The sequence below is a fragment of the Nicotiana tomentosiformis genome, chromosome 12, assembly GCF_000390325.3.
Source record: "Nicotiana tomentosiformis chromosome 12, ASM39032v3, whole genome shotgun sequence".
Lineage (NCBI taxonomy): Eukaryota > Viridiplantae > Streptophyta > Magnoliopsida > Solanales > Solanaceae > Nicotiana > Nicotiana tomentosiformis.
This window is the reverse complement of record NC_090823.1, coordinates 70,185,881-70,257,969: the sequence shown is the minus strand read 5'-3', so window position 1 is coordinate 70,257,969 and position 72,089 is coordinate 70,185,881. Positions and strand designations below refer to the sequence as shown.

At 39.2% G+C, this 72,089-nt stretch overlaps 1 protein-coding gene across 1 annotated transcript; it reads left to right on the top strand.

Annotated features, from left to right (window-relative positions):
- Positions 1–27,640: 27,640 nt before the first annotated feature.
- LOC138902831 (uncharacterized) lies at positions 27,641–28,965 on the top strand. Its single transcript, XM_070190732.1, has 2 exons — positions 27,641–27,819; positions 28,488–28,965. Exons 1-2 carry the CDS (start codon positions 27,641–27,643, stop codon positions 28,963–28,965), a joined length of 657 nt encoding a protein of 218 aa, XP_070046833.1.
- Positions 28,966–72,089: the final 43,124 nt, after the last annotated feature.

Below are 72,089 nucleotides of genomic sequence, written 5' to 3'. Positions count from 1 at the left end.
TATAAGGCCGGACAACTATTTTACTTATTATATTGAGAGAGTTGAGTCAGTATCAGTGGGTAAGCATATCTTCAGATTATCATTGACTTCTAGTTGCTTTCAGTTATTATATTATCAGTTCAGTTTCAGCTTTCAGTATAGTGCCTTACATACTCAACACATTATTTTGTACTGACGTACTTTTTGCTTGGGGACACTGTGTTTCATGCCCACAGGTCTCGATAGATAGGTCGAGAGTTCTCTAAGTAGGCGATCGGCTTAGCAGAAGATATTGGTGCACTCCATTTGCTTCAGAGTTTCATGTTTGGTCAGTATGATTTAGATGTGTATGGTTTGGTATGGCGGGGATCTGTCCCGACCTTTATGACAATTATGTACTCTTAGAGGGTTGTAGACATATGTCATGTACGTGAAAGATTGTACGGCCTTGTCGGCCTATGTTTTGAGTTTATAAATGATCAGGTTGGCCTATTAGGACCGTATGTCACATTTATATGATGAAGTAATAAGAAAGATACGTTATGTTGGTACTGATTTAAGTAAGGTACCGGGTGCTCGTCGCGGCCTATCGGTTCGGGTCGTGACATTGCTACATATTCTTTGTATATTTATTATATATTCTTTGCCTGTCATTGTCATGTATTCTCTATTTATTACATGTACATTCTATTTGTTATCCACTATTAAGTCATCCTTGTCTGACTAAACTCTGGTTGACTTGTGTCAAACCTTTACCTTTCAAATACACATACCCATTCTGGTCTTTACGAACATCCCCAAAATCATACCTCACACTTGCACCAACTTCTCTCAATGGAGATAGATCCATGCGCTATACTACCATCTATCTCTTATTCGAGAGTTACCAGTCTCCACCCACGCACCCACCCAAGAATTCTCATTCTTTTCCAAATCACATCATTCTCAAAGAACAATCACCCATTCATGATAACCATACATGTCTCTTAATCATAGTAGTTGGCCCGAACTACGTTTTGAGCTGATTATTTCTCTTGCAAGATACGTAGGCAACCCTACATAAGGGTTTAGTCTCCCTACTGTTTCAAATTAATGTCGGTATGAAAAACTAGGGCAGTTCTTTTGGAACAATGCAACGATGCTCTCAACCCAAAAATCTCCGAGAGCATCAATAAAACGTCACCCAAAATCCAAATATCAGAATACCATGCCAACCTTACTTTGACATTCACTCCACTTAAATCCCAACATATGGGATACAAGTCCCTTTTTGAAACATCTGGCTATGGAGTCATGGTGTTCACTCCCACTTCCCAAATTCAAAGATTCAATACAAGTCAACCCATTTTGTTACAGGGGTGGGTTGTTAGTAAGCTTTCGAGAAGTGTCACGCTCGCACGGCTTGGAATAACAAAGAAGAACTAGCGTAGACTCGAGTCACCAAGAATCAATTCCCTTCCCCACGAACTAATATTTTTTCTTTGAATACAACAGGGATGCCACAATTTCTGGAACCATCATGGAATTCTGACATCGCGTTTTCGATCACAACTGGATACACCACTAGCTGCATGGCCTAAATGCGCACCCTCTAAATCTTATAACTTTACTCAAGAGGGACTCTAACATTTTCTCCTCCGAGTTTTACAGGAATGTCATCCTGGGCACTTCATGGGAGATATAATCTGTTCTCGGACTTAGTGGAACATCGGTCAGATAGTCAGGGAGTAGTAGTTTTGTAGTGAACTTCACCATTTCTTATGACTTCATTGCTCTCACCACTTTTCTATTTTTAGATCAGAACATCGTTCTCGGTTGTCAACTGGGGACGATCATCAAATGGTTCATGTGGACAACCGAAAGGTGCATCATACTACGACTACACTGTAAATGGCATCCGATATCGGACATTGCGGAACATCAACCGAACAATCAGGGGAGTGTTAGTTACAATTCTTAATTCCGTTATTTTATGACGGCACTACTCTCACAATATTTTTATATCTTGATCAGATTATCGCCCCGGCTAATAGCCGGGGACGATCATCAAAAGGTTTTACTTTCCTGTCAGTGCTCCTAAACAGAATGGTACGCTGGCCCGTACTAACAATGCTCCTATACGGAACGGTACACAGACCGTCTTTTTACTTTCCTGTCAGCACACCTAAACAGAACGGTACGCAGCCCCGTACTAACAATGCTCCTATACGGAACGGTACACAGCCCGTCATTTTACTTTCCTTTCAGCTATCACGACCCAAAATCTAACTAGTCCTGATGGCACCTAACATAACCTGCTAGGTAAGCCAATTAGCAACAATCTAATTCAAATGAGATTTACTGAGAGAAATAATGATAATATACTGATTTTTTATACAAAATTCCCAAGGACTGGTAGTACAAATCATAAATCAACAGTAACAGCATTCATTGTGGGTGTGCAGACTCTGTAGGGGCAGATCCTGCACTAGCACTAATATAACCTGTTGCGACATGCAACCCGATCCCATCATGAATCAATAGTGCATGTTGCAGCAGGTAGCCCGATCCCATCATGAATCAATAATACGTGCTCCGGCGTGCAGCCCAATCCTATCATGAATTAACAACACTTGTTGCGGCGTCTTGCCCGATCCCATCAATATCACTCACAATTCGGCCCTCAGGCCCCAATTCAGTCATCAACCTCTCCGGTATCTCTAGCTCACAAATCTCATGCCAAACAACCCAAATAATGATAACAACATGATGTGACCACAAATGATTATAAAAACTGAGATATGATATGTAAATGAATGAATATGACTGAGTATGAAAATTTAATTTAAGCAAATAACTCAACAACAGAAATGACCTTAGTGGGTCCCAACAGAATAAGCACACAGCCTAAACATGCTTTCTAACATGGATCAGAACTCAATTACAATAGGAACTCAAATACATCAAATAATGCCTAAGGAAACAAAGCAAAATCCTAAGCTCTCGTCTGACAAGAACCAAAGCATAATCCTAAGCTGACTTCCGATATTATTCTTCCAAACATACCGCAATCAAATCCGGTAGTATCCATTATAGGTCCAATGACCTTATCTCATCAAACACAACTACTCTATTGACATGCCATACCAATACAACCTAAAGCCATAAACCGAGCAATTCGTGCACCAATAAGCAGCAATTCAAATATACTCAATCATGGAAAATGACTCAAATGAGAGAACTATCCCGCAAGCTCAACAAGTACCACCACAGCATAATGCTAAGAACCCATAACACACAGTAGAACTAAAACACACGAATCTATCACAAAGGATCATATCCCATCATAACCCACCTGTAATACATGACCCATCCAAACACCAATCAATATGAAATACCTCTAGCCCCAATGCTCAAAATCAACAACCATAATCAATTCGACACCAAATACACAAGTGCATGACCATAACCATGGAGATGCGAATAACAATTTATACCATAGCCCGGAAAGAACATAACCAACCCGCAGTCAACCATTCAACACCCTAATAACCATCTCGCTCAAGTTCTGCTACAAGACCCTAAGACCCGCACCATATGTGCATATAACCAGCAAATCACAACCACTCGAGGCATAGAAGAGTAACTCATAGATCACATCGGATACGCATAAGATCAATTCTAACCGAATGAAACACCTTTCTACAACAACGGTGTTGAGTCAACAAATCTGACCCGGTGTAGGATACACATCCTCATTAGGCTTACCAATGAGCCCGCAAATCAACCCTTGTCATCCATAAATAGATAAATAACCCTCTGAAGGTCCACAATGACCTAACCATTACACATACTATCTGCTGGCCAGCTTTGGTCACATCATCACAGTCTGCAACCACAAAACAATCTACTTCTGAGATATCCTAGTCTACCATTCCATAGAACACCTGAATCGCCATAGCCGATCCCAACTCCGCCACTCGAACGGTTAACACATCTATCATACATAATCGTCCCCACGAGAAGTACTTCTATAATTCTTCCATGCCATATTGCAAAATCTAAACATCAGCGGGGCGATCAACCAGGCGAGTACCGCAATACTAATGAAGCATCCGTAGGTCAAAACACAATGCGCCTTCTGTAATGTGCACCTTCTCAAGCAATACCAAGTAGTAATAGCATTCATCTAGTCATTTGAAATCGTCCATGTTGTCTAAGAATTCATGACCTTCCCTTCAAAACTGAACCGTGACCTTGCATATGCAATAATCAATACCACACAACACACTGCATCTATCATGCCATCACATGAAAAACACGAGAATCTCATAATCAACTTTGAGTAACCATCAAAATACATACCCGATTTGTCAGAAACCTTCTCTTTGATTCAATCCAGGAGAAAATCACAATGCACAATATGCTCCTAATGCCGGTAGGAAATATCCATCTCAAACCGTTGTAGAAACCAACGAGAACTCTTCGAAACTAATTTCCACATAACCAAGTCATCAAGACTGAATCTCTCTAACTAAACCAAGCCACGCAAGTTGCCAAACCCAAGAGTATTGCCATACAACACTTATAGAGACTCACTAAATCATAAGTACCCAAAGAACCGATAATATCAATTATCGTGTTGATCCTACCTACTACAAAGCTGTCCTATTTCTCCGAGTTCCTTCCAAATTACCCTCAAGTTGACACTTCCCCTTGCTAGACCACCATGATCCTTATCCAAAGCTAACCACAAGAGATCCTAGCATAAAACCACACCGCCCTAAGGCCCATAAGCTACTGTATTCATTCTTAAGAACCCCAAAAGTACCACAACCGAGACACCCACTCTGAAGAGACCTTCTGCAAATATAAAGTCATTTCCTTCTCCCTATTGATACTGAAATGTAGAATCCATAATGATATAGATATACCGCGAGTCTCGTTACCATCTAATATAAATCTCAGATTCTAGCCATATACAAATCCGAAAAATTCTCAATTGCTATATATAAATCTTCGATCCATTAGGACCTTCTCGAGAGTCATCCATTATGCTCAACTCTCAATTGCACCGCCCAAACGAGACGAACGACCTGTGCCCCATTAGCACAACAACACCTAAGAAATAATCCACACCTATAAGCAACCGATTGAATCCTTTTTCTTGGTACGCTACATTCATCATGAACAGCAACCCTAGACCATTTCTAAGACTCCCATATATCATAAGGTGTAATACATCATGTGTCCAGAAATTCCTCACTCAAGTCATTCTAAGAACCTACCTCCGCAAGTAATAACTGACCGACCAGTATGCCTCAGACCGAAACTAATACAACACATAACAATGAAATCAAATCGTCGATAACATACTTCCCCACTAGGCTCAAAGCCATAGATCAAAACACTCGATAACTCACAATGCCCATACTCTATTATTGCCATAATACCATAGTGACATTCAACTAAATGCTTCATACGCTCATGTAACACAAACCATATAATACCTCAAATCATTTGCTAAGCTCACATTTATCTTCCTCACGGTCAGGTTAACTTTCTCAACCAATCCAAACTCAAATTGCAATACCTATACATACTGGTAGAAAAGAAATCCTCCACACAACATCATAAGGATCACACATCCGTAGATTACCCCGTAGGTGAAAACCCCCTACTTAGCCTTAAACTGACATCTCTTTATACCCTTTTACAGCCATAACTACTACGCAATCACTTAATCTTCCTGAGTATGAACTCATCAATAAGACATGAGAATCTAATTCGTTCCAAAATTAAATAACATGAAAGATCCTTCAACACACTCATAACTCGAGACTGTACGTCACATCAAGATAAAAATCAAGTACCCAATAGTCCATTTTTCATCTCAAGCAAACTCTTTTCGTCACTTCGAACCATCTGAACACATCGCACAGTCACATCCTACTCATCATATAGCCATCCAACCACTCACCAAGCCACCAGTCCCACTCAAATGGACACTACTGTACATAGAAGTCCAAAACCACATGCTCACACAACTGAAACTGCCGAGCCTAAGTTGCAGTCCAAAACCGACCTCAAGTCCTCTAGAATGGAATATCACCAAAACGAAGAAAACACATCTCGCACCTCATCCATGGAATCCATAAGTCGTTGATGTATAGCTGATACCGAGCATTCACATGTGAATACGAGTGAGTGGAAGGAATTCAAAGAGATACGCTTCAAGCTGAATTAATGTCGTACGATAAAGAAACAAAGAAGGGAAGTTAATCCTAAATGCCCTGTAGCTCTTGAAGATAGGTATGGATGTCATCATACCGATCTGCATGACTCTACTAGACACTTATTCATGACTCATAGAACCTATGAACCTAGAGCTCTAATACAAACTTGTCATGACCCAAAATCCAACTAGTCGTGATTGCACCTAACCCAACCCGTTAGGCAGGCCAATTAGAAACAATACAATTCAAATGAGATTTACTGAGAGAAATAATGATAATATACTGAATTTTATACAAAATTTCCAAGGAGTGCTAGTACAAAAAATGAGCTTCTATGATTTAGAGTTTACAAAGCTGGTGTGAAATAAATACGTCATCTGTTTGAAATATACATGAACAAATTAATAATCCTAAAGCTATCAAGAACAAGAGGCATCTATGACCAGAACGTATGTACGCCTTTATGCCAGCTCCCGCCATACACAGTAACATCAGCATCTAAAATCTACACGCAAGGTGCAGAAGAGTAGTTTGAGTACAATCAACCCCATGTACTCAAGAAGTAACAAACCTAACTTAGGTTGAAAGTAGTGACGAGCTGGGGTAAAGGTCAGAATCTAACACCAATAGCCAACAACAACTCATAACAATATAATAAAAGTGGTACAAGAAATAACTCAGAGATATGATGCTCATCGAGTTCACAGTTATGGAAAATAGTCATGTTTTTCAAGTGTAACAGTAAAACCCAAATCCTCCACCGAAATCACCAAAATACGAGTAAGTCCGAAACCTTTGATTTTTCCCAAAAACTTTTAACAACAGATAAGATGATTCAATCTCAGATAGCATGAGGATAGTACATCACTATGCCTACATGTGAGTGTGCATGTGAAGTCATAAATGTCACAAAAGCGTGTAACATGAGGAAATGCATCTCTATGACTGTATGTCAAGTATGCATGTCAGATGCAGTGCATCACAATGGTGAACTCATGAACTCACACTCTCAGAGTACTCAATATCACAGTCGCACACTCCCACTTATCACGCTCAATCACTCACCACACTTAGTCACTCAGCACTGTATGGTACTTGCTGCGGCGCGCAGCCTGATCCCATCATGAATCAACAATGATTGTGCTCACTGTGGGTGTGCAGACTCCGGAGGGGCGGATCTTGTCCAAGCGCTAATATAATCTACTGTGGTGTGAAACCCGATCCCATCATGAATTAGTAGTGGTTGCGACGACGTGTAGCCCGATCCCATCATGAATCAATAATATATGTTGTGGCATGCAGCCCGATCCCATCAAGAATTAATAATACTTGTTGCGGCGTGCAGAACAATCCCATCAATATCACTCACAATCCGGCCCTTAAGTCCCAACTTATTCATCAGTCTCTCTAGTCTCTTGGACTCGCAAATCTCATGCCAAACAACCCAAATAATGATAACAACTTGATGTGACAACAAATGATAATAGAGACTGAGATATGATATGTAAATGAATGAATATGACTAAATATGTAAATGCAATTTAATTAAAATAACTCAACAACATAAATGATCGTAGTGGGTCCCAAAAAAATGCAAACAGCCTAAACATGGTTTCTAACATAATTCGCAGCTCGATTACAATAGCATGTAAAAATTTCATGGATAAAAATAAGATTAGGTAGCTATGCTGTATTTTAGAGTTAACCGAGTCATAATTCACATAGTGCACGCCCACACGCCCGTCATCTAGCATGCATGTCACCTCAACACTGAATACATAACACGTATATTCAAGTGTTCATACCCTCAACACCAAGTTTAGAAGAGTTACTTGCCTCAAACAAGCCGGATCCAATACCGAGCAAGCCAAACAATACTCTAGAAACACCATCACGCGCGTACCGACCTCTGAATGGCTCAAAACTAGCCAAAAGCAACTTGAATACATCAAATAATGCCTAAGCAGATAATTCTAAATGATAAAGGTCGAATCTTTAATCAAAAGCCCAAAGTCAACCAAAAGGTCAAACGCGGGCCCGCACATCGGAACCCGACAAAACTCAAAATATCTGACAACCCATTCAATTATGAGTCCAACCATACTAGTTTCACTCAAATCCGACTCCAAATCGATGCTCAGAACGCGAAAATTTTTTTTATGAAATATTAATCAAAAAACCTCAATTTCTCTTTTGCAATCATCAACCAAATGCCAAAAACGAGGATAGATTAATGAAATATTATCACAACCGAGTAGAGAACACTTATCCTAATCCATATGGTGAAAATCGCTTCAAACGTTGTCTCAATCGGAGCTCCATAGCTCAAAATATGCAAAAATGGCTGAAACCCCCAAAAATAGAGTACGTATAATCACTGGATGAATTAATGAATCGCGATCACGAAAATACCATCGATCACGAAGAAGAAAGATGCACTGCCCCAGAAATTACTCTACGCGATCGCAGCAACAGCCTCGCAAACGTGATACCCATGGCTCGCAAAGGTACGCGATCACGGGAACACCATTGCAAACGCGAGAAGGAACCTAGCCGCCTGCCCAGCTCAGCCCACTAACTATGCGAACACGGCCTCCACCATGCGAGCGCATACTGTATCCGACATAAAGCTACGTGATCGCGATGGCGATTAAGAAACTACCCAGCTCCAATTTTCCCTCTACGCTATAAATGAGTGCAATACATAAGAAGTAAGTCAATAAGATCTCTCGGGATGTCCTAAGATCAATATGCCTTCGATTAATATCATGAAATAAACTTTATCAACTTAACGTATTTTCTGAGACCCATGAACAGACGATATAATCATAGGACACATGGGGAATCAAGAACATAGTCACCCCTAGCATTTATAAGAATAGAGTCATTTGTGAAACTTTAGCGTTTGCTCATTTTCTTTGTATCATATGGATCATGCCATAAGGAAAGAAGGGATATCCTTAATATACCTTAACTCCGTTGATTCTTTAATACCTTCCAAGACATTCTTGAAACAACTCAACTCATTCAACCATAGCATAAAGAGATTCAAAATTAGTGCTGAATAAAGGCTAATTCCACAACTAAAGCTTATAGCTCGTTTATGTAAATTTGGGAAGCATCTCCCCTGTAACAAGGGACTCATCCAACACCATATACCAAAAACAATAACCAGAGTAATACAATAAGAACAACATAAACAATAGGGTACGAAATATTTCATTAACAAGTCATCAACATATCACGTCGAACGGCATGCTCGGATTGAATCCCTTTAGCACCCTTCAACCCCATTATCATTCATTCATCAACTTAACAACATAGCCAGCATGATATTAAGTACAATGGGAGGGCTTCTAAATGTCCTATTCACCTCCTAATTTACCCTCAAACAGCCCAACAATCTACACAACAACAACAAGTACAACTTTTCATTGTTATGTTGTCCTTTCTCTTCATACTCATAGTACCAACAACAAGTTTAACACGTAGACAATATTTTATATTAACAACATCATAAGAGAGTCATTTTCATGAAATCCTTTTTCTTTAAACCATGACTGAATCAAAAGCTTAAACATCATCCACTTATCTATAACAATTACACCATTATTCCACTACCAGGGCTACATTCTGTCTCTTCTACATGTTCCTAGTCTTAAAATCCTTCAAGTTCATTCAGGCTATACTGAGCTTTCTATAACTTACGAAAACTAACAAATATCTTGTTAGGCTTAATCCTGAGGCCTTACCTATTCTCGCCACCTTCTCACTCACCATTTCTTATCCTTACTCATATCTATCTAAAACCTTGTCGCTCTACCATACTTTAGCTTGCGACCTACACATATCCATTTATATTACTCACAACCTTCATTTAACTTGCTAGCACCATAGATTTCCTTTCGTGCCTTCTCAATTATCTTTAAATGTAAACAACTGTTTTTCCTGGTCGTTCTGCCACTTGTTGCATGAATACTTGGCTTATCTTATTCCCCAAGAATAGTAGAATTTTTTGTAACTCATATGATCTAAAATATCACTTTTGATTTTTACTTCACGTTCATTAGCCACGATAGGTGCCACTTTATTATTGAGTGTATACAACATTGTAGTGAGACTCTTGTTACAAGACCATTTCTTCTTCAAGTTATTATGCTTAGGTTGAAGCCTTCTTCCTTATTTCCTCAACTAGTCTTTCGTTATAGTACTTAGGGGAGACCCTCTGACTCTTGTAAAGCTGCGAGCTTATTACATCATATACCTAACGGAATTTTTGATGTTTTTGCTTGCCTATATTTATCCCTAGTTACATACCTCTGCGCTCTTGTGCTCGTAGGGTTCCTTCTGAAACGAAACTTTTGACTATCTTCCTAGTAGCGCACTCTTTTATTTCTGTAACACTTATACGGAGCCTTTACCTACCCTAACACCAATCTGAATAATTTTCAAGGATTACGACGTCATATCTGCGAGACTGGATTCACTGTGTTAGGGTTCACTATGTTTATCTTGCATAATCTACTGATTTGTCTGTATCCTCTTGTCTAGCCATAACTAGGCTCTTACCGAATCAACTACTAACTATTCGTTGGTCCATTCTCATATCTATATTCTACGTAATCTCTCTTGGGTTATGTCCTTTGTCTTAACTTGCCCCTCGCACTGACTCCTTATGTATCAAGTGTTCATTTGCACTTATTAATCAATAACATACTGGCCGGGAACTCTTACTGCTTCTCCCTGGCATCGTGCTTACATAATGTTATAGAGTAGCGACATATTAGTAGGATCTGAATAAATGAAATCTCATTCCTTTAGCCTTTCTACCACATTCTACCTTTACTATTCCATAGTTACCTGAACCACATAACCTCAACTTAATACCATATCACACCATCTTCCCCCTTTGGGGAAGTACTAACATTTAATGCTATGATGATTTACCTATAAATGTTTTATGTCTTCATCTTTTGCGTCTTTTCACATCTTCATGGCCTCTTACACATCTTGTGGTAACCCTTCTATACCAGGGATAAGTGAATTTCTTATGCACGAAGGTGACACCTAGTGTAACTGGCACACTTAGTCCCTTAAGCTTAACTATGTTCACAGTGCTTGCTTTAGGGAAGCGTCTTCCTGAATATCCTTTAAAGGTTATTCTTTTGTTGTCCCTTCAATTATTGCCGGAACGTGGTCTCTGAAATTCTCACAATGCCCACTATTATCAAATCGTTTGGTCCCTTATTTATATTTCGTTTATCTTGTTCACTAGCCCATAGTAATTTCTATTACTCCGGGGTCTAAGTTTTCCTTCTGGTAATCACGTTGGTGTCACCAAATCATTTCTCGAAGTGATGATATGACTTTAGGGATTATACTCTTTTATTGTCTCAAGGCCTGTCTCCTCTTGTACTTTCCTTCACTTGACTGTAGAATCTGTCATTCTGTCATATTTTCATTTACCATTATTACCCATTAATCACATCTTACTCATAATGCTTCATTTACTCTCTTCTTATTCTCCGGCTAACATTTCGGTCTATCACTTTATTGTGAAAACATCAACAAAATGTTCTTTCACTTTTAGCTCCCCTTGCTTCATCTCATTGGCTCTTCAGGACGCCTAACTTTTTCTCTTTTTTTACTAGGGCTGGGAGTCATAATAAGGTAAATATTTATCCCTTCTAGGATTCCACTGCCTAACTTATGAAATTTTTGAACATTCTACTATTCATCTCTGACTGTACTATTCCAGAGTGAACCATTTGGGTTCCTCACAAGGAGAACTACTACCACGGTTGCACTATACTTCTGAAATGTTAGCTAATGATAACAATCCATCCACCATTTTGGCTTACTCTAACCCTAAATGGATCCTGATATTCCTTTCTTCTCTTAAGTTATATCTGTTACCTCTCATAGAGCATAACTAAGATGGGTGTGGCCAATTGTATATAACTCTATTACTATTGAAAGTAACTCAGAATGCTTATATTTCACTACCTGAATTGTAAATACTGATAATATTCACTAACTGGGTACCTCGTACCCTTCTTCACATTGCCTCTTTTAATTGTTGAAACTTGTATCTAACTTTTGATTCTCTTATTGCTTTTTACCATATGGATGGATAGATATTCATGCCTTAGGGATCCTTATCAAAAAGCTTACATGTCTTAGTACATACATGATCTGCTGAAGACCTCACATTTACTCATCATAAGCATGATGTGAAATCGCGTTCCTCTAACTCAACTCTTCCACAACCACATTGAATCTCTTACCAACTATCTTTCATGATGTGGGCATCGTTGAGTTACGAATAAAATAGAATTTAGGAGTTAAAATTCTTACAAGTGAGCTCTACCACATGATCTAGAGTAAGAAAAAAGATTGACAGTCCTAAATGCCATGTATCCTCCTGCTTATATGTGTGGTGCACAACACACCCATAAACAAGACTTTACTAGACACGACTTATAAACTCCCAAGGACAGAACTGCTCTAATAACACTTTTGTCACGACCCAAACCGAAGGGCCACGACGGGCACCCAGTGCTTAACACAACTGAGTACCAACGTAATGTATCCTTCTTATCGTACTATCATGGGTAAATGAGCTAGAAAGGCCGTCATGAGATGACCAGAATTAAATATAAGAGAATACTCGACATAGGACGACCCAATATATTATACAAACTTATGCCTGTGACATAAATGCCCACAAGACCGAAATTATCATTTGTACACTACAAACGTAGGCCGACAAGGCCATACAATCATCCATATAAAAGACATATGTCTACAAGACTCTAAGAGTACATAAACGTCATAAAGGTCAGGATAGGACCCCGCCATACCAATCAATAGATGTCCAAAGTATACTGACCAAATAGGCAACTCCGGAGCGAGTGGAGTGCGCCAATATCATATGCTGAGTGGATAACCTACTAGAGGACTTTCAACATCTTTATCGAGACCTGCGGGTATGAAACACAACGTCCCTAGGCAAAAGGAACGTCAGTATAAATAAATTACGGAGTATCTAAGGCATGAATGTAGTATATAAAAGACATGGAGTAAAGAACTCAACTTGTAAGTTTTAATAGCTCTGTGAATCATGAAATGTTTATAATGTCACGCATATGTGTATAAATGTCATATAATGCATAGGTATATGCGTACATAACATCATCAAGCCTCTGAGGGCATCCCATCTTATTATCTCGGCCTCTGTCGGTGAAATTATCAACGTATACCAGCTGATCGGGTGGTGGTGTGTATATACTGCCATAAACTTTTCCCATACCCCATATACATATAATATATGTGTATATAACACCATCTAGTCATGGGTCAATGTAGATGTACAAATGAATGCAATGCATAAGAAGAAAGTCAATAAGATCTCTCGGGATGTCATAAGATCGATATGCCTTCGGTTAATATCATGAAATAAAATTTATCAAATTATGTATTTTCTGACACCCATGAACAGACGATAAAATCACAGGACACATGGGGAATCAAGAACATAGGCACCCCTAGTATTTATAAGAATAGATTCATTTGTGAAAGTTTCACGTTTGCTCATTTTGTTTTTATCATATGGATCATGCCATAAGGAAAGAAGGGATAGCCTTAACATACCTTAACTTTGTTGATTCCTTAATACCTTCCAAGATATTCTTAAAACAACTCAACTCAATCAACCATAGCATAAAGAGATTCAAAATTAGTGCTGAGTAAAGGCTAATTCCGCAACTTAAACTTGTAGCTCATTTATGTAAATTTGGGCAGCATTTCCCCTGTAACAAGGGCCTCGTCCAATACCATATACCAAAAAAAATAACCAGAGCAATACAATAAGAGCAACACAAACAATGGGGTACAAAATATTTCATTAACAAGTCATCAACATATCACGACGAACGGCAAGCTCGGATTGAATCCCTTTAGCACCCTTCAACCCCATTATCATTCATTCATTAACTTAACAACATAGCCAGCATGCTATTAAGTACAATGGGAGGGCTTCTAACGTCCTATCCATCTCCTAATTTACCCTCAAACAGCCCAACAATCTAGACAACAACAAGTACAACTTTCCATTGTTATGTTGTCCTTTCTATTCATACTCATAGTACCAACAACAAGTTTGACATGTAGACAATATTTTATAATAACAACATCATAAGAGGATCATTTTCATGAAATCCCTTTTCTTTAAACCATGACTGAATCAAAAGCTTAAATGTCATCCACTTATCTATAACAATTACACCCTTACTCTACTACCAGGGCAACATTTCGTCTCTTCTACATGTTCCTAGTCTTAAACTCCTTCGAGTTCATTCAGGCTATACTAAGCATTCTATAACTTACGAAAACTAACAAATATCTTGTTGGGCTTAATTCTAAGGCCTTACCTATTCTCGTTACCTTCTCACTCACCATTTCTTATCCTTACTCCTATATACCTAAAACCTTATCGCTCTACCATACTTTAGCTTGCGACCTACACATATCCATTTATATTACTCACAACCTTCATTTAACTTGCTAGCACCATAGATTTTCTTTCGTTCCTTCTTAGTTGTCTTTAAATGTAAACAATTGCTTTTCATTGTCGTTCTGCCACTTGTTTCATGAATACTTGGCTTATCTTATTCCCCAAGAATACTAGAATTTTTTGTAACTCATATGATCTCAAATATCACTCTTGATTTTTACTTCTCGTTCATTAGCCACTATAGGTTCCACTTTCTTATGGAGTGTATACAATATTGTAGTGAGACTATTGTTACAAGACCATTTCTTCTTCAAGTTACTATGCTTAGGTTGAAGCCTTCTTCCTTAGTTCCTCAGCTAGTCTTTCGTTGTAGTACTTAGGGGAGACCCTCAGATTCTTGTAAAGTTGCGAGCTTATTACATCATATACCTGACGGAATTTTTTATGTTTTTGCATGTGCTCGTAGGGTTGCTTCTGAACTGAAACTTTTGACTATCTTCCCAGTAGCACTCTCAAGGATTACGATGTCATATCTGCGAGACCAAATTCACTATGTTAGGGTTCATTACGATTATCTTGCATAATCTGCTGATTTGTCTGTATCCTCTTGTCTAGCCATAACTAGGCTCTTACTGAATATACTACTAACTACTCGTTGGTCCATTCTTATATCTATAGTGTATGTAATCTCTCTTGGGTTATGTCTTTTGTCTTAACTTGCCCCTCGTGCTGGCTCCTTATGTATCAAGTGTTCACTTGCACTTATTAATGAATAACATACTGGTCGGGAACTCTTACTGCTTCTCCCTGGCGTCGTGCTTGCATAATGTTATAGAGTCACGACATATTTGTAGGATCTGAATAAATGCAATCTTATTCCTTTAGCCTTTCTATCACATTCTTCCTTTACTATTCCATAGTTACCTGAACCACATAACTCCGACTTAATACCACATCTTCCCTTTTTGGGGGAGTACTAACATTTAATGCTATGAAGATTTACCTATAAATGTTTTACGTCTTCATATTTGGCGTCTTTTTAAATCTTCACAGACTCTTACTTGCCTTGTGGTAACCCTTCAATACCATGGATAAGTGAATATCTTATGCCCGAAGGTGACACCTAGTGTAACTGGCACACTTAGTAACTTAAGCTTAACGCTGCTCACATTGCTTTCTTTAGGGAAGCGTCTTCCTGAATGAAATATAAAGGTTATTCTTTTGTTGTCCATTCTATTATTGCTGGAACGTGGTCTCTGAAATCCTCACTATGCCCACTATTATTAAATCCTTCGGTCCCTAATTTATGTTCAGTTTATCTTGTTCACTAGCCGATAGTAATTTCTATTACTCCGGGGTCTAGGTTTTCCTTATGTTAATCACGTTGGGGACACCAAATCATTTTTCGAAGTGAGGATATGACTTTAGGGATTTTACTCTTTTATTGTCTCCAGGCCTGTCTCCTCTTGTACTTTCCTTCACTTGACTGTAGAATATGTCATTCTGTCATATTTTGATTTACCGTTATTACTCATTTATCACATCTTACTCATAATGCTTCATTTACTCTCTTCTTATTCTCCGGCTAATATTTCGGTCTATCACTTTATTCTGAAAACTTCAACAAAATGTTCTTTCACTTTTAGCTCCCCTTGCTTCATCTCATTGCCTCTTCAAGACGCCTAACTTTTTCTCCCTTTTTACTAGGGGTGGGAGTCATACTAAGGTAAATATTTATCCTTTCTAGGATTCCACTGCCTATCTTATGAAATTTCTAAACATTCTAGTATTCATCTCTAACTATACTATTCCAAAGTGAACCATCTAGGTGTCTCACATTGATAACTATTTCCACGTTTGCACTATACTTCTAAAATGTTAGCTAATGAAAACAATCCATCAACCATTTTGGCTTACTCTAACACTAGATGGATCCTGATATCCCACTCTTCTCTTGAGTTATATCTGTTAGCTCCCATAGATCATAAATGATATGGGTGTGGCCAATTGTATATATCTCTATTATTATTGAAAGTAACTCAGAATGCTTATATTTCACTACCTGAATTGTAAATACTGATAATATTCATTAACTGGGTACCTCGTACCCTTCTTCACATTGCCTCTTTTACTTGTTGAAACTTGTATCTAACTTTTGATTCTCTTATTGCTTTTTACCATATGGATGGATAGATATCCATGCCTTAGGTATGCTTATCAAGAAGCTTACACGTCTTAGTATACACATGAGCTACTGAAGACCTCACATTTACTCATCATAAGCATGATGCAAAATCGAGTTCCTCTAACTCAATCTTCCACAACCACATTGAATCTCTTACCAACTATCTTTCTCGATGTGGGTATCGTTGTGTTACGAATTAAATAGAATATAGCAGTTTGAATTCTTACAAGTGAGCTCTACCACATGATCTAGAGTAAGAAGAAAGAGTGACAGTCCTAAATGCCCTGTAGCCTCCTACTTATAAGTGTGGTGCACAACACACCCACAAACAAGACTTTACTAGACACGACTCGTGGACTCCCTAGGAAAGAACTGCTCTGATACCACTTTTGTCACGACCCAAAATGAAGGGCCGCGACGGGAACCCGGTGCCTAACACAACTGAGTACCAATGTAATGTATCTTCTTATCGTACTATCATAGGTAAATGAGCCGGAAAGGCCATCATGAGATGACCAGAATTAAACATAAGAGAATACTCGACATAGGAGTACCCAACATGGTATACAAACTTATACATGTGACATACATGCCTATAAGACCGAAATTATCATTTGTACACTCAATAGATAGGCTGACAAGGCCATACAATTATCCATATATAAGGAATTTGTCTACAAGCCTCTAAGAGTACATAAATGTCATAAAGGTCTGGGTAGAACCCCGCCATACCAATCAATACATGTCCAAAGCATACTGACCAAATGGGCAACTCCGGAGCTAGTGGAGTGCACCAACAACATCTGCTGAGGTGATAGCCTACTGGAGGACTATCAACCTCCCTATCGAGACCTGCAGGCATGAAATACATCGTCCCTAGGCAAAAGGAACGTCAGTAAAAATAAAGTACTGAGTATCTAAGGCATGAAAGTAGTATATAAAAGACATAGAGTAAAGAACTTAACTTGTAAGTTTGAATAACTCTGTGAATCATGAAATATTTATAATGTCATGCACATGTGTATAAATGTCATATCATGAATAAGTATATATGTACATCACATCATCAAGCCTCTAAGGGCATCCCATCATATCATCTCGACCTCGGTGGTCGAAATCATCAACGTATACTAGCTGATCAGGTGGTGGTGCATATATAACGCCATAACCTTTTCCATACCCCATATACATATAATATACGCGTATATAATTCCATATAGCCATGGGTCAATGTACATGTACAAATGAATGCAATGCATAAGAAGTAAATCAATAAGATCTCTCGGGATGTCATAAGATCAATATGCCTTCGGTTAATATCATGAAATAAACTTTATCAACATACGTATTTTCTGAAACCCATGAACAGACGATATAATAATAGGACACATGGGGAATCAAGAACATAGGCACCCCTAGTACTTATAAGTATAGAGTCATTTGTGAAAGCTTCGCGTTTGCTCATTTCGTTTGTATTATCTGGATCATGCCAAAAGGAAAGAAGGGATAGCCTTAACATACCTTAACTCCATTGATTCCTTAATATCTTCCAAGACATTCTTCAAACAACTCAACTCAATCAAACATAGCATAAGGAGATTCAAAATTAGTGATGAGTAAAGGCTAATTCTGCAACTTAAACTCGTAGCTCGTTTATGTAACTTTGCGCAGCATCTCCCCTGTAACAAGGCCCTCATCCAATACCATATACCAAAAACAAAAACCAGAGGAATTCTATAAGAACAACATAAATAATAGTGTACAAAATATTTCATTAACAAGTCATCAACATATCACGACGAGCGGCAAGCTCGGATTGAATCCCTTCAGCACCCTTCAACCCCATTATCATTAATTCATTAACTTAACAACATTGACAGCATGATATTAAGTACAATGGGTGGAATTCAAAACATACTATTAATCTCGTATTTCAACCTCAAACAGCCCAACAATCTAACAACAACAACAAGTACAACTTTTCATTGTTATGTTGTCGTTTCTCTTCATACTCACAGTACCAACAACTAGTTCGACATGTAGACAATATTTTATAATAAAAACATCATAATAGAGTCATTTTCAAGGGTTTCCAACCATTTATAGTTCATGGAAATAACCTTTCAAAAACAGTCCTTTAAAAACAATAACATCTCAAACTATTTCAAGTCTCCTCTTGTAGTATTTTGCTCAAATAATGCAACAAACACACAAACAACTTCAAGCACATGTAGTAGGATGTTATAATCACCTTAACCAGTATAAACAACACGAAATTTCATCCAAGCACAACCCACAACTATCCTCAATGATACCACAACACTATAGGTGTTGTATTCTCTTCTTAAATCAACCTTTGGTGTTCAAGTTGGTGTGTAAACACTTGTAGTTTGCCTTGAAAATCATATATATATATATATATATATATATATATATATATATATATATATATATATATATATATATATATATGAAGGAGGGACTGATTATTACCTTAATAAACAAGAAACACACGAAATTTGAGTTACTTACCTTTGAAGAACTCTCCAAAACAGCCACAAGATGAAGAACTACGATCTAACAAGCACCACGGGATTTCTAGTGTTGGATTCATGTTTTTATGTTAGGTTTTCACCCCTAGAATCATGAAGTAACCCTTGGAGAGCGTTTAAGAGGGTTTAGGAACTGTTTTGGATGATAAAACTGAGTTAAAACGACTTCGAATTGACTTAAATACAAGCTGGAGTTTTTACACCGACTTTGTGGGTCGCATGAGAGCTGCTTGCGCAGTCTCAAGAAAACGCAAATATCCCTCTACTCTGATATCGTATCGACAAACGGTTAAATGCGTTAGAAACTAGACTCGTAGATATTCAATTTGGTAGGTAGATATCCCCATAATTCCAAGTATATTTAGAGAAAATCTCAGCTACTTCTGACCTATAATTGTAGAAAATCTCAGCACCACATTTGTCTACCTCGGCACCACAAAACCTTAAATACTTGGCGAAACTTTACGAGGCCTTACAACCTCCCCCACTTTGGATCATTCATCCTTGAATGAGGAGTAGAGTCCACCCCAAACACCTAACAAAACTCAACTCTTCCTTCACATAACACAAGCCCCCAAATTTTGACTAACTCTCAAATTATTCAGAAATTTTGATAGAGTCTCCCATGTAATTGGGCCTATCCACCTGTCAAAGAAACACCAAAACCACCCTAACAACACATTCAAAACTCAACAAAGCATCACCATACATATCAATATCACTAATCTCAACATTACATACATTACATTATCAAAAGTGGTATATGGACATGAGTTGTACATATTTAAATCATAACACATAGAAAGCACCTTTCGAACTACAACCATTTGGCTATATAAACAATTTAGAATATTTTATTTCCACAACACTCTCAGCCTTCAAGGTGACCTCCTCAACTCACGAACATCGCCATAGCACTTGACTGAGGCAATCACAACTTCCAGACTTATCTAACAAGGATGATAGTTAGGTACCTCTAATAAGCCAACTATCCATTCGACATAGACAAAGGATTCCCATCTACCTTCTTCGACATAGATACATGAAGCACCGATTGCATGGAGGACAACGATTGAGGACCTTATAGCCATAGGTCAGCCTATTTTATTCAAGATTCCATAGGGCCCAATGTGAACTACACCTACTTTACCTTCCTTAACAATTCATCCAATATATTCATGGAGAAAATATTGAGAATAACCCGTTCACATTCTTCAACTCTAAATCTCTACGCCGAACACCCAAACTAATCCCTTGGTTACCTTTATCAATCATTCTAAGATGTGCTAGCATAAATATGAAAATAAAGTTTCCAACCCAATATGTTTGATCATGGGATGATGCTTCTTCTTTCACATGTTTGAACCGTCAACCCCCATAGATTTACTATAAATAGGAACAACAAAGGTTCGAGTTTGAGCTGGAATTATTCAAGAATCCATCAATGTACTGGGTAGGGGCATTTCAAGAGGTTATAATCTAAGAGACATGAAGGTCACTACCAACAGCGCTGACATGGTTAATACTTGTGATGACATCATTGAGTCGACAAATGAGGCACAGAGTTAACTAGTACACATTGATAATGAGGGAACCATGTACATGATCTTAAGATGTAAAAGAAGTGAGTCATTTTAGAAATGTGATATGTGGGAGGCATGATCTGGAGGATAATGACGTTAGCATCAGTGATTCTTGGAGGACGATGGGCCATGGCAATTGTTTTATGCCATAAGTGCCTTATTCGGTAGTAGTAAGCTTTAAGGAGGAATAGCCAAGTACGTGACACTAGTTGCCTCCTTGAGTATAGGAAATACCAGTTTAACTCAAAATGAGAAGATTCTTGCACCGTGAATGTGATAGAGGTTTCAAAAATACATGAAGTTGCAATACGCTCTTAACAGTATTTGACATAAGGAATCTATGCCACAAGCCCACGAGGTTGGAAATGAGGTTGATTACTTGTGAGATTATTCTCATGGCAGTTTAACCCTTCCCGGTAGTTGATTCTATATGAGAGGACTAGAGATGTGAGAAATTTGTCCTTCAAATTAATATACTCACGATATGTGCCAAAATCTAAAACATCCACCTGAGGTGGGGAGGGAAAGGTCGCGGTAAAGCTAGTTAACTTCAACCATACACGAGTGAAACCTTGTAGCCAGGACATCTTAATGTTGGTATTAACTCATGCATTGACTAGAGAGGTTCTAATGGTTAATATGATGCTCTTGGGATAAAGGCGAATAAAACTTGTATCCACCTAGAGATGTGGAATATTAAGGATAGTAAACTCTCTGCACATGACAATGGCATAGTAAATGGTTCTAGAAGCCGAGCGTTTAAAGATAACGGAACCCGGGGAGGCATTATAGAGTAGTCATGGAGGGTTTATGAATGTTCATAATGATCTCGCTACGGGTTTTGTGACTCGAAAATTACCTTGGAGCTAATAAAGAATGGGAAAACATGAGAAGCAGACATGAATCTATTATAACCCCAAAAGTGCATTCGGTCTTGATGGAGAGCCTATTAAGGATCCTTATGAGAAGGGAAGTGCTACAGTGACATATGGAAGGAAGCTGTCTCTCATGTTATTCAACAAGTATCAGGAAAAAAGCACAATGAATTTACCAACAAAGGAACGCAGTCAGAACATGTTATAGAGGTATAAAGAGAAAATGGACACTTGTTATGAGATGGACACGTTTTTTGCATAATAACTCTCAAACCGCAATACTAGGCCATGTCATGGGCAGCAATAATACTAGGAACAAAGTGAGTTACTCACTGAGGCGTGATCTAGGTGGAAATAAAAGTCATACTAAGATGGGCAAACAAAAGATCTTCCTATGAAGTGTATGTGAGGATCTCAAATTTCAGAGAATTTATGTAGACAAGTGTCCATTTCAATTGATACGTAAATATATGATAGGTGCTGAGATATGCTTTTATGTTACCTGACAGTGAAAAGGATTCATGATGTTGTTCACAAAGGGGGTAAAGTGATTCCTTAAATCCTATGAGTCACATACACAGGAGAGGGAGAGAGAGGTTCAAGAAAGATCTCAACACTAGGTTGCTTTACATTAGATTCGATACCATGCAGGTAAACATTATGATAGTGCGTGCATAAGTGAGCAGTTGTTATCTATTTGAATCAGAAGGTTCTATAAGGAATTCATCAGGAACAGTCCTTTATTCAGAATCTGGGGAAGCAAGTGGGAAGTATTAACCAAGGGTTATAACTCATTTCAAGGAAATCATTATAGAACTCAACTCCTCAAGAGGTTGTAAGTAAGAGAATTGTGACAAAGAGGCTTCACAAATAATGTGTCTCGTTCATAGAGTAGATACATACAATGTTTTCTGATTCAGTTTCTTGTTAAGACCATATTTATGTATGCTTCATCAATGCAGATCTACATATACAACAACGAAAAGTATGTGGTGATCAGAATGATGTAGCAAGGAGTGAATTACTTGGTGGCTTTAGGTTGACAATGCAGTGCCTTAACTGATGTCCCTCGGCTCCACATTCATAACATACATTGGTACCATAGTGACATACCCCCCAATGATATCTCCTAAACTTCTTGCAACGAGAATAAGGTCCGCTAAACTGACTCGCCCCACCGACCTGATTTTTACTCTTCCTGCATACACCACAACCATTCCCCTTACCCTTCCTCCAGGCCTCCATGGTGGGAGTAACATTCTCTGCACCGGCTTACTGTGTGGGCCATTGTAATTTCCCAAGACTACCACCACTAACACGCTCCTAAGCGTACTCATAACATGATGCCAAATGTTTTCTCCCGCATACCGAGCAGACTGGGCTGTGTGTACTCAACATAGGGCATTTGTTCTTCTTGTGCTCCTTCTTTCCACAACCATAACATATTTCCAGAGTCATCCAACATAAACCCAAGTGGCGCTTCTTACATATCAAACATTCCGACATAGTGGTTCTAACAATCCTCTTTCATTTCTTAGGTGCTCTTACCACATGATCCGATGGAGCGGTAGCATTAATAGGAAGAAGGACACCTCCCCTAGAAACTAGTTCTTCCAACCCTTCCACGGCTCAACCCAATCTCCCAACAAATTCCCATGCAATCTCCCCTAGATTCTGGAAAAAGGAGACATGACGAGGAAATTATCTACCTATTTTGAGCTCTATCGACGGTCTTGAGTATCAAAGAAGGTTGACATTCCTAAATGTCCAAGTAGCCTCCTAATTATAGATGTGGTCGACAACACACTGATAATAAGGACTCTACTAGACACGACTCCGAGACATCTTAGGACACTTTAAAACCTAAGGCTCTGATACCAAGTTTGTCATGCCCCAACCTTGGGGAGCGCGACCGGTGCTCCACCGAGATACCCCGGTCAAGCAAGCCTACTCGATTCCTACTACCCAACCTTAACCATGAGCAATTTAAGAATTATTCACAAGAAATATACATGAGAAGACTAAAGTGTTCCACTTTGTTTTTTCCATTAGTCAAAAGAGATTCATTGTTACAATTCTCAAAATATTACAATTTCATAATCACGAGGGAAAACATGTTTGCCAAATATCAACACTTCTAGTGTATAACCCAACATCGAACACCACCCACAACATGTCTACAAAGACTCTAAGTACAATAGAAGATTAGTATGAAAGTGTCAGCGATAAGGCCCCGGCTATACCTCAAAAGATAAAGTACAACGTCAAGTGACATAAGGCCCGAAATAGAGTAGGGCTTACCAACACCTACTGAATTGAAAGTAACTGCTAACAGAGGTCAAAGCTGCATGCTGATGAACCACCTGCATCCATTGATTCTGAAATAGAATGCCATAAAAGAAAGGGAAAACCATGGAAGCAGCAAGTAACAATCGACAATATCTAAATGCCAAGTTAAAACATATCAATTTTAAAAATATGAAAATAATTTTGACCTTGCGTCGCCTAGCTCCTACCGTGCTAGAAAGTGCTATATCCCTTGCGAAGCGTGTTCTATAGTGCGCTAGACTGTGCTATATTCCTCGCAAAGCCTGGTCTATAGCGCGCTAGACCGTGCTATATACCTCACGAAGCCTGGTCTGTAGAGCTCTAGACCGTGCTATATCCCTCTTGAAGCCTGGTCTGTAGCTTTCTATAAAGCTCGCCTAGCTTGGTCTGTAACACGATCCGGATTTTGTATGGTCCATTCTTCTATTTTTATAACCCGACCCTATCTCGATAAGTAGACGTAAGGGACCATTTTTGAAGGGAACATCTGATATTTTTAGAGAGAGGAAGTGCTCTAGAGTGAGAGGAGCAATCTTTAAGTGAATTGTTCATCCAAAATCTTGATCAAACCTTGAAATTCAACAAGAAAACTCACAAGGTCTTCAACAAAGAGGTAAGATTCTAACCCTAACCTTCAATTTCGAAATTTTGTTTGGGAATAGGTAATGGGGAGGAAGGTTTTAAGAATGAGGGTTGTTGTTTATGCATGCATGTACTAATATAGGTGGTAGGGTGGTTGTGGAGTAATTGTGGGTGGCTTATTGAAATTGGGTTTGATTGTGGAGTAAAGGAATCCACCATAGGAGTAGCTTGAGATGTTAATGCACACCTAGTGCTAGATTAAATTCTCAAATGAGCTGAACACCCGAGAATCTTCCTAATTATAGTTAAATTTTGTCATGTATTTAATTAGATTAAAGTCGTTAGGAGTTTCAGAACATTGTAGTAAATTAAAAAAGCTCAAGCAAGGTATGTTCGCTAAACTTCTCTTTTAGAATTGAACCCCACAGTGTCCTTGTATGTCCCGAGTTACTCATTATAAATTGATTATTCCGAATAAGCCTTGTGTCAAAAGATATATGTGTTCAATATGTATTCCGAATGTTCTTGTTATGTTGTGTTACTATTTGAGAATGTGTTCAAGGTATGGGTTGCATATCTAAATGTTAAAACTTCAAGTCGTGATTCTAATGAAAGCTATTATGCCAAATTGTGTAAGAAATCTCTATGTGCTTAAGACTCTTACTTGCTCACACGTGTACTTAAAGTCATGAATAGAAATACTTTGTTGTCGATGATCCGTGATGATGTTTGAAAGTGAAAGAGGTGAGCATGAAATATGAAATACGGCAAATATGCCAAGATTGATATTACATTTGGGGCCATTAGTGCCAATGAAATAAAGAGGTGTGTAAAAGATGTTGAAATGAGTTGTAAATCCTTTTAATAATAAACACTTCGGGAGTATTGTTAATCACCGAGGAAGGGTATGTTGTAATAACCTAACCCCGAAACTACATATGCCAGAGTAGGAGTGAAGTGTAATTATTCCCCTCGTTTGGGATGAGATTGATGTGATGAGAATATTCCTTTTTAGGGATGAGATGATTGCTAGAAAACGGTGATGTAAATCCATACAACATTGTGTTGAGACAGCCTAGTCGGTCGGGTCGTGATCGGACGCCATTTTGCACACATGGTTGTAATTGTGCTTGCGATTGTGATTCAGATAATGATTGAAGTATGTGATAGTAATTGTGATTGTGGTTGATGTCTTCGGGTGAGACGACCTTGCCGATTAGGCCGTGATCGGACTCCGTGCAAAATACATGGTGGTAGATCTTTATTGGTGCTAAGATCTCCCAACCTAAAATAATGGAAATCTAATTGAAAACTTATCTTGCTCCTAACTTGATGTTTAGTATTGTTTGAGGCTTCCATTGATTCTATGACTGTTCCTTCTTGTTTTGCTACCTGTTCTAATGAGAGGGTGTTTAGTCATACATAATAGTACTATTCCATATGTGCTAACGTCCCTTTTGCTGGGGGTGCTGCATTTTTAATGGATGCAGGTGGTTCCGCAATAGGTGGCATTGATCATTTATAGCAGCACACCCTCTTCCCAGCAGATTTGGTGAGCCCCACTTCATTTCGGGGTCCTGTATCTCGTGTCCTTTGTACATAGCATTTTGAGGTATAGCCAGGGCCTTGTTGCCGGCATTGTCGTAGAACTCTTTTATTTTTGTTAGAGGCTCGGTAGACGTAGTATAGGTTGTACCTTGTTTTGGGAAGGTTAAACTAAAAATGTTGTAATCGTATCACCTGTTCCACTTTAACTATCATTGTATAGTGTACTATTTTGGAGACTTGTTAATGATGTGACTTATGGAAATGAACTGGCAATGTTCACATGACCTTTTACCATCTAATTAATGAAATGTGTTCTTCTCTTTATTCATGGGAGAATTGGGTAGACGACATTTTACAGACTTGCTCGACCGGGGTATTCCTGTTGAGCACCAGTCGTGCTCCCCAAGGTCGGAGCATGGCAAGATTGGTATCAGAGCCTAAGGTTTTAAAGTGTCATAGGATGTCTCAGAGCCTTGTCTAGTAGAGTCCTTCTAATCGGTGTGTTGTCTAACATATCTATAATTAGGAGGCTACTTGGGAATTTTGGAATCATACCCTTCTTTGATGTTCTAGATCGTGCGATAGAGCTGATTGTAAGATTGTCCCTCCTCTAACTCGTGCATTGCTCTAATTTTCAGTATATGGTGCATAGGAAGAAGGCAATAACTTGCCAAGGAGCCAATGCCACCAAAGGAGTGATAGTTGATTCTATACCTAACGATGTGGGTGAGTGCCCGAAGGGTGAGGATATTCCCGCAACTACTATACTACCTGATTCTACTACTCCTGATCAGACTGCACCAGTTCCTACATCTACTGAGGGTGCAGTTGTTCCATACATGGGGATCTTAGGGGAGCCATACATATGTTGGCTCAGATAGTGGCTTCCCAGACCCAAAGATCTAATGTTGCACCTACTTCTTCGAGTCAGTCAGGGGAATCTTCTAGTTCCAGGATGAACAACTTTCTTCAGTTAGATCCTCCAGTGTTCACGGGTACTAATCCCAATGAGGACCCCCAAGACTTCATTGATGATATGCATAAGACTCTTCGATTTATTCGTGCTACAAAGATGGAGGAAGTGGGATTGGCCACCTACCTCCTAAAAGAGGTGGCTTATTCTTGGTTTGAGATGTGAGAGGAGTCTCGTGAGGAGGGGAGCCCTCTGACAAGGTGGAGTGAGTTTGCCGATGCCTTTATTGACCATTTCTTGCCTGTTGAGACTAAGGAAGCTCGTGCCGCCGAGTTTGAAAGTCTGAAACAAGGTAGTATGAGTGTATGCGAGTATCACATGGTGTTGCACGCCTTTCCAAGTATGTCATCTACATGTTGCCTACTATAGAGGCTAGAGTTAGCCGGTTTGTGCAGCGCCTTAGCCCCTTGGTTATTAATGAGGCCTCTACGACTGCCTTGTATTCTGATATGAACTATGGGAAGATGGGCATTTACAGAGAACTGTAAATTGAAGAATAGAATGAAGCGAGAGGATAGCAGCAAGGCCCGGTCCGCGAGCAACTTTGGTTGTTCGTTTGGTGGTGGTGGTAGTTCAGCATTCAGGAGAGGGTCATCAGGGCCATCCCAGTCATTTGCTCAGTCTTCAGTCAGTGCACCGCCATCGGGGCCCAGTCAGTAGCAGTGGAGTCATTTTAGTCCCGGTCAGGGCAACAGGGGATCCTACCAACATGGTCGGCCTGGTGGGAGATTCAAGCATCAGAGGAGGCCACCATGCCCTATGTGCGGGAAGATGCACTTAGGAGTCTGCTACATAGACCTACCCATATGCTATGGGTGCGGATTGAGGGGTCACATTCAGAAGGATTGTCGTCCGTCCCGCCAGGGTGTGGGTAGGGGTACGGCACAGCCAGTCAGTTCTGCAGCTACTACATCCGCAGCACCTCCTCTAGCTTGAGGCACTCCAGTACCCACAAGGCGTGGTGCAGCTAGGGGTGGTGCACAGAGATCGAGAGGATCTAACCGTTTCTATGCTATGAGTGGTCACGAGAGTGGAGAGGCTTCTCCAGATGTTGTCACATGTATACTGACTGTCTAATCGCATGATGTATATGCTCTTATTGATCCCTGTTCCACTTGTCCTATGTCACTCCCTATGTTGCTATGAATTTAGGATAGAACCAAAACAACTTCATGAGTTGTTCTCTGTATCTACTCCGGTTGGTGAGTCTATTATGGCCGCGCGGGTTTATAGGGATTGTTTTGTTACAGTGCATGGTAGGGACACCATGGCCAATCTCATTGAATTGGGGATAGTTGATTTTGATTTAATAATGGGGATGGACTGGCTTTATTCATGTTTTTCCAAGCTTGATTGCCGAACTAGGACCGTTAGAATTGAATTTCCAAATGAGTCAGTGATTGAATGGAAGGGGGATGATGTGGTGCCGAAGTATAGGTTTATTTCTTACCTTAAGGCCACGATGATGATCAACAAGGGGTGTATTTACCATTTGGTCTGGGTTACGAACACTGATGCTAAGGCACTTACACTGGAGTCTGTACCAGCGGTGAATGCAATTCTGGAGGTCTTTCCGGATATGCTCCTTGGATCCCGCCAGACAGGGAGATTGATTTTGGGATTGATGTGATGCCAGGCATGCAACCTATATCTATTCCACCATACAGAATGGAACCAGCAGAGTTGAAGGAGCTAGAGAAACAATTTAAGGACTTGCTCGAGAAAGGTTTCATCCATCCGAGTTGGTCGCCTTGGGGCACACCGGTCCTCTTTTTAAGGAAGAAGGATGAGTCACTGAGAATGGGCATTGACTATCGCCAGCTCAACAAGGTCACGATCAAGAATAAGTACCCTCTGCCAAAGATAGATGACTTGTTTGATCAATTGCAGGTGCTAAGTACTTCTACAAAATTGATTTGAGATCAGGGAGCAAGATATCCCAAAAACAGCTTTCTGATTCCGGTATGGGCACTTTAAATTTCTGGTAATGTCTTTTGGGTTAACAAATGCCCTAAAAACTTTCATGTATTTTATGAATCGAGTCTTCGAGCCTTTCCTCGATTCCTTTGTGATAATGTTCATTGACGATATTCTGGTATGTTCACAAAGTCAAGAGGACCATGCCGATCATCTCAGGGCGGTTCTACAGACTCTATGTCAACACAAATTGTATGTGTAGTTTTCGAAGTGTGAATTTTTGCTTGAATCTGTCACACTCTTGGGTCATGTTGTCTCTAGAGAAGGAATTAAGGTTGATCCACAGAAGATTGCCGTTGTGAAGAATTGGCCGAGGTTTACAACTCCAACAGAGATTCGCAGTTTTTTGGGCTAAAATATGGGGATAAGCATGCGGTAGATATCTTTTATTTTAGTAGGCACTATTTGTCATAAATGTAGTACTCCCACCGCTAATACATGGCCAGGTGGAAGAAAAACATTTAATGGCCCTTTTGCTTTCATTTTTAAAGGCTACATATAACATCCATGCTTCATCTTGTGTGGAGAAGGAATTAACAATGTTCAGCATCTCTTAGTTAAGGATTAATTCATTTGTTTTGGAAATTCATGCCAACACCTTGAGGATAATTCTTTTGAATGTGATCCAAGTTTGAATGTTCATCTATGACCTTCTCAAGTTCTTATGAGCAATTAGGGTGTAAGACTTTTCTAATTCACAAAGAGAGGTGAATTAGAATTAAGCAAAGTAAAGGATCTTCAGCAAGAATTTCATATGAAGTTATATTGCGCAATAGCAACGGGATTTGTAATTCTAAGAGAGAACGGTACAATCTTTCTCAAGAACATCATATAGATTTTTTCCTACTTCGATTCGCCGTTACGTGTTTTTTGCAAAAGACGTGGGTTAGAGGGATTGTTATGAGAATTGGTTCAGGTATGTTAAGGCTATCCCTTCTTTCCTTTTTGCATGATCCGTACGATACAAACGAAATGAGCAAATGCACAACTTTCATAAATGACTCCTATTCATAGAGGTACTAGAAGTGCCTATGTTCTCGATTCCCCATGTGTCCTATTATTCTATCATCTGTTCATGGGTTTCAGAAAGTACGTAAGTTGATAAAGTTTTTTCATGATATTAATCGAAGGCATATTTATTGTATGACATACCAAAAGATCTTTTTAACGCACTTTTTATGCATTTCGTGCATTTATACATGTACATTGACCCGTGACTAGATGGCATTATATACACATATATTATATGTATATAGGATATGGGAAAGGGTTACGGCGTTATATACGCACCACCACCTGATCACCTGGTATACGTTGATGATTTTGCCCACAGTGGTCGAGATCATATGATGGGATGCCCTCACAGGCTTGATGATGTTATGTACGCATATACCTATGCATGCATGACATTTTACTCCATGTTTCTCTATGTCTTTTATTTACTGATTTTCATTCATTACATACTCGGTACATTATTTGTACTGATGTCCCTTTTGCCTGGGGACGCTACGCTTTGTGCCCGCAGGTCCCTATAGATAGGTTGAGACTCCTCCAAGTAGGCTATCAGCTCAGCGGAAGGTTTTGGTGCGCTCCATTTGCTTTGGAGTTGCTTATTTGGTCAGTATGATTTGGTCATGTATTGATTAGTATGGCGGGGCCCTGTCCCGATCTTTATGGTGTTTATCTACTCTTAGAAGCTTGTAGACATATGTCATGTACGTTAAAGATTGTATGGCCTTGTCGGCCTATGTTCAGTGTATGAGTGATCATTTTGGTATTATAGGCCCGTATGTCATATGTATAAGTTTGTATTACAAGTTGGGTCATCCAATGTTGAGTATTTCCTCATGTTTTATACTACTTATCTCACCTATGATAGTATGATACGAAAGATATCTTACGTTGGTACTCGGTTGAGTAAGGTATCGGGTGCCCGTCGCGGCCCATCGGTTTGGGTCGTGACACGCAACCATCACACAACCAGAATAACCCTACCAAGAAAGCCTGCTAGATTCCTTTTACCCAAACTTACCCATGAATAACGACAAGATTTATTTTCATTAATTAGACGATAAGGAGATCATGTATATGTAAGGACCCGTAAAAAGTTTAACCAAAAACTCGGGGTTTCGTGGTGCCAAGATAGAAATTCTTCGCGGCTCGCAAGCTCGCTGTGGTTCAGACTTTTTGGACTAAACAGTACCCTACGGACTTAGAGGAAAATGTTTCGCAGAAGAAAGTGTTTCTGTGGCCCATTATGCGGACCGCATAATGGCCGCAGAGTGAAGCAGAAAGTTTGGCCAATTTGAGGTCCATTTTACGGTCGATTATGCGACCGTATAATCGATATGCGGACCGTATTATCCCTCTTGCATTTTTGCGGAGGGAGTTCTACGGTGCATTATGCAACCGCATACTGATCGCATACCTGGGCCGAAAGTTCAGGCCCCTGAAGGCCATTTCTGTGGTCACTTTGCGGACCGCATAACTGTTATGCGGTCGCATATGCGACCACAGACCTGTGTCGGGGCACCCATTTTCTTAATTTAAAACCCGAACCCCATTCCGTTAAAACACCCCTTTAGTCTATTTTGAAGATCATTTATGATATTTCTAGAGTGAGAGAGAGGGTTCTAGAGGGAGGGCCTAATTTGTTATCAAATTTATCTTCACCCATCACTTAAAGCCTTGGAAATATTCAAGTAGAGCACCCTAAAAGGTAAGGCTTCATCACCCCAACTCTTAATTTCAAACATAGCTATAATGGGGTACTAGGGTGATACTTAATGGGTATGAGGGTGGTTTATCTTGCATGCATGTGTGATAAGGAGTGTGGGGAAGAAAATTGTGCTAGAACCATGAACGTTTTCCTAATTCTGGGTTCAATTTGTATATTGCTAAAATAGATTGAGGTTGCTAAGGGTTCTGAATAATTGTTGAGTTTAAAGAAGCGCAATTGAGGTATGTATAGATAACTCTCTTCTTCTTAGAATCGAACTCCTGGTGTCCGAATAATTGGTGTAAGTTCCAACTTAATCATACTAGAATTGTTTACCTTAGTGTGTTGGATTGAACGATTTATGTTCCCTAATTGTTTTAGATGGTTACCATGTCATCATGCTATTTGAGAGCATAATTATGATTTTCCAAGCTCCTTCCCTTATGTGCGCAATGCCATATGTGATGGCACTTACCGACATAAATTATGATGTAATTTGAACGAATAAAAAGGGAAAGACTTGAATTGTAAACTGTTCCCAAGTGCCAAGAACTACTTAATAAATGAGGCTGTTTGTGCCATGTAATGAAAGATGGGAAAGAAATGTGAATTGAGTGAACAATTGCAAAAAGTTATATCTCAAGTGAGATGGCTTAGCCGATCGGGCCGAGATCGGACACCATGCGGTACACATGGTGGCATTCGTGTTGGAATTATTGATTTACGTTGTGGATATGGATATGTCTTACTTGAGATGGCTTAGCCGGTCGGGTCGAGATCGGACTCCATGTAAAAACACGGTGGCATTGTGAGTTGTGGCTTTGACACTAAAGATTATTAATCTAAAAAAGATGGAAAGATTGAATTGGAAACTATGTGATCCTTACTTGGTGTTTTCCTTACATACTAGTACTATTCGACAGTACTAACGTCCCTTTTGCCGGTGGTGCTACATCTTTGAATGGATGTAGGTGGTTCCATCGCAGATAGTGGTGCTCTCTTTCTCTCCTCAAAGCAATCTTGGTGAGCCCCATTTCTCCCAGGGATCATGTAGTCTTTCTTTTGTATAAGTTTTCATATTTTGACGTATAGACGGGGCCTTGTTGCTGGCATTGTCATGTTGCTCTTTTGTACCCTTAGAGGCTCCGTAGATGTTTATGTGGGTCATGTATGTATGTTGGGGTGATCGTTGGATCAAGTTGTATTTTGGAAACTCAACTATGGCATAATGTATATAAGGAAAAATGAACTAGCAACGTTTATATATTTATATAACTGATCTCTCCCATGTTTAACAAATGGTGATGCGATCTCTTTTTGGATTATGAATGAGTCAGGTAGGAAAGGTTTAATTGGCTTGCTCGACCGGGTTCACTCGGTTGAGCGCCGGTCGCACTCCCCGGGGTTTGGGCATGACAAACTTGGTATCAGAGCCTATGGTTTTAAAGTGTCCTAGGATGTCTTGGAGCCGTGTATAGTAGAGCCCTTCTTATCGGTGTGTTGTCGACCACATCTATAATTAGGGGGCTACTTGGACATTTAAGAATGAAACCCTTCATTATTGTTCTATATCGTGCGATATAGCGGAACGTTAGGTTGTTTTCCCCTAACTCGTGCATTGTTCTAACTTTCAGTAAATGGCACCTAAGAAGAGAGCGAGAATTGGCCAAGAAGCCAATGCCACCCTAGGAGTGGTTGTTGATCCCTTACTTGATAATGCGGGTGAGGGTAATCCCCCTACTATCACACTCGCGGAGGGTGCACAAACCCTCCCGCCGATATACTTGTTCCACCTCCAGCCATAGCTCCAAGTCCCGATATGTCTGATGGGGATCTTAGGGGAGCTATTCAGATGCTTACTCAGTTAGTAGCTTCTCAGGCTCAGAGGTCAAATGTTGCACCCACCTTATTTAGCTCGCAAGGGGATTCTTCCGGTTCCAGGGTATACAGGTTCCTTCAGTTAGACCCTCCAGTGTTCACTGGTACTGATCCCGAGGAAGACCCTCAGGATTTCATTGATGAGATACATAAGACCCTTTGAGTTATGCGTGCTACTGAGATGGAGGGAGTAGAGTTCGCCTCCTATCGTTTGAAAGGGGTGGCATATTCCTGGTTTGATATGTGGGAGGATTCCCCTGAGGAGGGGAGCCCTCCGGCGAGATGAAGTGAGTTCGCAGATGCCTTCATTTACCATTTCTTGCCTGCCGAGACTAAGGCAGCCCGTGTCGTGGAGTTTGAAACGCTTAAACAAGGTAGTAAGAATGTGTGGGAGTATCACATGGAGTTAGTACGCCTGTCAAAGTATGTTGTTCATATGATGCCGGCTATAGAGTCTAGGGTGCGTCGATTTGTGCAGGGCCTTAGTCCTTTGGTTATTAATGAGGCTGCCACAACAGCTCTAAATTATGACATGAACTATGGAAAGATGGTGGCATTTGCCCAAGCTACAGAGGCTCAAAAATTAAAGCTCAGGATGGAACGGGAAAGTAGTAGTAGGGCCCGATTAGCGGGCAACCTTGGGGATTCATTCTGAGGTGGGAGATCAGCTTTTCGGGGAGGATCATCAGGGTCGTCCCAGTCTTATGCTCAGTCTTCAGCTAGTGCCCCGCCATCAGTGCACGGTCAGCAGCAGGGGAGTCGCATTAGGCCCGGTTAGGTCAGCAGGGGGTCCCACCATCATGGCCGATCAGGAGGGAGATTGAAGAACTAGCAGAAGGCCCCATGCCCTAAGTCTGGGAGGATACATTCGGGAGTCTGCTACTGGACATGCCAGTATGTTACGAATGCAGAATGAGAGGTCATATTAAGAGGGAGTGTTGTCACGGTGCTGTCGGGATACCATGGCCGATCTTATTGAACTAGGGATGACTGATTTTGATGTAATAGTGGGAATGGATTGGCTCTATTCATGTTTTGCCAAACTCGATTGCCGAACTAGAATTATGAGGCTTGAGTTTCCTAACGAGCCAGTTGTTGAGTGGGAGGGGAATAATTTTATGCCAAAAGGTAGATTGATTTCTTACCTTAAGGCCACACAGATTGTGAATGAATAATTTTATGCCGAATTACGGACACCACTGCGGAGGTGCCTACCCCTGAATCTGTACCAATTGTGAATGAATTCCCCGATGTTTTTATGGATGAGCTCCCTGAAATTCTTCCAGACAGGGAGATTGATTTTGGGGTTGATGTGATGCCGGGCACGCAGCCTATATCCTTTCCACCTTATAGAATGGCGCTGACAGAATTAAATGAGCTAAAGGAACAACTAAGGGATTTGCTAGAGAAAGGTTTCATACGACCGAGTATGTGGCCTTGGGGCGCACCGGTTCTCTTTGTCAGAAAGATAGATGGATCGCTGCGGATGTGTATTGATTATCGGCAACTCAACAAAGTCACAATCAAAAACAAATACCCATTGCCTAGAATAGATGATTTGTTTGATCAATTACAAGGTGCTAAGTTCTTCTCCAAAATTGATTTGCGGTCCGGGTACCATCAATTAAAGGTAAGGGAGCAGGATATTCCAAAAACAACTTTCAGAACCCGGTATGGGAACTTTGAATTTTTGGTAATGTATTTCGGGCTAACAAATGCCCCGGCAGCTTTCGTGGATCTTATGAATCGAGTCTTCAAGCCGTTTCTTGACTCATTTGTGATAGTATTCATTGATGACATCCTTGTATATTGACGAAGTCGAGAGGATCACGCCGACCACCTCAGGAAAGTTCTGCAGAATCTTCATCACCACCACTTGTAAGCAAATTTCTCGAAATGTGAATTTTGGCTTAAATCTGTTACATTCTTGGGTCATGTTGTCTCCGGAGAAAGAATTAAGGTTGATCCTCAAAAGATTGCGGCGGTGAAGGATAGGCCTAGACCTACTACTCCAATAGAGATTCTCAGTTTCTTGGGTTTGGCCGGTTATTATAGGAGGTTCGTGGAGGGGTTCTCCACTCTTGCCTCACCATTGACTAAGTTTACGTAGAAGGTGGTTAAGTTCCAGTGGTCCGATGCTTGTGAAAGGAGCATCCATGAATTTAAATCAAGATTGACTTCGGCGCCAGTATTGACCCTGCCAGAGGGTACCGAGGGGTTTGTGGTGTATTGTGATACTTCAAGGATCGGTCTTGGGTGTGTATTAATGCAACATGGTAAGGTTATAGCATATGCTTCAAGGCAACTTAAGAATCATGAAAAGAACTATCCAACTCATGACTTAGAGCTTACGACGGTGGTTTTTGCATTAAAAATTTGGCGTCATTATTTGTGTGGAGTCCATGTAGATGTATTCACGGACCTCAAGAGTGTTCAATACATTTTCAAGCAGAAGGAATTGAACGTAAGGCAGAGAAGGTGGCTTGAATTGCTCAAAGATTATGACATCGATATTTTGTATCATCCGGGGAAAGCTAATGTGGTGGCAGATGCTCTTAGTTGGAAATCTATAGGTAGTTTGGCTCACTTGGAGGCATGTCAAAGGCCCTTGGCCCGGAAGGTTCACTAGTTGGCCGATTTGGGAGTTCGTCTTGAGGACTCTAATAAAGGGGGATTGATTGTGCGAAATAGGGCGGAATCATTGCTTGTGGCGGGAGTCAAAGAGAAACAATATAATGATCCAGTGTTGGTGCAGCTGAAGGAAGGGATTTATAAACATAAGACTACGTCTTTTTCTCTTAGCATGGATGATGGTACATTACGGTACCAAGGGCGATTATGTGTTCCAAACGTACATGGTCTTTGGGAAAGAATCATGTAAGAAGCTCAAACTTCTAGATATTCTTTGCACCCATGTTCTATGAAAATGTATCATGATCTCAAGGAAGTTTACTGGTGGAATGACATGAAGAGGGGTGTGGCAAACTTTGTGGCAAAATGTTCAAACTGTCAACAGGTGAAGGCCGAGCATCAAAGGCCTGGTGGGTTAGCTCAAAGTATAGAAATTCCAACGTGAAAATGGGAAATGATAAATATGGATTTTGTGGTAGGGTTACCGCGCACTCCGCGTAAGTTTGACTCAATTTGGGTGATCGTGGATCGACTCACGAAATCAGCTCGCTTCTTACCAGTTAAATCCACCGACACTGCGGAACAGTATATTCAATTGAATATTAAGGAAATAGTCAGGATTCATGGCACTCCAGTTTCCATCATTTCCGATCGAGGGGCCCAATTCACAGCTAATTTCTGGAAGAAATTTCAGCAAGGTTTGGGTACGCAGGTAAATCTTAGCACGGCTGTCCATCCACAGACTAACGGGAAAGTAGAGCGGACTATTAAGACGCTTGAGGACATGTTGCGTGCGTGTGTTCTTGACTTCAAGGGTAGCTGGGATGATCATTTGCCGCTCAAAGAATTTGCTTATAACAACATCTTCCATGCCAATATTCAGATGGCATCATTTGAGGCCTTATATAGTAGAAGATATAGATCGTCGATTGGCTGGTTCGAGGATGGAGAAGCTGAACTAATAGAACTACCTTGTGCATCAGGCTATGGAAAAAGTTAAGATTATTAAAAAAACGGTTGAGAACTGCTCAGAGTCGTCAAAAATCCTATTTGAATGTTCGTCGCAGAGACTTGGAGTTCAAGGAAGATGATTGGGTGTTCTTGAAGGTATCTCCCATGAAGGGGATCATGCGGTTTGGAAAGAAAGGAAAATTAAGTCCGAGGTATGTCGGGCCGTATAGAATCATTCAAAGGATAGGTCAGTTGGCGTACAAGCTTGAGCTACCACCTGAGATGTCATTAGTGCACCCATTATTCCATGTGTTCATGTCGAAGAAGGTAGTTGGAGATCCGTCCGCTATTGTGCCAGTTGAGACCATCGAGGTTAGTGAGGAACTGTCATATGAAGAGATTCTTGTTGCTATCCTTGATAGACAGGTCCAGAAGTTGAGGAGCAAAGAAATTGCATCCGTAAAGGTATTATGGCGAAACTAGCAAGTTGAAGAAGCTACTTGGGAAGCCGAGAATGAAATGAAAGAGAAGTACCCTCATTTATTTGAATAGCCATGTAATAGCTCTATAAGGGGCTCCCCCCCCCCTAAAAGTTTGTATCACTTGTTCGGCTAATATAAAGACACTCCTTTCTAGCTATATGTCGCCCATGGGGCTTCGGTTGGTGTAATTTTGCATTCTGTTGTATCATTTAATTCTATATATGTTGCTAAGGTGTGTTTCGGGGGTTCTCTAGTAGGTGGATAGGCCTAAATACAAAGGAAACTTTGGCGAAATTTTCAGAAAATTTGGAAGTTAGGCAAATTAGGGGCTGATGGTATGTGGCATAAGTGAAACTATGTCAAGTGAACCTTGATCCTCATTCGAGGACGAATGATCCCAAGTGGGGGAGGATGTAAGGACCCGTAAAATTTTTAACAAAAAACTCGGTGTTTCGTGGTGTCAAGATAGAATCCTGCATTACTATAGTACCCTACGGACTTAGAGGAATATGTTTCGCAGAAGAAAGCGTTTCTGCGGCCCATTATGCGGCCGCATAATCACTCTGTGGACCGCATAATGGCCGCAGAGTGAAGCAGAAAGTTTGGCCAATCTGAGGTCAGTTTTGCGATCGATTATGCGACCGCATATCAATCACATAATCCCACTTGGGTTTTTGCGGAGGGAGTTATGCGGTGCATTATGCAACCGCAAAAAAAGTATGCCGACCGCATACTGGTCGCATACCAGGGCCGAATGTTCAGGCCCCTGAGGGCCATTTCTGCAGTCACTTTGCGGATCACATAACTGTTATGCGGTCACATATATGCGACCGCAGACCTGTGTCGGGGCACCCATTTTCTTAATTTAAAACCCGACCCCCATTTTGTTAAAACACCTCTTTACTCTATATTGAAGCTCATTTATGATATTTCTAGAGTGAGAGAGAGAGTTCTAGAGGGAGGGCCTAATTTTTCATCAAATTGATCTTCACCCATCACTCAAAGCCTTGGAAATATTCAAGTAAAGAACCAAAATTCTTTACCCTAAAAGGTAAGGCTTTATCACCCCAGCTCTTAATATCAAACATAGCTATAATGGGGAACTAGGGTGATAATTCATGGGTATGAGGGTGGTTTATCTTGCATGCACGTGTGATAAAGAGTGTGGGGAAGAAAAGTGAGCTAGAACCATGAACGTTTTCCTAATTCTGGGTTCAATTTATATATTGCTAAAATAGATTTAGGTTGCTAAGGGTTCCGGATAAATGTAGAGTCTAAAGAAGCGCAATTGAGGTATGCATGGCTAATTCTCTTTTTCGTAGAATCGAACTCCTGGTGTCCGAATAATTGGTGTAAGTTCCAACTTGATCATATTAGAATTGTTTGCCTTAGTGTGTTGGATTGACCAATTTATGTTCCCTAATTGTTTTAGATGGTTACCATCTCATCATGCTATTTAAGAACATAATTGTGATTTTCCAAGCCACTTCCCTTTATATGCGCAATGCCTTATGTGATGGCACTTACCGACATGAATTTTGATGTTATTTGAATGAATAAAAACGAAAAGACTTGAATTGTAAAATGTTCCCAAGTGCAAATAACTACTTAATAAATGAGGCTGTTTGTGACATGTAACGAAAGATGGGAAAGAAATTTGAATTGAGTGAACAATTGAAAGAGGTTATGTCTCAAGTGAGATGGCTTAGCCGATCGGTCCGAGATCGGACGCCATGCTCTACACATGGTAGAATTCGTAATGGAATTATTGATTTACATTGTGGATATGGATATGTCTTACTTGAGATGGCTTAGCCGGTCGGGCCAAGACCGGACTCCGTGTAAAGACACGGTGGCATTGTGAGTTGTGGCTTTGACACTAAAGATTATTAATCTAAAAAGATGGAAAGATTGAATTAGAAACTATGCGATCCTTACTTTGTGTATCTTTGTATTTCTATGAAGTACTTATTGATTATTATGACTGCCTTCTCTTTGTTTCACTGTTAATTCTACCAAGATTGGTGTTTGCCTTACATACTAGTACTATTCTACAGTACTAATGTCCCTTTTGCCGGCGGCGCTACATCTTTGAATAGATGTCGGTGGTTCCATCACAGATAGTGCCGATGGCAGATATTGGTGCTCTCTTTCTCTCCTCACAGCAGTCTTGGTGAGCCCCATTCCACCCAAGGGTCATATAGTCCTTCTTTTGTATATGTTTTCATATTTTGAGGTATAGTTGGGGGCTTGTTGCCAGCATTGTAATGTGCTCTTTTGTATCCTTAGAGGCTCCGTAGACGTTTATGTGGGTCATGTATGTATGTTGGGGTGGTCGTTGGATCGAGTTGTATTTTGGAAACTCAACTATGGCATAATGTATATAAGGAAAAATGAACTAGCAACATTTATATATTTATATAACTGATCTCTCCCTTGTTTTACAAATGGTGATGCGATCCCTTTTTGGATTATGAATGAGTCGGGTAGGAAAGGTTTAATAGTCTTGCTCGACCGGGTTCACTCGGTTGAGCGCCGGTCGCGCTCCCCGGGGTTGGGGCGTGACAGTATACATACCATATCTACGGAGCCTCTAATGGGTACAAAAGAGTACTAGGATAGTGTCGGCAACAAGGCCCTGGCTATACCTCAAAACACAATACATGAGAAACAAAAGATACATTACCCCGATATGAAGTGGGGCTCACCAAGTCAGCTGAGAGAAAGATGAACTGCTATCACTAATCGATGCCGCCTGCTATAGAAACACCTGTATCTATTTAAAGATGCAGCGCCCCCGGCAAAAGGGACGTGAGTACATGTGTGATAGTACTCGTATGTAAGGTAGACAGAAAAACATATGGAAATACGGTAACTCAAATAAGAGGCAAATAAATTACGTCAAGAAACTACGAAATGACCCATAGCATCACATGTCAAGTCTTATTATACATACATCATTCTGAACTTATTTTAGGATCAAACGTGCCCTATGAACTATTCGTGGGATACAAAATATAATGTAAAAGTACCAACATGTACAAACAAGGGCATTGGAAGTGGCACCTATTGTTCGTGTTGCCTATGCGTCTCACCAGACCGTCCATAGGGTTCACATATTATGTTATACACCTATGCGTTTCACAGACCGTCCATAGGGTTTCATTCATATTACATACCTATGTGTTTCATAGACCGTCCATAGGGATTCATTCATATTATACAACTATGTGTTTCATAAACCGTCCATAGGGATTCATTCAAATTATACACCTATGCATTTCATAGACTGTCCATAGTGATTCATTTATATTATACACCTATGCATTTCATAGACCGTCCATAGGGATTCATTCATTTTAAACACCTATGCGTTTCATATACCGTCCATAGCGATTCATTCATATTATTAACCTATGCATTTCATAGACCATCCATAGGATTCACATATTATCCCATCATGCACATGACCATATTTACACTCAAGAGATATTATTAACATTATCGTTAAGGTCGCACGTTCCCATATCATTGGAATACCTCATGTTCATACTCATCATGGAGAAACACAGTTTATTACATTAACACATGTGTGGAAAATCACTAAGTAGATTTCAATGGTGCATGGACCCAATTTCTTTTGTTAAGGTTCATCATCATTTAGCATAGAGCGTCTCTTTTCCACCTCATTATATACCTCCTTGTCATATTAAGGTCACTATCTAAGTTCATGATTCTCGGTGACTTAACATCAAAGTCATTTACATTCATTAATTTAGAAGCATGCAAACTATACTTGAAGCCCTTGGAACATACAGTGCCTCATGATTCGAATTTCGGCAAGTGGCTATAGTTTATATTCGTACTATCACTTACTTCTACTTGCCATGGGTGATCATAGGATATTTAGGACATATTCACCATAACGCAATCTCATTCTTGGCACGATGACCGTACTTCATATCTCATACTCCCTTCTTTCACTTTCAAATATCATCACGGGTCATCAACAATAAAACCTTTCAAATTAAGACTTTAACTACGTATGTGATCAAATAGGAGTCTTAAGCACACAAGGATTTCTTACACAATTTGGCATAACAACTTTCATTTGCACTTGACTTGAAGTCACAACATTTTATTACATACGCATAATTTGAACACGCTCCCGAAGAATAACATAATATGATAAAAATATCCGGAACACATTTTGAACATATTCATATATATTTCTTTCGACACCAAGCTTATTCGGAATAGTCAATTTATAATGAACAACTCGGGACTTACAAGATCATCGTGGGATTCAATTCTAAGAGAAAATTTAGCCAACATACATCGCTTTGAGATTTCGTTAATTCACTACATTGTTTCGGAAATCATAGCAACTTGGATCTATTTAGAGATATAGCAAAATTGAACACAAATTACGAATGAGTTCATGGTTCAAGCTTATTTGAGCATTTTATCAAACATTAGGTGGGTATTATTATTTCAAAGTCCTCGTATGGTGGATTCCTTCATTCCTCTGCCCAAAGTCTATCCAATTTAGCTCAACATTCTTCCCCCAACCCTTGATAGTACATGCGTGCATAATGGACAACTCCCACACCCAATAATTGCTTTTCTCATTACCTATTTGTCACGCCCCAAAACCGTGGAGCGTGACCGGCGCTCAACCGAGTGAACACGACCGAGCAAGCCTGTTAGATTTTTTCTACCCAAACTCATTCATGAATAAAGAGAATATATGTTTTCCTTAATTAAAAAATAAAGTGGTCGTGGCTGCAGTTACCAATTTCTTACCATAAGTTTCACCATTTTAAAAGTCTCAAATGGATAAGTAATACAACCATAACATAGAATAGTTTGTCTTTCCCAGTACCAATACACAACCCACACTATGTCTACGGAGCCTCTAAAGAAAAAGAAAAGTACAATGATAATGCCGGCAACAAGGCCCCGACTATACCTCAACCATAATACATAAAGAACAAAAGGTACATGACCCCGGGATGAAGTGGGGCTCACCAGGTCAGCGGGGAAGAAGGTATACTGCTATCACTGATCAATGTCTCCTACTGTGGAACAACCTGCATCCATTTAAAGATGCAGCGCCCCCGGCAAAAGGGACGTTAGTACTGTCGAATAGTACTAGTATGAAAACTAAAAACCAATTTAAGAATTTAGGAATACAAGATAATTATGATGAACCAGTGTGGCAATAGAATAATATATATATAACTACCTCAACCATAGCAAGCTTATTAAAAGCTAACAATAACATTTATAGGATTTAAGATGAGGTCCTCTATAACCATCTTCACACAAAGCGGCCCTGCCGCCTAACCCGATGTATGCAGGTGGAGGTGTACGTACAATACCACAACTCTAATCAAGCAGCCCTGCCACCTCACCCCAATGTATGCGGGTGGAAATGCATCAACGATACCAATACTAACACAAAGAGGCTTTGCTGGTACACCCCAATGTATGCGGGTGGTGGTGCCACAACAATACCAAAACCATACACAAAGCGGTCGTACCGCCTCACCCCAATGTAAGAGGGTGGAGGTGTAGTCCCACAATATCATAATCCCTACACAAAGCGGTCATGCCGCCTCACACCAATGTATGCGGGTGGAGGTGTATCATAATCCCAATCTATACACAATATATGCAGGTGGAGGTGTGTCACAATCACAATCTCTATACCATAATCCCCACACAAAGTGGTCATGCCGCCTCACCCCAATGTATACGGGTGGCGGTGTATCACAATCGCAATCTCTACACAGCTTGGCATAATAACTTTCACATAAATCACGATTAAAAATGATAACATGTGGATACGTAATCCATAGTTTGGGACACATCCTCAATTTATAATGCAATATGATAAGAGCATTTGAAATATGAATTGAACATATATTTGCATCATAAAACTTATCGAAATACTCGATTTATAATCAACACCTCGGTACTTACAAGGATAATGAGGATTTCAATTCTTAAAGAAGAGTTTAGCCAATATACCTCACTTGAGCTTCCTTACACTCTAAATATTCCGAAGTTCTTAGCAACTTCAATCTATTTTAGAAATATAAAAAAATTAAACCAAAATTAGGAAGATGATCATGTTTCTAGCTCATTTGAGCATTTTATCAAACACAAGGTGTGCCTAAGGTTTCAAGGTCCTTTTTATGGAGGATTCCATCATCCCACAACCCAATCTTTACCATGCTTAGTTCAACAATTTTCCTACACCCCTTAATATCACATGCATGTAAAATAATCAACTCTCATGCCCAAACATTATCTTACTAATTACCCATGTTCAGATGATTTCGAAATTAGGGTTTAGGGTATAGAATCCTACCTCTAGGATGAAGACCTAGTGAGCTTGCCTTCTTAATCTTCCAAAATTTGAGCAAGAATTGAAGAACAAATATTGGAGAACACCTTCTCACTCAAGGGCACCCTCTCTCCCTCTAAAATGTCAGATAATAGCTCAAAAATGACCCAAAGTGTGTATTTAACGAAATAGGGTTTGGTTTTAAAAAGCCAAAAATGAAGCTCAGGAACAGGTTCTGCGGTCTCATATGCGACCGCATAATGGTTATGCAGACCGTATATCGATCGCATAATTGTTTACAAAATAGCCAAAAGAACTGCATGTGTATGCGGTCACTATGCGGTCCGCATAACTGTTATGCGGTCGCATAGTTGACCGCATAGCTACTTCTAGAATAGCCCTCTCTTGCTCACTTATGCGGCCATTATGCGGCCCGCAGAGTGATTATGCGGTCGCATAATGGACAACATAAACGTACTTTTTCGGCAAAAAAATTTCCTTTACTTTCCTATAATCCTCAAACACGTAAGCCTAGTCCGGTACCATGAAATATTATTTTCTTTTCAAATTTTACCAGCCTTACACTTAAGTACTTTGAAATTTTCCGGGGTGTTACACTATTCCCAAATAAAAATTCGAAATTAAAGGTTAGGGCTAGAATCTTACCTCTTTGTTGAAGACCTTGTGAGCTTTCTTGTTGTATTTTAAGGCTTGATCAAGATTTTGGATGAACGATTAGCTTAGGGATTTCACATCTCACTCTAGGGCACTTCCTCTCTCTAAATATATCAGATATTCATTTCAAAAATGGTTCATTACATCTAATTAACGAGATAGGGTCGATTTATAAAAATTAGAAAATGAAGCCCCGATGCAGATCTGCGGTCGCATATGGGGTCCGAAAAATGGACCGCATAATGGATCTCCGGAACTAGGAACTTCTACTTTACTCTGCGACTAGTTTGCGGTCCGCAGACCAATTTTGCTGTCCCATAATGCGCCGCATAACTTCCCCCCAAATTTGTTTTTGTTGGATATGTGATTGATTGTGCGGCCCGCGAAAGGATTATGCCGCCGCATAATGGACCACATAATGGCCCAAAAATTTGTCCAAGTTTCTGCTTCATTCTACAGCAGATCTATGGTCCGCAGATCAATTCTGCAACCGCAGAATAGACCGCAAAAATACCTTGCACTTCCAAAAATTTTCTTCAACTCCCGAACACACTGTTCAACCCAAAAAGTTCGTACCCGATCATAAGTCTACCTCGGCACCACGAAACCCCGGGTTTTAGGTTAAAATTTACGGGGCCTTATATCTTCCGTTCTTTATGTTTTGTAATTCTTGTGTTGATTTACTTGTCGTACGCCCGTGTTATCGTTGTACTCAATGTTGTTGAACCGAGGGCTATGTGTTCTTGTGGTATTGGAATTATTTTGAGGAAATATTGTTGCATATGGGCACATGTGGTACGAGTTGTTATATTGTATTATTATGTTTTTGGTACACGTGATATTGTTGAGAGGATTGTCAGGGTGTTCGCACGGGAGTTGTTCGTGCTATTGTTATTATTGATACTTGTGTTTGTACATGTGGCAAGGCAAGGCGGGAATATTATTATACGCGTGTGGGGAGATAAGGCGGGTATTTGCTATATTGTTGTGCACGTGGCGAGACAGGGGGGCTATGTCGGGGATGATTTTCGATGGGCTTGGGGCATTGTTGTGTATAATATTTGTGTAGTGTTGTGCCTACCTTGTGTGAGTCATGCATTTTGCGGTTTGTTGTGTTGTTTCCTATGTGTCATTCGTTGTCTCTGATCTTACTTGTTGACTCGAGTCATGATAGAACAATTGCAAAAGCATACACCGTAATTAGTCACTTATATCAGCCTATGAAGACAAACTTTCATGTTTATTGATCATTTACATGTATTCTCGTGTACTTGCTTTCTGTGTGAGATATTGCTACTGTTGGCACGTGAGTTGTCTCTACGATTATGAGATATTGTTGTTTCTAGCACGTGAGTTGTCCATGCGTATATGAGATATTGTCACTCCCTTAGCACGTGAGTTGTCCGTGCAGCACATGAGTTGTCCATGGAGCACGTCAGTTGTCCGTGCAGCACGTGATTTGTCCATGCAGTTATGATTTTTACTGTGGGCACATGATGCCAACTGATGAGGGTTTGTGATTTGGGACCCCTGATTTGTCATTATGTGGTGTGGTACCTCAGGGAAGTTTTGGGATAAATCTTGTGTGAAAGCGGTTGTTTATTGGATTCTTATCTATTTTTCCCTTACTTGGTTTCACCTGACTTTAACTATGTTCAGCTCACTCTATGATGTTATTACGTGTTTGTTCCTTGTTGCTAATCGTTGCTTTTAGTTTTCTATTGGAAATATTGCTTTGTTAGTTTTTACCATGATTAGTTTTTTATTTATATTGTTCCCTGTTAGTTTCACATTCGTACTTGTACAGGTTATTATGTGTAGTAGGTGTCTTGACTGTCCCTCATCACTACTCCACCGAGGTTAGTCTTGATACTTACTGGGGTACCACCGTGGTGTACTTATGCTACGCTTGCTACACATTTTTGTGCTGATCATTAGATACTTGGGAGTGCGTTGATCATTAGATAGCGGATCATGTATTGCTGTGAAGACTTCATGTTACACATGTTGTTGCGTTCGCAAGCCTCAGAGTCACCTTCTAAAACTTATTTGTACTCTTTATTTTCTATTCTGGAGCATTGTACTTAGAGATTTTCTATCCAACTCAATAGAGTTTTGACTTGTACTACCGGTTTTGGTATATTGCATATCATGTTGGGATTGTCGGCTTTATGTAGAAATATCTGGTTCGTGTTTAATAGTTGTTTGGTTAAAATCTATTATTAATTCATTAAGTGTTAGGCTTACCTAGTCTTAGAGACTAGGTTCCATCACGACTACTAAGGAGCAATTTTGGGTCGTGACATTTACTTTGAAACTCATGTGTTTTGGTGTCCGATTCATTGTTCTAGATGTTATTTTTAGACTTGTGTGGGTGTTTGGTTTGGAGCCCCAAGGGCTCGGATGATTTTCGGACGTGTTTCTGAAGGATTGGACTTCTAATAAGGTTTTCTAGTGTGCTGTCGCAATTGCGAGTACTGACGGCCAATTTTACGCTCCCTTTTAAAATTAATTTATTTATACTTAATAATTTGCAATGAATGTTTTGAAAATATTTTTAATCAATAATAACTATTTTTCCAAAATTAACTAAGTATTAGTAGTTTTGAAATAAAAAATTTAATGTGTCTTTTATGTAATTACAAATATACCATTCTTAATATTTTAAGATTATTAAAATAACTTTTAAATATATCACATAGGCTTTATAAATAATTTAATGAATTATTCCTTAATTTCTAATCAATTAGATTACTATGTTAATAATTCGAAATAAGTGTCGTAATATAAAAGACAAGGTATTTTACAAATAATTAATTGCAATAATTATTAGTATATTTGATAATTATAATTTACTGCATTGAAAATAATTAAGTTCATTAAAACTAATTTCAAAAGGGTTAAAAGGTTAAAAGCCTATAATTGTAATTCATTAATTAAATACAAAGTGGCCACCATTTAAATTAATTTCGGCCCAAATTGTCAGGCCCAAAGCCAAATGTGACCCAAGTTATATCCAAATCATCGACGGTCCACATTTATTCCTATTTACCCTTTATTTATAAACCCCACGCCAAATATTATCTCAACTGTTGGATCACACATATCCAACAGATGCCATTATTTCCTAATTACCTTTTTCTTCAAAACATTAAGACCTAAATTATCAGCATCGTTCATCAAATGATCCAACGGCCCAGATCCTGTCTTGCATTTTTAACTCAGAGACCAAGCCTCTAACCCTAATCATTTTCACGTTGAACGGCCGCACCTCTTTCCTCTTTCCTCTTTCCTCTTTTCCTCTCTATTCTGTCAAAACCTTCATGCCCATCAATCATGAAACCTTGCACAAATCGGTGCAAGGTCACAAATTTGAACCTTAGAACACTCAATTTATCACTTATATCCGCGAATCTTGCCTAATTCTTTCCCTATTCATCGTTAAAAATCAAAACCCCAATTTGAAACCCTAGATCTAAAAGACGTAACTTCATTCGTTTAATTTCCCCACTCATTCTTTCAAATCGGAGCATGCATGGTTGATATCTCCAGATTCATCATCAACAATCGTTGTCCAGAGGCCAAACGTAGTGGAGCTTTGACCACTGGATCCTCACTCTCAACGGTTGAAGCCTTCAGCCTCGTGCCCAGGTAAAGTTTCTTGATGATTTTGCCCTTGTGTTTTTATGATTTCAAGTGCCTTGCTATCATCATCAATCTTTCGTCACTTTCCACTACCTAACTTGAATCTGGTGGAACCCTAAGGCTTCAATGGCTACTATAAATATAAGCATTCAATGCTCTCACCTAACATCACCAAGAACACCTAACAAATGAAAAATATCAATATGCACTATAATAGTGTTTAGAACTCTTTCAGCTAACGCTGAGTTCTCAAATTTCTGATTTCTTGCTTGTTCTGAGTTACTCATTGATTAAAGTTTTGAGTCATTGGATCCCAAACGGCTAAATTAAGCATTTGTTTGGTTTGCTGCCCTAAAGAAGGTCAGTAAAACCCCAACACTATTCTTCTTTTAATCGTTTGAATTTTCAAGCATGATTTGTCCTGTTATCTCTCACTAAATGATATCATTAACAATGTGCTATTATAGTCTGTTTGATGTGTTTGTTAATGACATATGGCAGATGAATAGATTATGGAATCATAAGTTCTTTAAGATATTAAAATTAGAACTATGTATTGATCTTAATAATCATTTGATGACTTATTCCTACTGATTAACTTTGAAAACAACTAAGGAACTCTCAAACTATCCTGATAGCTAGTTTTAGACCTCATTGATGTTCTATTAGAACTACCATGACTGATATACTAATATACCTTGGGTATTATTTGCAATTTTAGTGATTCACCTGATAGCCTAGACTTAAATGAATGTGAACTTGTTTAGTGGTGAAAACAAGACTGTCACTCTTAGCTTGGGAACACTAGTTCATGACATTTGAACTAATCTCTTTTTTCTGATATGCCTCTGTGATTCTGTTAATTCTTAGAAGGTCATTCATTCTCTAATAAACCTCATGACTATTTGATCACACTATATAAACATGTTCTAAGCTAATTAGATTTGTCACGGCCAAAAATTCAACTAGTCGTGATGGCACCTAACCCAATCGACTATGTAGGCCAATTAACAATAAACCATAATATAATGATAATGATAAGAGTAAAAAATGAAATAATTGAATTTTAAACAACTCCCCAAGGACTGGTAGTACAAATCATGAGCTTCTAAGACTGAGTTTATAAAGCTGATATGAAATAAATATATCATCTATTTGAAACATACATAAACGGACGTATAAATCTAAAGCTACCAAGGACAAGAGACAGTTATAACCGAAACGCAAGTACATCTTCAATGCCAGTTTCCGCCATACACAACAACATCAGCTCCAAAATCTGCATGCAAGGTGCCAAAGTGTAGTATGAGTACAACCGACCCCATGTACTCAATAAGTAACAAACCTAACCTTAGGTTGAAACTAGTTATGAGTTTGGACAATGGTCAAAGTCCAACACCAATAACCAACAACAATTCGTAACGATATAATAAAAGAAAAATAGTAATAACTCAAAGATATGATGCTCATCTCGTTCACAGTTACAGAAAAATAGGCATGCATTTCATGTATAACAGTAAAACCCCAAATCTTTCACCAAAATCATCAAAGTAAGAGTATATTAGAAAACTGTGATTTTTCAAAAAAACATTCAACAATAGATAAGATGCTTCATTATCAGATAACATGAGGAAAGTACACCTCTATGCCTACATGTCAATGTGTATGAGAAGTCATAAATGTCACAATACCGTATAGCATGATGAAATGCATATCTATGCCTACTGTCACAATCCAAATCTCATATGTCGTGATGGTGCCTATCGCAATACTGTTACACCCTATATTTTCGTACGTAAAAGTGCGTCATAAGCAAACTAATGTAAGACAAAAAATGAGATTATCTTCGAAAATATATAAAGTAAGTTAATCATGTTACCTCAAAGCTTACAATTATTGAAGATCAGGAACCACAAGTACAAAGATGGTGGGACGGTTCAGAAGCTAAAGGAATTGAAGAAAATAATGTTATAACATGTACTTTTGTGGTGATACTAGGGTGCTTAACATGATAAGGAGGTTATGTTATGAGTTATGTTAGACGTATGATAGTCGTGTGTTATGTTTTGATGTCAAGCGAGTTATGGAACAAAAGTCGGTGAAAGTCATCACATGTTACGTTCAAAAGTTTTATTGAACCCTAGTTGATTTTCTCTCCCTTTCAAGTTCTAATTGGAGGTAAAACCTAGAGTTTGAAGAACCAAGATGGAGCTGAGTTATCCAACAAATAAGGTAAGTTTACTTCTCTCTTTCATCGATTTTTTTCTACTGTAAATGCATGGTAAGTCATTCTATATTTGGAAGTGTCATGCCCCAACCTCGGGGAGCGCGACCGGCTCTCAACCGAGTGAACCCAGTCGAGCAAGCCTATTAAACCTTTCCTACCCGACGCATTCATAACCAAAAAAGGGATCGCATCACCATTTGTAAAACCGGGGAGAGATTAGTTATATAAATATATAAACGTTGCTAGTTAATTTTTCTTATATACATTATGCCATAGTTGAGTTTCCAAAATACAACTCGATCCAACGACCAACCCAACGTACATACATGACCCACAAAAAAACATCTACGGAGCCTCTAAGGATACAAAAAATGCAACATGACAATGCCGGCAACAAGGCCCTGGCTATACCTCAAAATGTGAAAACTTATACAAAAGAAGGATTACATGACCCCTGGGAGAAATGGGGCTCACCAAGACTGCTGTGAGGAGAGAAATAGAGCACTACTAGCTGCGATCGGTACTATCTGCGATGGGACCACCTACATCCATTCAAAGATGTAGCGTCCCCGGCAAAAGGGACGTTAGTACTGTCGAATAGTACTAGTATGTAAGGCAAACACCAATCTTAGTAGAATGAACAGTGAAACAAAGAGAAGGCAATCATAATAATCAATAAGTACTTCATAGAAATACAAAGAAAACACCAAATAAGGATCACATAGTTTCCAATTCAATCTTTCCATCTTTTTAGATTAATAATCTATAGTGCCAAAGCCACAACTCACAATGCCACCATGTTTTTACACGGAGTCCGGTCTCGGCCCGACCGGCTAAGCCATCTAAAGTGTGACATATCCATATACACAATGTAATTCAATAATTCCAATACAAATGCCACCATATATACAGCATGGCGTCCGATCTTGGCCCGATCGGCTAAGCCATCTCACTTGAGACATAACCTCTTTCAACTGTCCACTCAATTCACATTTCATTCCCATCTTCATTACATGGAACAAACAGCCTCATTTATTAAGTAGTTCTTGGCACTTGGGCACCATTTTACAATTCAAATCTTTCCCTCACGTGCTCAAATAGAATGATGACATGGTAACCATCTAAAACAATTAGGGAACACGAATCTTTCAATCAAACACACTAAGGCAAACAATTCTAGTATAATCAAGTTGGAACTTACACCAATTATTCGGACACTAGGAGTTCGATCCTAAGAAGAAGAGAGTTAGCCATACATACCTCAATTGCATTTCTTTAGACTCTACAATTATCCGAACCCAATCTATTTTTGCAATATACAAATTGAACCCAAAATTAGGAAAACATTCATGGTTCTAGTTCACTTTTTTTTTCTCACTCTTTATCACATGCATGCAAGATGAACAACCCTCATACCCATGGACCATCTTACTAATACCCCATTATAGCTACGTTTGAACTTAAGAGCTAGGGTGATGAAGTCTTACCTTTTGGACGAAGAATTTGGTGCTCTACTTGAATATTTCCAAGCTTTGAGTGATGGTTGAAGATTAATTGATGGGAATTAGGCCCTCCCTCTAGAACCCTCTCTATCTTACACTAGAATATCAGAAATAAGCTTCAAAATAGGCTAAATGGGTGTTTTAAGGGAAATGGGGGTCGGGTTTTAAATTAAGAAAAATGGTGCACCGGCACAGGTCCGCAAAGTGACCGCAGAAATGGCCCTCAGGGGCCTAAACTTTCGGCTCAGGTATGTGACCAGTATGTAGTCCGCATACTTGTTCTGCAGTCGCATAATGCACCGCAGAACTCCCTCCGCAGAAACCCAAGAGGAATTATGCGACCGATATGCGGTTCGTATATTGATTATGCGGTCGCATAATCGACCGCAAAACTGACCTCAAGTTGGCCAAACTTACTACTTCACTCTGCAGCCATTATGCGGTCCGCAGAGTGATTATGCGGCCGCATAATGGGCCACAAAAATGCATTTTTCTGCGAAACATTTTCCTCTCAGTCCGTAGGGTACTGTTCAATCCAAAAAGTCTGAACCCCGAGTTTTTGGTTAAAATTTTTACGGGTCCCTATAGTAAGAACTCACGGGACGGTGATCAGAAGCCGTGAGGTCGAGTTATTCACTTGTAGCGGACTAATTTGTGTATTATTTTATGTTGCTGTTGGGCTGCGTGTTTTACTACTATTTTGTGGAGTTTTAGAGGAGGAAGGGTATGGATAAACACCACATAAATTCAGGGTGGTGGGCTGGTCGTTTGTCGTAACATTTTCGGGTTGTTTGGCACTGCTACGGTGGTCGTTTTGTGTATGAAGAGATTGGGGTGTGTTGGGCTATTTTGTTGTATTTTGTGGTCTATATAAGGTTGGAAAATAATGTATATATGTTGATATTGTTGTGATCTTGTGTTGTTGGTGTTATCTTGAATTTGGAGGAAGTAAGGATGATAGGGGAGATGCTGCTCGTTTTAATACAAAATAAGCTTGTTGTCCGTTGTGCGATAGTTATACCCTTCGTAACTTAATGATAGTATTATTATCGTCGTTATAGATTAAGGTGCAAGTAGGCGAGTTCAACTTGGTGATTGGAAAGACAGTGATAAGGTATGTTAAGCCTTAACCTTTCTTCATTTTGGCATGATCCCGAAACTACATGAGTTTAATAACGAGGCATACAGAGAAGTTCGTATTCCTGAACTTATGTACATTATCCTAGTCTCATAAGTTACAGTATTCTCCCTTATCGGGACTTTATATTAAGGTAAGTATTGTCTTCTTCCAATGAAGAGAGCAGAGGATCTATATATAGATATATACGGTATTACAGTATTTTCACCACCATCGAGCTATAATCGGTGGGTAGGCCCCTATTGGGAAACCTTTGATCAGATGGTAAGTTATATACCGATCCTACTGTGGCCGAGCTCCTGTGAGTGAGCCCAGGATGGCCGAGATATAGAGCCTAGTATGGCCGAGCACCTATGAGCGAGCCTACTACGGCCGAAACAATTACACATACCGAGCCTTTAAGGGCCGAACATTTATTTTACTTAGTATATTGAAGGAATTAAGTCAGTATCAGCAGGTAAGTATATCTTCAAATTATCTTTGACTCCCAGTTACTTTCAGTTATTGTATTATCAGTTCAGTTTCAGCTTTCAGTTATTTTATTGCCTTACATACTCGGTACATTATTTCGTACTGACGTCCTTTTTATGGGGACGCTACATTTCATGGTGCAGGTTCAGATAGACAGACAGGTAGACCTCCTCAGTAGGTCTTGCCCTAATTCAGCCTTATCGGTAAGCTCTATGTCCTTCAGAGTTGTCGGGTCTAGGGTTTTGTGTACATATTGTGTATATATGTTATGGGTAGGTCGGGGCACTGTTTCGATCACAGTACATTCATCAGTAGAGGCTTGTAGACATATCATGTCAGTTAGTGCAGCATGTTGGGGTTGTAGGCTTTGTATGTATATTTTGTTGCTCTGTCTGCTGTAGTAGTTATGACGTCCTTGTTGGCCCATCTTTATATTGATGTTTAGTCAAAGCTAGTTTTCGTTCTGTTTTATATTTTGCTTCGTAAATTATCTTGCAATGTGGCCCCATGGCCAAAGTATGACATTGTATGTTCAGAGTCCCTCAGTCGCAAATTGGTATGCAATGTCAAGTGAGGAATCGGGTGCTGGTATCGCCCCCAGGTTCGAGCGTAACAAATACTAGGCAAGACGGCATTCCCAATAAACCCACGCATCTTAAATTTGGGAAAACACAATAATATAAGTTTGAAACAAAATCCCAGAAACACTGAATGAAAACACTGCAATTCAATACAAAATTTCCCAAAATCCGAGTGTCACTGAGTACATGAGCATCTATACAATAACACGGTCTGACAAATGAAACACTAACTAGGAAGGTAGAACAGTCTAAACAAAACTAAAGATAGAGGAGGAGAGACATGGTCTGTTGATGCCAAGGCAGCTACCTCAAGAATCTCCGAACTGATAAAGCTCCAGAAATCAGCAACCACCATGCCCAGAAGTACCTGGATCTGCACACGAGGTGCAGAGTGTAGTGTGAGTACAACCAACTCAATAAGTAACAAGTCTAACCTTTGTGTTGAAAGCAGTGACGAGCTTAACCAATACAGTCCAAACACATGATTTAACAGTATAGAAATGGCAGGAATTAGGACAATAATATATCAGAGCAACTCACAATCTGTTCGTACACAGTACAAGAATTGTAGACATGCTTTCAAGTTAACAATTACGCTCAATACGATTAAAATATGCCAAGTCTGAATTATATGATGAATATGACATATCTATATCTATATGCCAATATGCATATCGTATGTGATGCAACACAATGGAGGTTCACGTGCTCACACTCTTAGAGTACTCAACCTGACTGTCTTAATTCTCACTCATCACACTAAGTCACTCCACACTGTATGGTACCTGCGGCGGCGTGCAGCCCGATCCCATCATGAATCAATAGAACCTGTAGTAACTATTTGGTATGTCAGACTCCAAAGGGGCGGATCATGACCAAGCGCTAATAAAACCTGTTGTGGCCCGCATCCCGATTCCATCATGAATCAATAATGCCTGATGCGGCGTGCAGCCTGATCCCATCATGAGTCAATAGTACCTGTTGTAACGCGCAGCACGATCCCATCAATATCACTCATAAATAGGCCCTGAGATATGATGTGCAATGTTGAATGCGACTGAGTATATAACAACTGCAAATTAAGCAAATAACTTAACAACAAAAGAACGACCGTTGTGGGTCCCAATAGTACCAGCACATAGCCCAAACATGATTTCTATCATAAATCACAGCTCAAGTGCTCTAACATATAGAGTACAGTAATAATATTCAAATAAGGAGAATACACAGTCCCACAAAATCGACTAAGTCATAATTACTACGGTGTACGCCCACATGCCCGTCATCTAGCATGTGCGTCACCTCAACACCGGTCACATAACATTAATTTTAGGGATTCAAACCCTCAGAACCAAGTTTAGAAGTGTTACTTACCTCAAACCGTGCAAATCTCTACTCCAATAAGCCTTTGCCTCACGAATCACCCTTTGAATGCCTCGAATCTAGCCATAAAAAACTCGCTATGGTGAACACAAGCTATAGGAATCAATTCCATATGAAAAAGCTAAGTTCTTGATCAAAAGTCTAAAAGTCAACTTAAAAAGTAAATTTCGGGCCCACTTCTCGGAATATGACAAAAGTTACAAAATTCGAACACCCATTCAACTAAGAGTCCAACCATATCAAAATTACTAAAATCTGATCACAACTCCAACTTCAAATTAGCAAATAAAAGCCTAATAAGTTTCTACAATTTTCCCGATATTTTCAACTCAAAACACTAATTAAATGATGAAATCAATTATATATTCTTCTAATTTAACCAAATCTGAGTTAGAATCACTTACCCCAATCACTCCCTTGAAAATCTCTCCATGAATCGTCTCAATCCGAGCTCCCAAAATCAAATTATGAAATATTGCTCAAACCCTCGGTTTTGATATTTTATATTCTGCCTAGAAGTCCTCAATCGCGATCGCGAAAAATGCCTCGCGATCGTGAAGCACAATGCACACAGACCCACGCGAAAGCAAAGACCAAACATCCCTGACCTACGCGATCACAGACACTATTACGCGACCGTAAATAACAACCTCGCATGAACCCAGTCTCCTCTTTTCCTCTTCTCGAAAGCGACTAGACCTACGCGTTCTCGATTCACTGCATCACCAACTTACGCGATCCCCAAGCTTGCGAGCGCATAGCACAAAAAGTCCAACTACCCCATCACCAGTTCGCGATCACGATCCTCCTCTCGCGATTGCGTACAAGGACACCAACACCAGAAAAATCACCAGTCTTCTAAGTTCCAAAATGCGTCGAACATGATCTGAATCGCACCCGAGGCCCCTGTGACCCCAACCAAACATGCTAACAAGTCCTAAAACATGATACGAACTTAGTTGAGGCCTCAAATCACATCAAACAACTTCAAAAACATGAATCACACCCTAATTCAAGCCTAATGAACTTCTGAACTTCTAACTTCTACATCTGATGCCGAAACCTATCAAATCAACTCCGATTGTCCACAAATCTTGCAAAGAAGTCATAAAAACACAATGGACCTATTCCAACTTCCGAAATAGAATCCGAGCCCGGTAACCCCAATGTTAACTCTCAGTCAAACTTCTCAACTCTCCAAACTTCGATTTTTCCAACTCTCGCCATTTCAAGCAAAATCACATACGGACCTCCAAATCACTATTCGGACACACTCCTAAGTCCAAAATCATCCTACGGGTCTATCAGAACTCTCAAAACTTCATTTTGGAGCCATTTACACATAACTCAGCATTCGGTCAACTCTTTTAACTTGGGCTTCCAGCCTTGGGACTAAGTGTCTCAGATCATTTTGAAACATCCCCAGAACCAAACCACCACCTTGGCAAGTCACTTAACAACAATTGAACATAGAATAAGTAGTAAATGGGGGAATGGGGCTACAACACTATAAACGACCGACCAGGTTGTTACATTCTCCCCCTTAAATAATCGTTCATCCTCGAACAGGTCGAGAATCATACCTGGAGTCTCAAATAGGCGTGGATATCTGCTCCACATCTCCCACTCAATCTCCCAAGTAGCCTCATCGATTGGCTGACCGACGTCTCCACTGTACCTTCATGGAAGCTATGTTCTTTTACCTAAACATTCGAACTTGCCAATCCAAAATGGCCACCGGCTCCACATCATAAGTCAAATCACCATCCAACTGAACCGTGCTGATGTGTAAAACATGAGACAGATCGCCAACATACTTACAGAGCATGGAAACATGATACACTGGGTGAACACTGGACATACTACACGGCAATGCAAGCTTGTAAACCACCTCTCCAATCCTCTAAAGCACCTTAAAGGGCCCAATATACCGAGGGCTCAACTTTCCCTTCTTCCCAAACCTCATGACATCCTACATGGGTGAAACTATTAGTAGTACCTTCTTCCCTACCATGTAAGCAATATCCCGAACCTTCCGATTAACGTAACTCTCCTTTCTAGAATACATTGTGCGAAGCCGATCCTGAATCAACTTAACCTTGTCCAAAGCATCTTGAACCAAGTCAGTACCCAATAGCCTAGCCTCACCTGACTCAAACCAGCCCACCGAAGACTGACACCTTCTGCCATACAAAGCCTCATACAAAGCCATCTGAATGCTTGATTGGTAGATGTTGTTGTAGGAACACTAGGCAAGTGGCAGAAACTGATCCTAAGAACCCCCAAAATCTATGACACAAGCATGTATCATGTCCTCTAATATATTAATAGTGCTCTCGGAATGTCCGTCCGTCAGAGGGTGAAATGCTATACTCAACTCAACTCATGTGCCTAACTGTCGCTGCACTCCTCTCCAAAAATGCAATGTAAACTGTGTGCCCAGATCTAAAATGATGGACACCGGCACACCGTGAAGGCAAAAAATCTCACAGATGTAGATCTCGGCCAATCGCTCCAAATAATAAGTAGTCCCAACTAGATTAAAATGCGTAGACTTAGTCAACCGATCCACAATCACCCAAATAGAATCAAACATCCTCGAAGTCTATGGGAGCCCAACTACAAAATCCATGGTAGTACGCTCCTATTTCCACTCCAGAATCTCAAGTCTCTTAAGCAATACGCCCGGTCTCTGATGCCCGTACTTCACATGCTGACAGTTTAGGCACCGAGTTACAAACCCACTATATCCTACTTTATCCTCCTCCACAAATAGTGTTGCCTCAAGTCCTGATACATCTTTGCGACACTCGGATGAATAGACTACATCGAACTGTGGACCTCCTTAAGAATCAACTCACGCAGCCCATCTACATTAGGCACACAAATCTGACCCTGCATCCTTAACACCCCATCATCCCCAATAGTAACATCGCTGGCATCACCGTGTTGAACCGTGTCCTTAAGGAGAAGAAAATAGGGATCATCATACTAACGCTCTCTGATGCAATCATATAAGGAAGATCGAGAAACCACACAAAGCTAGAACCCGACCGGGCTACGAAACATCTAACCTCATGAACTTATTGTCCAAGTCATGAACATTTGACGCAAGCGGTCTCTCAGTAACAGTAAAAAATGCAAGGCTACCCATACTCACCGCCTTTCTACTCAAGGCATCGGCCACCACATTGGCCTTCTCGGGATGATATAAAATGGTAATATCATAGTCTTTTAGAAGCTTCAACCATCTCCGCTGCCTCAAATTTAAATCCTTCTATTTGAACAAGTGCTGGAGAATCCGATGATCCGTAAATACCTCACAAGACACACCACAGAGATAACGCCTCCAAATCTTCAATGCATGAACGATGGCTGCCAACTCCAAATCATGAACATGGTAGATCTTCTCATATGGCTTTAACTGGAGCGAAGCATAAGCAATCATTCTACCCTCCTATATCAAGACACACCCAATAACAAACTGAGAAGCATCACAATACACTGTATAAGAGCATGACACTGAAGGCAAAACTAGAACTGGAGTTGTGGTAAAGGCAGTCTTGATCTTCTAAAAGCTCTTCTCACACTCATCCGACCACCTGAATGAAGCACCCTTCTGGGCCAACCTAGTCAAAGGCGGGAAACCCTCCAATCTGTCTAGTCTCTCGGGCTCACAAATCATCAATCTCTCTAGTCTCTCGGCCTCACTCAATCGTCAATCTCTACATTCTCTCGGGCTCACAAATCTCATGCCAATCAGCCCAAACAATGATACATGATGTAACAATAAATGATAACAGAGACTGAGATATGATAAAGAAATGAAGGAATATGACTGATTATGTAATTGCAAGTTAAGCAAATAACTCAATAGCAGAAATGACCTCAGTGAATCCTAACAGAATAAGAATATAGCCTAAATGTGGTTTCTAGCATGGATCACAACTCAATTATTCTAGCACGTAGATATTTCATGTATAGAAACAAGATTAGGTAACTACACGGTATCACAGAATCAATAGAGTCATAATTCACACGGTGCATGCCCACACCCCCGTCACTTAGCTTATGCGTCATCTCAGCACCAAACACATAACACATATGTTCAGGGATTCATACCCTAAGCACCAAGTTTAGAAGTGTTACTTACCTCGAACAAGCCGAATCTAATATCGATCAAGCCAAACAATACTCTAGAAATTCCATCCCGCACGTACCGACCTCGAAGCGGCTCAAACCTAGCCAAAAGCAACTCAAGAACATCAACTAATTCCAAAGGAAACAAACCCTATCGATAAAGGTCGAATCTTTAATCAAAATCCCAAAGTCAACAGAAAAGTCAAATATGGTCTCGCACTTCGGACTCTAACGAAACTCACACAATTCGACAACTCATTCAATTACGAGTCCAACCATATTAGTTTCACTCAAATCTGACTCCGAATCAATATTCAAAACTCAAAAATTTACTTTATGAAATTTTAGACAAAACCCCCAAATTTCACTTTGAAATCATCTATCAAATGCCAAAAATGAAGATGGATTCATAAAATATAAACAAAAACCTGTATAGAACACTTACCCCAATCTTTGTGGTGAAAATCGCCTGAATACGAGCTCCCCAATTCAAATATGACCAAATAAACAAACCCTCGATATTATATGCTTCTGCCCAGCTGTTCTTCCTCGTTTCTTATGCCAAATGATTCTGAAACTCGGTTTTGATTCCTTTAATGGATTTCTCGTGACATTCCAGCCAAGTTAAGCTTTTGAATCACTCCATTTGACCTTATAATGAAGGAGATATATTTGTTTCAATATTTGAAAATAGTGCAGCTTTTTAAATACGAATACAGTGGCAATGTTGTAATTAATCTGAAAACAAATCTAGCAATGCTATTCTTAGTAAAATCACCATAAATTCCTCATATCATGTCTAAACTCGATGATTTCAGTTTCTATGGTTCCAAAATTACGATACAGATATAATGGTTTAGTCGAAACACGAATCAAATGCCTATTTCTAAATATGGTAACCTTTATGCTCGAATTGATGTCGAAATCAAAAGCAATCACCATAGAACCCAAACTTATCCAAAACTTATCGGAATTTAATCAAACTTTGTTAACATGTCCAATCATCATACAAACCTACTGGAATAATTAAAACAAAAATATCGAGGTCGTTTACCCTAAAGTCAAACCTTGATTAACTCTTTCACCTTAAAGCTTCTAAAATGAGAATCATTCTTTCAAATCAATACCGAACCGCTTGAAAACCAAAATCAACCATATAAGTAACTCATAATACATAATATGAATCATACTAATACTCTTTTGAAAGTTTCAGTTGAGTTTGTTAACCTGCATCTCTATTAATACTCTTTAGAAGTTGTAATTGATGTTGATAACCTATATCTCTGTTAATACTCTTTAGAAGTTCCAAATGAAGATGTTAACCTGTATCTATGCTGGAAGATAAGACGTAGTTAAAACCAATCCTTGACTAATCTAATTATTGGTTTCTAAGAGAATGTATCCGTGCAGAGGGCCTTTTATATGTATGAACTTGTCATGGCCCCAATTTTCCTCCGTATGATGTCGTGATGGCACCTAGTCCTACGACTCGGTAAGCCTAAAATTTAATAATAACTTGACAGAAATAATTAACAAAAATACTAAAGCAAGTCTGATAAACTGATATAATCTTCTGAAATAGAATCTCAACAACACACTTCTCAAAATCGGTGGAACTGAGTCATGAGCTCTAGACAGTAATACTAGAATGTCTACTACATCACTGTCTGAATGAAAATACAATATGAATAAAAAAATCTAGCAATGCAATTCTTAGTAAAATCACCATAAATTCCTCATATCATGTCCAAACTCGATGATTTCAGTTTCTATGGTTCCAAAATTACGATACAGATATAATGGTTTTGTCGAAACACGAATCAAATGCCTATTGCTAAATATGGTAACCATTATGCTCGAATTGATGTCGAAATCGAAATCAATCAACATACAACCCAAACTTATCCAAAACTTATCGGAATTTAATCAAACTTTGTTAACATGTCCAATCATCATACAAACCTACTAGAATAATTAAAACAAAAATATCGAGGTCGTTTACCCTAAAGTCAAACCTTGATTAACTCTTCTACCTTAAAGCTTCTAAAATGAGAATCATTCTTTCAAATCAATACCGAACCGCTCGAAAACCAAAATCAACCATATAAGTAAGTCATAATACATAATATGAATCATACTAATACTCTTTTGAAAGTTTCAGTTGACTTTGTTAACCTGCATCTCTATTAATACTCTTTAAAAGTTTTAATTGATGTTGATAACCTGTATCTCTGTTAATACTCTTTAGAAGTTGCAAATGAAGATGTTAACCTGTATCTATGCTGGAAGATAAGACATAGTTAAAACCAATCCTTGACTAATCTAATTATTGGTTTCTAAGAGAATGTATCCGTGCAAAGGGCCTTTTATATGTTTGAACTTCTCATGGCCCCAATTTCCCTCCGTAGGATGTCGTGATGTCACCTAGTCCTATGATTAGGTAAGCCTAAAATTAATAATAACCTTACAGAAATAATTAACAAAAATACTAAAGCAAGTCTGATAAACTAATATAATCTTCTGAAATAGAATCTCAACAACACACTTCTCAAAATTGGTGGAACTGAGTCATGAGCTCTACAAAGTAATACTAGAATGTATACTACATCACTGTCTGAATGAAAATACAATAGGAATAAAAAAATCTAGCAATGCAATTCTTAGTAAAATCACCATAAATTCCTCATATCATGTCCAAACTCGATGATTTCAGTTTCTATGGTTCCAAAATTACGATACAAATATTATGGTTTAGTCGAAACACGAATCAAATGCCTATTGCAAAATATGGTAACCTTTATGCTCGTATTGATATCGAAATCGAAAGAAATCACCATACAACCCAAACTTATCCAAAACTTATCGGAATTTAATCAAACTTTGTTAACATGTCCATTCATCATACAAACCTACTAGAATAATTAAAACAAAAATATCGAGGTCGTTTACCCTAAAGTCAAACCTTGATTAACTCTTCTACCTTAAAGCTTCTAAAATGAGAATCATTCTTTCAAATCAATACTGAACCGCTCGAAAACAAAAATCAACCATATAAGTAAGTCATAATACATAATATGAATCATACTAATACTCTTTTGAATGTTTCAGTTGAGTTTGTTAACCTGCATCTCTATTAATACTCTTTAAAAGTTTTAATTGATGTTGATAACCTGTATCTCTGTTAATAGTCTTTAGAAGTTGCAAATGAAGATGTTAACCTGTATCTATGCTGGAAGATAAGACGTAGTTAAAACCAATCTTTGACTAATCTAATTATTGGTTTCTAAGAGAATGTATCCGTGCAGAGGGCCTTTTATATGTTTGAACTTGTCATGGCCCTAATTTCTCTCCGTAGGATGTCGTGATGTCACCTAGTCCTACGACTAGGTAAGCCTAAAATTTAATAATAACTTGACAGAAATAATTAACAAAAATACTAAAGCAAGTCTGATAAACTGATATAATCTTCTGAAATAGAATCTCAACAATACACTTCTCAAAATCGGTGGAACTGAGTCATGAGCTCTAGACAGTAATACTAGAATGTCTACTACATCACTGTCTGAATGAAAATACAATATGAATAAAAAAATCTAGCAATGCAATTCTTAGTAAAATCACCATAAATTCCTCATATCATGTCTAAACTTGATGATTTTAGTTGCTATGGTTCCAAAATTGCGATACATATATAATAGTTTAGTCGAAACACGGATCAAAGGCCTATTGCTAAATACGGTAACCTCTATGCTTGAATTGATGTCGAAATCGAAAGAAATCACCATACAACCCAAACTTATCCAAAACTTATCGGAATTTAACCAAACTTTGTTAACATGTCCAATCATCATACAAACCTACTGGATTAATTAAAACCCAATATCGAGGTCGTTTATTCTAAAGTCAAACCTTGATTAACTCTTTCACCTTATAGCTTCTAAAATGAGAATCATTCTTTCAAATCAATACCGAACCCCTCTAAAACTAAAACCAACCATACAAGCAAGTCATAATACATAATATGAATCTACTCACTTAAACCACGGAATGGAACGCTAGAGCTCAAAATGATCGGCCGGGCCGTTACAATATTCCTGTACCACTCTCGTGTGAATTCTGAAAGTTACCATACACTTAACCTAAGCTATGTGGTTTGCTTAAGACATGTTTATGTTCTGATGCTTCATCAATTGTGCAAAAGTGCTAAAATTAAGTTTTACTATACCTGAAATCTCATACTTGATCTGCTTAACATATTCCTTAATGAATTGATACCCTTGCCCTTTTTCTGAAACTCATGTAGTGACACTGTTAGCCTGATTCCATGATGACAACACTCAATTCATGTTTGTAATAATATGGCTCCTGCTAAATGTCCCATGTTGGTGCTCTCTTGGATACCCTGCACTCATCTTGTTCTTTAATACCTCTGCTTGTCTTTCATAATCTTGTACATGCCCTGTTTCATAATTATGTAACCAAGATGAATCTTCTGTCCTATTTTAAGTATAGTAGTATGCTTTATTCTTTAATGAGATTAGTATGAAGCTGAGAGTTTTTTTTTAGAAATAAGTAATCATGTCATTTACTTTAGAATGAAACACGACTGTTAACTTGTATTTCTACTAATACTCTTTTGAAAGTTTCAGTTGAGGTTGTGATGCTCCATCTTTATTAATACTCTTTAGAAGTTTTAATTGATTTTGATAACCTGTATCTCTGTTTGAAGATGTTAACCTGTATCTATGCTTGAAGATAAGACTTAGTTAAAACCAATCCTTGAGTAATCTAATTATAGTTTTGTAAGAGAATGTATCTGTGCAGAGGGCCTTTTATAGGTTTGAACTTGTCACGGCCCCAATTTCCCTCCGTACGATGTCGTGATGGCACCTAGTACTACGACTAGGTAAGCCTAAAGTTTAATAATAACTTGACAAAAATAATTAACAAAATACTAAAGCAAGTCTGATAAACTGATATAATCTTCTAAAATAGAATCTCAACAACACACTTCTTAAAATCGGTGGAACTGAGTCATGAGCTCTACAAAGTAATACTAGAATGTCTACTACATCACTGTCTGAATGAAAATACAATAGGAAGTAAAGATAAGGGAAGGTGACTCTGAGGCCTGTGGAAGCCGAGCAGGTATACCTTAAAATATCTGAAAAAAGCAAATAGTCGATCACTAACGTCCGACACGAGTAGACGTACCTGGATCTGCATAATAAGATGTGCAGAAGTGTAGTATGAGTAAACCTCAACGGTACCCAATTAATATCAAGCCTAACCTCAGTAGAGTAGTGATGAGGCAAGGTCAATACACCTACTAGGATATAATAAATGGAATGAAAACATAACAATAAGTAGTAACGGAAAGCGGAGCAATAAGTAATACGAAGCAAGTTAATAACATACACTAATGAAAGGATTGTAATGTCACGCCCCAAAATCGGGGAGCGCGACCGGCGCTCAACCGAGTGAACTCAACCGAGCAAGCCTATTAGATTTCCTTCTACCCAAACTCATACATGAATAAATAGGATACACATCTTCGTTAATTAGATAATAAGATGTTCATGTCTACAATACCAATAGTTCCATCATTTTAAGGTCTTAAATAGAACAAGTAATACAACATAGTTTGACTATCCCAGCACCAATACACAACCCATACTTATGTCTATGGAACCTCAAAAATAGCAAAGAGTACAATTATAGTGCCAGCAACAAGGCTAAGGCTATACCTCATAATACGATAACACATACGAAACAAAAGATGCACAACCCCGGAATGAGATGGGGCTCTCCAAGTTAGCTGTGAAGAATTAGCACCGCTATCACTGGTCAATATCCTCCGCTGTGGTACCACCTGCATCTATTAAAGATGCAGCGCCCCCGACAAAAGAGACATTAGTACATGTCGAATAGTACTAGTATGAAAACTAAACACCAATTAAAGAATTCGGAAATACAATATAAATATGATGAACCAGGGCGACAATAGAATAACATAGTTAACCGTTTAACCCAAAGCAAGCTTATCAAGAGTTGTCATTAACATTTATAGAATTTAAGATGAGACCCTCTGTAACCATTCCCACACAAAGCGGCCCCGCCGCCTCACCCAATGTATGCGGGTGGAGGTGTAAACACAATACCAAAACTCTACTCAAGCGGCCATGATGCCTCACCCCAATATATACGGGTGGAGGTATAACCACAGTACCAAAAAGCTACACAAAGTGGCTATGTCGCCTCACCCCACTACATGCAGGTGGAAATGCATCAACGATACCATTACCTACACAAAGCGTCTATGCCGCCTTACCCCAATATGTATATGTGGGTGGTGGTGCAACAACAATACCAAAATCATACACAAAGCGGCTCTTCCGCCTCACCCCAATATATGTGGGTGGAAGTGTAAACCCAATCACAATCTCTATACAATTTGGCAATATAGTTTTCCACATAAATCACGACGTGGAATCATAACAAGTAGATACACAATCCATAGTCTGGAACACATCCTCAATTTATAATACAATATAATAAGAGTATTTGAAACATGAATTGAACATATATCTTTGTCACAAAACTAATTCGGAATACTCAACTTGTAAAAATATCTTGGAACTTACATGAATATCAGGGTTCCGATTCTTATAGAGTTTAGACAACATACCTCAATGAAGCTTCCTTAAATGCTAAAATGTTCCGGAATTCTTAGCAACTTCAATCTATTTTAGAAATATAAAAAATTAAACCAAAATTAGGAAGATGATCATGGTTCTAGCTCATTTGAGCATTTTATCAAACACTAGATGTGCATTAAGGTTTCAAGGTCCTTTTTATGGAGGATTCCATCATCCCACAACCCATTCTTTACCATTCTTAGCTCAATAATCTTCCTACATCCTTTGATAACACATGCATGCAAGATAAACAACTCTCATGCCCAAAAATTATCTTGCTAATTACCCATTTCTAGACAAAATTCGAAATTGAGGGTTAGGGTGTAGAATCTTACCTCTAGGATGAATACCTAGTGAGATTCCCTTCTTAATCTTCCAAAAATTGAGCAAGAATTGAAGAAAATTATTGAGGAACACCTTCTCACTCTAGGACACTCTCTCTCACTCTAAAATGTTAGATTTTAGCTCAAAAATGTTACAAAGCGTGTATTTAACGAAGTAGGGTCGGATTTTAAAAACCCCAAAATGAAGCTCCAGAACAAGGTCTGTGATCGCATAATCGATACCGCATATCGGCCGCTGTAAGGCCCCGTAAATTTTTGTTTTCTTAAAAACCTGATTTTCGTGATGCCCAAGTAGGCGTAGAGGCACAAAGTTCTTCTTCCTAAGAGGTAAGATTCTATCACCCAAACTCTTAATTTCAAAATGTAACTAGAATTGGCTATTAGTAAGGTAATTCATGGGGATGGGAGTGCTTACCTTGCATGCATGTATCCTTGCAGTATGTGGAAAGATTGTGACCTAAAAATGACAGAGAATGGGTTGGGGAATGGTGGAAACTTCCACAAAAAGGGCCTTAAAATATTGATGCACACCTAGTGTTTGATAATATGCTCAAATGTGCTAGAATCATGACCATCTTCCTAATTTTGGTCCAACTTGTTATATTTCTATAATAGATTGAAGTTGCTAAGAATTCCGGATCATTTTAGAGTTTGAGAAGCTCAATTGAGGTATGTTGGCTAAACCCCCTTCTTCTTAGAATCGAACCCCATGATGTTCATGTGATTGGATTAAGTCCCTGATCATTGTTGAATTAGTTATTTCTAATGTGGTCGTGTTGAAGGGTGTTTGTTCAATGTTTATTGTAAATGCTTCATCATGTCATCTTGCCATTTGAGAATATGTTCAAAATGTGGAATATGTGTTAGGAATGTTAAAAATTCATGTCAAGACCGAAATAAAGGCTGTCATGCCAAATTGTATGAAAGGCCTCTATGAGCCTAAGATTTCCCAAATTGCTCATATATGAATTAATGTCTTGCATGGGAAGCCCTATTGATGTTGATAATGATAATGATATTTGAATGTGGAAAACGGGACCGGAACTATGAAATACGGCCAAGTGCCAAGAATGACTTTGTAATTGTTATAACTAGTGCCAGTGAACTTAAAGTGTATGAAAGGAGTACGATGTGAGATGATTGACTGAAAAAGGTAATGTCTCAAATGAGATGGCCTAGCCGATCGGGCCGAGATCAGACTCCGTGTAAGAACACGGTGGTATTGTGGATGAAATTGTGAAAATGGTTGATGTCTCAAGTGGCGCTTGTTGCAAATCACACAATCTGGTTCATTAGTACCAACAACCCTCTTTCGTTTCTTAGATTCTCTCACCACACGATCCGGTGGTGCAGTGACATTGATTGGAACAAGGACACTTCCCTTAGCAACAAGTTCTTCCAATCCCTCCACGACCCGACGCATTCTCCCAACGAACTCTTGTGTAATCTCCCCCAGATTCAATGGCGCGGTCATTCCCTCCTCGCCACTTCAAACTCTGATACCAAGTTTGTCACGCCCCAAACTCGGGGAGCGCGACCAGCGCTCAACCTAGTAAACCCGACTGAGCAAGCCTATTAAATTTCATTCTACCCAAATTCATCCCTGAATAAAGAGGAAATGTACTCCGTTAATCAATTACTGAAAAGTTTCATTAACCACTTTCATTTCATTCCCATTAACAACATCATTAAATAATCCAAAATAGTACAAGTTTATAGATTGAATGAAAAACATTTTGCCAAATACAAACCGTTCTAATTCAATTCCCAACATCAAACACCACCCACAACCTGTCTATGGAGCCTCGAAGTATAACTGAAGAGTAATATGGAAATGCCGGCAACAAGGCCCCGGCTATACCTCAAAACACAGTACATGAGAAACAAAAGATACATGACCCCGAAATGAAGTGGGGCTCACCAAATCAGCTGAAAAAAGTGTACTGCTATCATTGATCAATGCCTCCTGCTGTAGAACCACCTGCATCCATTAAAGATGCAACACCCCCGGCAAAAGGGACGTTAGTACTATCGAATAGCACTAGTATGTATAGCTAAAAGTCCTATTTCAATATAGAATGCCCATATAAGAAAAGGCAACACATAGAAACAGCAAACCACAATCAATAATATCCAAATGTCCAGTTAAAACATAATAACTTTTAAAATACGAACTTCATATACAATTTTGGTTGGGCGATCATTAGCATCGATATACCACCATCTTTGTTAGCACGGAGTCTGATCATGCTCGATCGGCTAGGAATCTCCCCGCGGACAATGTAGTTTGACAGGTGATGGGAAAGAAACTTGTTACCAAGAGTAGTACCACCATGTGCGCAACATGGCGTCCGATCTCCACCCGATCAGTGTTACAACCCAAATTCGCATACCATAGATCACGCCGTAAGTTAGTCGACGTAAATCCAAGAAGAGATTATCTTTGAGATGATAAGAAGTTAATCCTATTGGTCTTAAACAATACAAGGGTGTATAAGAGTGGTTAACAAGTATTAGAAGTTAAACAAATCAAGGATGTTGTAACCCGTATTTTCGGGTAACACTAGAGGTGATTAACTGTCCCAAGAGGTCTTGTTTTAATGTATTTGAATCATATAATATCCATATCATAAGTCTTGAAGTCAAGCTAGTTATGAAACAAAAGTCGATAAAAGTTGTCGCAAATTAGGTTTATAATTTTACTTAAACTTTAGGTCAAATGTTACTGAATTTTTCTCCCAATGTTCTTGGAATTATAGGGTGATCTACCTATCAAATTGAAGATCTATGAGTCTAATTTCCAACGCATTAAACCGTTCATCGATACGATCTTGGAATAGAGAGATATTCGCATTTTCGCGAGAGTGCGCCAAGCTGCTCTCTATGGGGCCCACAAAGGCGGTTTAAGACATATGGACATATATAAGATACCTCAACCCCGTTTTAAGTCATTATGTTTCAGTATATTCAGACCTTATAACCCTAAAAACAGTCTCTCAAGGTTCTCTCATGATCCAAGACCCAAACAAAGGGCAAACAACACAAATCAAATGTCGGGAATCCCGTGGCTCTAGTAAGTTTCTTGTTCTTCTTGTTTTTGCAGATTTTTGTGTTGTTCCAGCTCGTGTGGGAGGTTGTTTTAAGTGTTTTATGTTCTGTAAATACACCTTCAAGTTTTTAATATCAACCCTAGGTGATTTCAAGTCTTCTAAAGTAATTCTAGTGCCGAAAAACCCGAATTAATTGCTAGTTTCGCTTCCTTGTTCTTGTGGCAGAATTGAAGGGATATTTCGTGGAAAATTAAGGTCAAATTGGAATTGTTCTTTCTGTTTAAAGGTAAGGAACCTCTTACTCTATATATATTTAAGATTATCCAAGTTGTGGCTAAGTCGTTGACGCTAGAACTTGTGAAATATATATCGAAAGGCTTGGTAGTAATGTTTTTAGTTGGTGGACTATTTTGGAGGCTCAATATGATTATTAATGATGTTGTTTGGGCTGTTTGGTGATTGTATTAACTTGTGGGAAGTCATATAAATAGGGGAGGTGCTGTCCGTTTCACCGTAAAATAGGTTGCGGTCGATACATAATAGTTACGACGCTTAAACGATAATGATAGTGTCATTTCTCTTATTGTAGACTAAGGAGTCGTGACATTTGCATAGCTTGAGGTTGGGAAGTATATACAAGGTATGTGAGGCTATCCCCTTCATTCTTTTGCACGACTCCGATTGTACATAATGTAATGATCGAGCTCCCAAAGATACTCTACTCTTAGAAGTTAGCAGTACTTACATTGCTGCCCTTCTTATGAAACGATTGATATTGATGTTACTTCTCCTATTCTTATATTATCAATGTTGTTGGTAGTTCCCGATTCTTATAAGATTCTTGATGAAGAATTAATCCTAATAACTTGTACGAAGGATACCGACCTTACATCACTCCGAAAGGTTCAAAATGTGATTCCAATGAGTCCAGCATGCATCATATATATGTATCTATTTTACTCTACCGAGCCACGCTATAGTCGGCTGGGTATGACACCTATTGTGTAACCACTGATCAGTTGGGTTTTACCGAGCTCCACGTGGCCAGATACGATTCTACCGAGCCCTATGATGGCCGGGTACGTTTTACCGAGCCTATTACGGCCGGGTACGATATGATGATGATGATGCACACAAAGGCGTATGTTTTAAAAGTTTATGTATATATATATGTATGTATCATGTATTTCATGTCAGTAGCCCTCAGAGGCACCCAGATGTCACAGGTTGTATATTCCCTATCACTGTTTACATTATTGTTCTTACTTATGCTTTCCTGCCTTACATACTCAGTACTTTATTCGTACTGACGTTCGTTTTATTTGTGGACGCTGCATGTCATGCTGCAGGTCCTGATAGACGGGTAGACGCAGCTCCCCCATCACAGTAGGCTATCCGGTTCAGCGGTTATTGGCGAGATCCCTTCTCCGAACTTGCCGTGGTCTTGGTATGCATTTTTTGTTATAGACATTATGGGTATGTCGGGGCCCTGTTCCGGCAATGTTGTAGCACTTATGTTCTTTTAGAGGCTCATAGATAGCTGTCGACTCATGTATGGTTTGGAATGCCTTGTCGGCTGATTTTTGTTGTATAGTCTTTCATGGCACCATGGTAGCTCGTACCTTATATATAGTTTCTTGACAGTCTTGTTGTCCCATGTTACGTATGTTCATGACATTATCTTTTAGTGTTGGATGTTCATGATCATGTCTACCATTTATATTGGTCTTATCGGCCCTTAAAGATAATAAGGAAGGTTAGATAAAATATATGTTGGTGCTCGGCAAGTATGGCCCGGGTTCTAGTCATGACCTTCCAGTTGGGTCGTGACAATCAGCTAGGCCGCCTTCCCACATATACCATGTAGGTCGACTTTTACAATCCATAAAGGTTCCAGTTTCATCCCA

What these genes read in the sequence shown, in the direction of transcription:
- LOC138902831 (XM_070190732.1), top strand. Translation starts at nt 27,641, where the DNA reads ATGCGAGTATCACATGGTGTTGCACGCCTTTCCAAGTATGTCATCTAC. An exon ending in ATGGGCATTTACAGAGAACT is followed by an intron (nt 27,820 to 28,487) that starts GTAAATTGAAGA and finishes CTATGAATTTAG; the next exon opens with GATAGAACCAAAACAACTTC.